Source organism: Chiloscyllium punctatum, chromosome 34 (genome assembly GCF_047496795.1).
Source record: "Chiloscyllium punctatum isolate Juve2018m chromosome 34, sChiPun1.3, whole genome shotgun sequence".
NCBI classification, from domain to species: Eukaryota; Metazoa; Chordata; class Chondrichthyes; order Orectolobiformes; family Hemiscylliidae; genus Chiloscyllium; species Chiloscyllium punctatum.
The window spans coordinates 63,524,943-63,597,031 of record NC_092772.1 but is presented as its reverse complement, the minus strand read 5'-3'; the positions used below and the strand labels follow the sequence as shown (position 1 = coordinate 63,597,031).

The following is a 72,089-nucleotide window of genomic DNA, read 5'->3' as shown; positions in this document are numbered from 1 at the left end:
GAAAGGCCATTCATCTGCTCCAAGTGTGGGAAGGGATTCACTCAGTCTTCTCAACTGCAGGCAGACCATAGAGTACACCCAGATAAAAGAACTTTTTAAATCACAAGACTTTGGAAAATGCCATAGAAATTCTTGGCAACTGATGTGCCATTGATATATTCGAACAGAGGAGAGACCATTCAGGAGTTCTCACTGCGGCATTAAGTTCAGACAATTATTTCAACTCACTACACACCAATGAGATCACACTGGGTAGAGGCTGAGAACCTGCTCTGACTGCAGCAAGGCGTTCATTCAGTCATCCAGCTTCAGATATATCGGCAAACTCAGACTGTTCCCCTGAGCTGAATGAGAAGGCATTCTGTACCATATCCTATGTGCAAAACCACCGGTGAGTTCACACAAGCGTGAGATCATTTCATTGCGCCGTGTTTAGGGAGGGATTTACTCACTCTTCTGCCCTACTGGGAGGCCAGTGAGTTCACACTGAGACTAGGCCTTTTAAATGTCCAGACTGTGGGAAGTGCTTTTAAGGGTCCAGGAAACTGATGTTCCATCAACATGTTCACAATGATGAGAAACCTTTCTGGGGCTCTCACTGCAGGACCAGGCTCAGTCAATCATCTGACATCAAACATCAGTGAGTTCACACCAGGGAGAGGCCATTCACCTGCTCTGTGTGTAAGAAGGGTTTGCTCGCTCATTCAACCTGCTGAGACCACCAACGTGTTCATAAGGAACTGCAGCAATGAGATTGTGCTGTTAACCACATCCAGGCCCAAGCCATGTTCACTGAGTCTGTTTATGCTCAGGTTAATTAACCTGTGTGAGACAGGTTTAATATTTTGGATAAAAGTCAAATAAATTAGTTTTGCATTAACTATATTGAGCCATTTTAGCATCTCAGACACAAGTTAGTTCATTTTTGAAGGGATCACCCCCACTGTGGTATTTCACCATTGGCCCTACTGAAGGTTGAAGGTTCATGGATTAAGAACTCCAGAAATGGACTGGAGGACAGTCAAGTTTCAGTATCTTAAGGAATAGCTGTTGAGAAACAAGAGAAAACCTGACTGAAGTCTGGGCTTTCCTTGTCAGTGTAAGTCTGGGGTGAATAATGCCTGACTGCCTGATCTGTCTGACATTCAACCAGTTTGGTACAAGATGAGGTCAGTTTCTACGAGAATAGGGACAAATATTCTTCACAACTGAAGGCAATAAATATAGCCATTAGAGAAGTGGAAAGGACTTTAAAAAGAAGGTAGTGAATTATTGTTATAGAACTGAACAAAACCAAAATGTTGCTAAACGAAAAACAAAATTGAACATTTCTGCCCTACACTGGTCAGGATTTGAAGACAAGTAAGCAAACTGAAACAGGGAGAACCAATTAATGAGTGATAAGGATTGACATGGAGATGGAGCAAAAGCTATCAGGATTTGGGTAATCCAAGATGGAGGATGGGAAAGGCTTTGGGTGTAAGAACTGCTCGCTTTAGGAGTATTTTACGTGTTGGAAGTGAGTTCCTTGAATTCCACAAGCAGTAATTAATGTTTTTAAGCTGTTGCATTGTTTTGGAAGTTTGGGAGAAAAGATCAAAACAATGGCTCTTTAAAAAGGAGGAAGTGAACAAAGGTAATGACCACATGGTCAGGGAGAGAAACAGAAAGGGAGAGAGACAGAGACAGAGAGAAAGACACTTACACTGCTAACTGACACAGCAGTGAATCTGCACAGTTACTGCCTTTGCTGTTTGAGTTCAAGTGTTTCCGGATATTGGAGTGTGTTGAAGAAAAATTGACTAACAGCGAAATTCACAGCTGACATTCGAGGAACCTATGTTGGAGAGCACACAGCACAGGAGCAGATAAGTGCATGGTTTTTAAGTGTAATATTGCTGTCATTTTTAATAGTGAGTGTTTTTTTTTTGAGATCTGTCCTTTGATTCAAATTTAAAAATATGAAACATAGATACTAAGTTAGACTGGATTACTGTTTTTTTAGTGCATAAGACTATGCTATTTTCTGTAGGTTGTTAAGGTACAAAGACGGCCTTGAGTAGAGTGATGTGCTCTTCCTGTCAGCTGTTGGAGATTAGGGACAGTTTCCTTAATTCTGATGATTATGTCAGCAGTAAGTGTGTTTGGTTCTGAATCCTATCAGATCGCATCGATCAGTTGGAGCGGCAGTTTGAGGCAAGGAGCAATTTACAGGAACTAGGGGCATCTGACGGATGGTAGTTTTAAGAAAGGGAGAAAAACCAGAAAAAGTAGGAGAGGGAGGCAGGTAGTGCAGGAGTCTCCTGTGGTTAACCCCATCTCAAACAAGTATGTTGTTTTGGAAAATGTAGGGGGTGATTGCCTTTCAGGAGAACGCAGCATGAACAGCCAAGTTTCTGGGACCGAGACAGGCTGTAATGTAACAAGGGGTATGTCAGGTACCAAGCGATCGATTGTGAGACGGGACTCTCTAGTCAGAGGCACAGACAGATGTTTCTGCGGTCGACAGTGAGAAATCAGAATGGTGTGTTGTCTCCCTGTTTCCAGGATCAAGGCAGAATATTCTCAAAGGGCAGTGGGACCAGCAGCAGGTCACTGTGCACACTGGAACGAATGACACAGGAAGGAAAATGGATGAGATGCTGAAGAGAGGAGAGAGAAAGTTAGGCAGGAATTTTAAAAGTAGGTCCTCGAGGGTAGTAATATCTGGATTACTCCCGATGCTGTGAGCTAGTGAGGCTAGGAATAGGAGGATCAAGCAGATGAACCTCTAGGAAAAAGTGAAGACCGCAGATGTTGGAGATCAGAGTCGAGAATGTGGTGCTGGAAAAGCACAACATGTCAGGCAGCATTTGAGCAGCAGGAGAATCAACATTTTAGGAAAAGGCCCTTCATCTGGAATGAGGCTGTGAGCCAAGGGGGTGGAGAGATAACTGGGAGGAGGGTGGGCCTGGGGAAAGGTAGATGAGAGTGCATTAGATGGATGGAGTTGGGGGTAAAGGTGAAAGGTCGGAGGGGAGGGTGGAGTGGATAGGTGGGAAGGAAGATTGACAGATAGGACAGGTCATGATGGTGGTGCTGATTTGGAAGGTTGGGGCTGGGATTGGGGGGATGGTGAGGGGGAGGAGAAAAGAGGAAACTGGTGAAATCCACATTGATAGTGTGTGGTTGCAATGTCCCAAGGTAGAATGTGAGGCATTCTTTCTCCACGAGATGAGTGGTTAGGGTTTAGTGATAGAGGAGGACCCGGAACTGCATGTCCTCAGCGGAGTGGGAGTTGGGGGGGGCGGGGTTGAGAGGTTTTCAGCCACAGTGGTGGAGTTGGTTGGTGCGGGTGTCCCGGAGATGTTCTCTGAAGCACTCAGCAAGTAGGCGACCTGTATCCCCAATGTAAAGGAGACTACATCGGGAGCATCGGATACAGTAAATGACGTGTGTGAAAGTGCAGCGAAAGCTCTGTTGGACGTGGAAGGCTGCTTTGGGGCATTTGGGAAGTGAGAGGAAGTTGGGGGCACAGGTTTTGCAATTCCTGTGGTTACAGAGGAAGGTGCCAGGAGGGGAGGGTGGGTTGGTGGGGTGTGGGGTGTGGACTTGACAAGGCAGTGGCGGAGGGAATGGTCTTTACAAAACGCAAATAAGTGTGTGGAGGGAAATATCTCTGTGGTGCTCGGGTCCATTTGTAGGTGGCGGAGGATGATGAAATGTATCCGGAGGTTGGTGGAGTGGAACGTGAAGATCAGGGGGATTCTGTCCTTGTTTAGCTGTGGGAGCCGGTGGGTTTGTAGAAGATGTCTGTGTTGAGTCGGACACTGTTGATGGAGATGGAGCGGTCTAGGAAGGAGAGGGAAGGTGGTGTCCGAGATTCATGTGTCGCTGAGGAGCTTGTGTGTGGGAGAAAGATTCACATTTTAGATCATTGGAAGCTCTTCTGGGGCTGAAGTGACCCATATAAGAGGGATGAATTGTACCTGAATTCGAAAGGGACTAATATACTGGCAGGGAGATTGCTGCAACTGCTTGGGAGGAATTAAATGAATAAGGTGGGCAAGGGGATGGGACCCAGGGTGATAGTGAGGAAAGAGATCAATCTGATACTGGTACAGTTGGGAAAAGGAGCAAGTCAAACAGTCAGGGCAGGCAGGAACAAAGCAAAGAACAACTTAGGACTGATAAATCAAGCTGCATATTCATCAATGCAAGAGACCTAGGAGGGAAGGCAGGTGAACTCAGGGCATTGTGGGAACATGGGTCTGGGATCTCAGAGCAATTGCAGAAACGTCGCTCTGGCAGCTTCATGTTCCAAGATGCAAATGCTACAGGAAAGATAGAAAGGGAGGCAGGAGAGGAGGAGGAGTGTCATTTTTGATAAGGGATAACATTATGACTGTAATTAGAGAGGATATTCCTGGGAATACATCCAGGAATTCATTTGGGTGGAAGTGAGAAATAAGAAAGGGACTATTACCTTTTTGGGATTGTACTATAGAGCTCCACATAATCAGCGGGGAATTGAGTAACAAATTTGTAAGGAGATCTCTGTTATCTATAAGAATAATAGTGTGTTATGGTAGGGGATTTTATCATTCTAAATGTAGACTGGAACTGGCATAGTGCTAAGGGTTTAGATTAGATTAGATAAAGTTAGATTAGATTAGATTAGATTCCTTACACTGTGGAATACAGGACATTTGGCCCAACGAGTCCACACCGATCCTCCGAATACCAACCCACCCAGACCCATTCCCTTACATTTACCCCTTCACCTTACACTACAGGCAACTTCGCGTTGCCAATTCACCTAACCTGCACATCTTTGGACTGTGGGAGGAAACCGGAGCACCCAAGGAGTGGAATTTGTTAAGTGTGTACAAGAAGATTTTCCTATTCAGTGTGTGGGTGTACCTACTAGAGATGGTGCAAAGCTTGACCTTCCCTTGGGAAATAAGGCAGAGCAGGTGTCAGTGGGGGAGCACTTTGGTGCCAGTGACCATAATTGGATTGGTTTTAAAATAGTACTGGCAAAGGGTAGACAGGATCTAACTGTTAAAGTTCTAAATTGGATAAAGGACAATTTTGGCAGTATGAGGGAAGAACTTTGAAAATGTGATTATATGCCGATTTTTGCAGGTAAAGGGATGGTTGGAAAATGAGTAGCCTTCAAAAATGAGATAATGAGACAGTATGTTCCTATTGGGGTGAAAGGCAAGGGTGGGAGGTGTGGGGAATGCTGGATGATTCGAGAACTTGAAGGTTTGCTCAAGAAAGAGAAAGAAGCATACGTCAGGTATAGACAGTCGAGATTGAGTGAATTCTTCAAGAATAAGGGCAGTAGGAGTATACTGAAGAGGGAAATCAGGAGGGCAAAAAGGGGGAATGAGATACATTTGGCAAACTGGGTTAAGGAGAATCCAAAATGATTCCACAAAAAAAGCAATAAGGACAAAAGGGTAACTAGGGAGAGGATAGGGCACTTCAAAGATCAGCAAAGCAGCCTATGTATCAAAATGCAAGAGATGGGAGGGGGATATTAAAGGAGTATCTGTGTCAGTGTTTACTGTGGAGAAGGGCATGGAAGAAATAGAATGTGGGGAAATAAACAGTACATCTTGAAAAATGTCCACATTACAGAGGAGAAGGTGCTGGATGTCTTAAAACACATAAATGTGGGTAAATCCCCAGGACCTGATCAGGTGTACGCTTGAACTCTGTGGGAAGCTAGAAGTGATTGCTGGACCCATTGCTGAGATATTTTTATCATCGATAGTCACGATGAGGTGCTGGAAGGCAGCAGGTTGGCTAACATTGTGCCACTATTGAGGAAAGGTGGTATGGAAAGCCAGGGAGCTATAGCTCAGTGAGCCTGATATCATTGGGGGCGGGGTGCATTGCAGTTGAAGGGAATCCTGAGGGACAGAATGTAGTTGGAAAGTAAAAGACTGATTCGGGATAGTCAACATGGCTTTGTGCATTGGAAATCATGTCTCTCAAACTTGATTGAGTTTTTGAATAAGAAGCAAAGAGATTTGATGAGGGCAGAGCAGTAGGCGTGATTTATATGCACCTCAGTAAGGCGTTCGACAAGGTTCCCCATGGGTGACTGGCTAGCAAGGTTAATTCTCATGGAATACAGGGAGAAATAGCCACTTGGATACAGAACTGGGTTGAAGGTAGAAGACAGAGGATGGTGGTAGATGTTTGATTTTCAGACTGGAGGCCTCTGACCTGTGATGTGCCATAAGGATCAATACTGGATCCACTGCTTTTCATCACTTACATTTAAGATTTGGATATGAACATAGAAGGTATATGTAGTAAGTTTGCAGATGACACCAACATTGTCAGTGTAATGGACAGCGAAGAAGCTTACCTCAAAGTATAACGGGATCTTGATCAGATGGGCCAATGGGCCAAAGGTTGGTAGATGGAGTTTAATTTCGATATATGCAAGGTGCTGCATTTCCAAGGTGCTGGAAAGGCAAATCAGGGCTGGGCTTACACACTTCATGGTAATGTCCTGGGGAGTGTTGTTGATCAAAGAAACCTTGGAGTTCACAGTTCCGTGGAAGTGGAGTCCCAGGAAGACAGTATAGTGAAGAAGGCATTGAGTATGCTTCCCTTTGTTGGTCAGAGCATTGAGTATAGGAGTTGGGAGGTCATGTTGCAGCTATACAGGGCAATGGTTAGGCCACTGTTAGAATATTGCGTTCAATTTCCCTCATAAAGGAAGGAAGCTGTGAAACTTGAAAGTGTTCAGAAAAGATATACAAGGGTGTTACCAGGGTTGGAGGGTTTGAGTGACAAGGAAAGGCTGAAGAAGCTGCAGCTGTTTTCCCTGGAGTGTTGGTGGCTGAGGGGTGACCTTATAGAGGTTTGTAAAATCATTGAGGCATGGATGGGATAAATAAGGTTTTCTTTATTTAAAGGCAAATGTGACATTGATGTTCCAGATGTGATACAACTGGTTAAACCACTCTGCATTAAGCCAAACAGAATTCACTTAAACACTCCGGTTGAAACACAAACAAAAGAAAGTGGCATTAAACAATTGGAAAACATAACCGACTACTTGATACAGTAACTTACTAATTTCCTGATCCAATGTTGTAACTTCTCATAAACACACCCCTTGGCAAAAAGGTAAATTCAAACTCATATTCTTACAGGCAGAGGGAACAACATCCAGAGAAATACCTGAGTGCTCAGTTAGGAATAATTTACTGAAGCTTGCAACCTTCTGATACTCAAAACATCTTGGGAATGCTGCAGCTCGACCAAAACTAGAAGAACCTGAACTGGCCACTCCTTTTCCATTGTTAAACATTTTTAAAGAAAAAGCTACAAACACTCTGGACTCTTCAGCACCTCTTCCCTTACAATCTCTCTTCAAAAAAACACAGGACAAAAATAACCTTTTTAAGATAACAGTATCCTCACATCACCACACCCCTCACTCCCCCTGCCCCCGACAGACACACACACACAGTCTTTTGCTGTCTCTCTCACACACACACACACAGAGGCATGGTCTCTCTCTCTCTCTCTGATCACTCTCTTCCACAAACACGCTCAGGCACAGTGTTTTTCTCTCTCTCTTACACAGATTCCACATTGTCGAAGCTAATGTCCTAAAAAGAGATGAAAAAAAAACGTGACAGGAATTAAGATATGTTTGCTCAAATATTGATCTTGGTTTGATTCTAATTAGCCTTGTCGACTTTCAATGAGTTGCTTCGTAAAATCTGGGACCGCCAGCAGAAGGTGATGAGCTAGAACATTTGTGGAATTGCTTTCTCAGTAAATGAACATCAGATACATTTTGTTGAGATTTTCACAGTAGATGCAATGACAGTGCTTCTCCAGCAGTTGGAAGTGAGGGCTGATAGTAGATCCTTCACCCAACACCTTCACTCATAAAAAGTTAAGGCACACAAAAGATTGACTGAGGCTAGTTAGTTTAACATTATTTATTGAAAACAAAATGGTGGAGTCTTTAAAAAGGGATGTTATAGCAGAAAACTGAGAATGGCTTTACAAAATGGAAATCTTGCCTGAGAAAAGTATCGGAATTCTTGGAGAAAATGGAGGAAACCGTGATTGTAATATGTTTTGATTTTCTGAAGGTGTTTGATACCACCCATGGATAAGATTACTGAATAAGAAAGGAGCCTTGGCTTTGGTGGGATTGTATTAACATGGAGAGAGGATTTTTGAAATTCCAATCAGAAAAGTTTGATTAAGTGTTTTATTGTACAGGATGTCAACCTGTGGAGTACTACATAAGTCTGTTCTGGAGACAAAAAAAATTACAAAGTATTTTGATGACTTAGATGAGGAAAGTGAATATATTGGAGGCAAGTTTGCGACTGACTCAAAAATTGGAGCGGAGACAAGAGGTGAATATGACCCAAAAAGAAGTTTGCAGAGGGATACAGATAGGAAAAGAGAGTGAACACGGAGCTTTGCATAATAATGTAATGTGGATGAAATAAATGAGAACAGACATAAACCGTGAAGTTATGCATTTTAACAGGCAAGATAGAGATTGAATTCAGAAATCTACAGGGAGTCTGCATCTCCGAACCACAAATGTTAGCTTTTAATTTCAACTGTAATAAAGATGGCAAATGTCATGTTGGGGTTTGTTGAAAAACTAATGGAATATTGAGATTAGGAACAGTCCGATCGAGCAGCTAATGTGTAGCTGAGGAGCTGCTGCAGTGTTAGGATTCCCATTTTCAATCATTGGGATCTCTTCAGGGATAGAAATGACCTGTATAAGACGGATCTGAATTGGAAGGGGACCGATATTCTTGTGGGGAAATTTGCTAGCAGTATGCTGAAGGTTTTAAACCAGTAAGGGGGATGGTGGGAACCAACAAGATAGTGAGAAAAGAGAAATGTTTGAGGTGAGATATGGTGAGCAATTCTAGGGGTCAAGGCAGATAACAGTTTGGCAAGAGCGAGGGAAGGCTGCTAAACTGCATTTACTTTGATGCAAGAGGCCTGACATGTGAGACAGATGAACATAGGGCATCGATGGGAATGTGGGACAAGGATATCATTACCATTACAGAAATGTGGCTCAGGGATGAACAGGACTGGCAGCTTAATGTTCCAGGATATAGATGCTATAGAATGTATAGACAGAGGAGCAAGAGAGGAGATGGAGTGGTGTTTTTGGTTAGAAAGAACATTACAGCTGGATGTAGAGAGGATACGTCTTGGAGACTGCCCAGTGAAGTTATATGGATGAAACATAAAAATAAGAAAGAGGTGATGACCTTGCTGGGATTGTAAAATGGGCCTCCTAATAGTTATTGGGAAATTTACAAGCGATTATGCTATCTGTAAGAAAAAACGGATAATGGTCGTGAATTTTAACTTTCCAAACAGAGTTTGGGGTAGTGTTAAGATCTTGGAAGGTGGAGAAATTGGTTAAGTGTGCACAAGAAAATGGTGTTATTCAATATGTGGATGCACCTACTAGACAGTTCGCAATACTTGACCTTCTGTTGGGAACCAAGGCCGGGCAAGTGACTGAGGTGTCCATAGGGGCACGCTTCAGGGAAAGTGATCATAATTCTATTGGTTTAATAATAATGATGAGAAAGGATAGAATTGATTTAAAAATGAAAGTTTCAAATTAGAGTGTGGCCAGTTTCGATGGTATTAGACTTTGAGAAGTTGGTTGGGGGAGGTTATTCACAGGTAAAGGGACGGCTGACAAGTGGGAGGCCTTTAAGAATGAGACAATGAGAGTTCAATGATGGTATGTTTCTGTTTGTGTGAAGGGCAAGGCATGGGGAAAGCTCAATGATGAGGGAAATTGTGACTCCTGTCCAGAAAAAGAAGGGGGCATTCATCCGATATAGACAGCTTGGATTGAGTGAATCCTGAGAAGGGTATAAGGGCAGACAGAGTATACTTAAACAGGAAATCATGAGGTAAAAAAATTGGACATAAAATTGCTTTGGCAAATAAAATAAAGGAGAATCCGAAAAGATTCTAAAATTATTTTAAGGTTAAAAGAATATCTAAGGAGAGAATACAGCCCTTAAAGATCAACATGGCTTTCCATGCATGGAACCACAGGAGATGGCAGAAACTCTAAACAAATATTTTGCATCAATATTTACAGTAGACAGGAGCATGGAAGCTAAGAAACTTGGGAAATAAATAATGTGATCTTAAAATGAGTTCATTTTAGAGAAAAGTGGGTGTTGGAGGTCTAAAGTAGAAAAATGGAAATAAATCCTGGAGACCTGATTAGGTATTTCCCAGAACGTTGTGGGAAGCTAGGGAAGAGATTCCTGGACACTTTGCTGAGATATTTGTATCGTTGATAATCATAGATGAGATGCCAGAAGACTGGAGAGTTACTAATGGGGCAGCATTATTGAAGAAAGTTGTATGGAAAAGCCAGGGAACCATAAACTGGTGAGCCTTTCACCCCAGAGATGCTGCCAGACCTTCTGAGCATTTCCAGCAGTTTCTGCTTTTGTTTCTGATACACAGCATCCACAGTTCTTTCAGTTTTTCTTTAGTAGTTAGAGAGCATTACTTTTTCAATTGGAGGCCTGTGAGAACATAACAACATCCGAACATAAGAAATACAATCAGGAGGAGGCCATCTGACTCCATGAGTCAGCTCTGCCTTTTAATAATATCGTGGATCATCTTTCAATGGACTGAGACTCCACTTACCCACCCCTCACGATAACCCTTCATTCCTTTACTCTTCACAAATTTATCTTCACCTTTAAAACATTCAACAGGATAGCCTCAGCTGCTTCACTCAGCAGGGGATTCCAGAGATTCACAACCCTTTGGGTGAAGACTTTAGCTTAACCAGCTATCCTTAGTAGCCACACACGCAGATGACAAGCAACATGAGTTTGACTGGGACAACACTAATATTATAGGACAAGCCAAACAGAGAACAGCCAGGGAATTCCTAGAGACATGGTACTCATCCACTGATTCAATCAATAAGCACATCGACCTGGACCCAATATACCAGCCACTGCAACGGACAGTTGGAACTGACAAGCGGAAGCAGCAGATACAAATCACTATAAATGCCGGAGGAAACATCACAGAAGCGCTTCACAGGAGGCTTCCAAGCCCTGAGGATGTCACCAAAATAGGGGATGAAACGTTTGCAACACAAATTTCCAGCTCGGCGAACAGAACCACAACAACGAGCACCTGAGCTACAAATCTTCTTCCAAACTTTGAGCCTCCCTGCTTCTGTCTTATCTATCCTATTTATGATTTTACATTCCCCTGCCCCATTCTTCTGAATTCCAATGAGTATAATCCCAGTCTGCTCAATCTCTCCTTGTAAGCCCACCCCCTCATTTCCAGAATCAACGTAATCAACCTCGTCAGCAAACCCCACCCCAGTGCCATCTCATGTAAGGTGATGAAGAGTGTACAGAGTACTCCAGGTGTGGCCACACCAGCGTCCTATACAGCTGCAGCAGAAACTCCTAATTTTAAACTCTATCGACTGGCAATGAAGGACATTATTCCATTTGCCTTCCGAATTAGCTGCTGTACTCGCAAACCATACTTTTGTGTTTCATGCACAAGAACACCCAGGTCCCCCTGCACAGCAGCATTCTGTAATTTTTCACCATTTTAAAGTAGTCCACTTTTTTATTATTCCTACCAAAATGGATGACCTCACATTTACTAACATTGTACTCCATCTACCAGACCCTTGCCCACTCACTTAGCCTGTCTATATCCTTCTGCACACTTTACTCTACCGCTCATTTGTGGGCGGCATGGTGGCACAGCGGTTAGCACTGCTGCCTCACAGCGCCGGAGAACCGGGTTCAATTCCTGCCTCAGGCGACTGACTGTGTGGAGTTTGCACATTTTCCCCGTGTCTGCGTGGGTTTCCTCCCACAGTCCAAAAATGTGCAGGTCAGGTGAATTGGCTATGCTAAATTGCCCAGAGTGTTAGGTAAGGGGTAGATCTAGATGTAGATGTAGGGGTATGGTTGGGTTACGCTTCGGCGGGGCGGTGTGGACTTGTTGGGCCGAAGGGCCTGTTTCCACACTGTAAGTAATCTAATCTAATCATTTAAGTGGCATCTGTGAACTACAACACTCCACACTTGGTCTCTAACTCGAAGCAATCTACCTGAATTGTAAACAATTGCAGTCCCAACAATTCTAAATAACTGCTGTCTCAACACTGATCCCTGAGACACATCACTAGCCACTGATTGTCAACCAGAAAAACACCCATTGATCCCCAATTTTTGCGTTCTGTTAGTTAACATTCTTCTGTCCTTGCTAATGCATTGCCCATAACACTGTGCATCTTTATCTTATGCAGCAGCCTTTTGTGCAGCACCTTGCTGAATGCCTTTTGGAAATCCAGATACACCACGTTCACCAGTTCCCCATTGTTTACCACGCTCGTTATAACCTCAAAGAATTCCAATAAATCAGTTAAAGATGACTTGCCTTTCATGAACCCATGCTTCATTAAATAAATGTAGGTGTTGCATTTTTGTAAGGCAAACCAGGGCAGGACTTATACAATTAATGGCTGGGCCTTGGGGAGTTTTGCTGAGCAAAGAGACCAAAGGGTGCAGATGAATCATTCCTTGAAAGTGGAGTTGCAGGGAGACAGAGTGGGGAAGATGGTGTTTGGCATGCTTTCCTTCATGGTCATAACATTAAGTGGAGGAGTTGAGATGTCATGTCTCAGCTGTACAGAACGTTTGTGAGGCCACATTTAGTATTATTACAGACAAATCCTGCTGACCATTTCTATGACGGATTTTGTGAAACTTGAGAGGGTGTAGACAAGATTTCCAAGAATGATGCTGGAACTGGAGTGTTTAAGGTATAAGGTGAGGCTGAATAGGCTGGGGCTTTTCTTTTCCCTGCAGTGAGAGGAAAGGAGGCTGAGGAGTGGCCTGAACAAGACCTATAAAATCATGTGGGACATTGATATGGTGAATAGCCAAGGCCTTTTTCCTCGAGTGGGAGAATCCAAAACTAGAGGACAGTGGATTAAGGTGAGAGGAGAAACGTTTGAAAAGAACCTGAGGGGTAACCTTTTTCACGTGTATGTATGGTTAAAGCTGCCAGTGGTAGTGGTGGAGGCGGGTTCAATTACTGCATTTAAAGGCACTTGGATGGGTGTATGAACTGGTAACATTTAGAGGAAGATTGGCCGAATGTTTGGCAAATGGTACTCAGTCAGATTGGGATGACTGGTTAGTGCAGTTTGACCGAAGGGTCTGTTTCTGTGTTGGATATCTGTATGACTATAATCTTTGTTAAAACTGAAAAAAAAACTCTATTCTTACCACAGCTGGAATACTGTGAATTGTTCTTTGGACTCATATCAAAGAAAAGGTACACTGGATTGTGAGACAATCCACACGAGGTTTAGTCGACTGATCCTGAGGTTGGACGGACTGTCTTGAGAGTAGAGATTGAGTCGTTGGGGCCTATACTCAATGGAACATAGAAGATTCAGTGTTGACATTCTGAAAGATCTATTATTTTCAGGAAACTTGATGGTGTAAATGCAGAAATGTTGTTTCTCCTTGTGGGAGAGTTTCGGACCAGGGAGTAGAATCTCTGAATTAAAGGTCACAAATTTCAGGCAGCAGAGAATTTTGTCTCCCAGAATGTAGTGAATCTGTGGAATTCATTTCCACAGAAGACTGTCGAGGTTGGGTCATTCAGTATTTTGAAGGCTGAAATGGACAGGTTTTGATCTGGTAATTGAATCAATGCTTACAGTTAAAACGCTGGAAAGTGGAGGTGAGGATTATCAGTTCAGCCATGATGTCATTGTTTGGAAGACCAAACTCCATTGGCTGAACAAGCTGCTTCTGGTTCCCTTTCATTGACCTTTGCTCTAAGTTACTCTTTTCAGAATTATATAGGCCTCACTTAAATTTCATGTTTGAAGCCCAGATGCTTCAATCTCTCCTCATCATGAAAAAAGACAGGGATCATCTTTCGCCCTGTTTGATGGTATTGCATTCTGCCTCGAATGCAGTCACTGCATTTATAGTCATAGAGTCCTCCAGTTCTGTTGAATATTTGTCAAACACAACCATGACTGTCACAGAAAAGGTTAAAGACAAATCAAAGCTACATTTAAACTACCATATCAAGCACACTCTCGGCATGTGTTGCATGGAATAGACACGTGTTGCATATTAAAGCACTCTCAGCACTCATCCATTAAACACTGCAAGGGTTGTTCATAGATGATTTGCGTATGTGCCTGTAGATGATAATCTACTTGTATAACAAAGTTTCGATGCATAGTGTTGTTCCCTTTTTATTCTGGTATCAAGCATTTCAAAACCAGAAAGACAGTGGGTAGGAGTCCAAGCCCCTTTACACGGCTACATCAAATGTTTCCTGTGATTGTACAGCTCATGTAATGGGCTGGGTAAATCTCCCTCTATATTGTGCTGTCCAGTGCAATCATGTCAAATATATTTTGGTTTAGACATAGAGTAGAGCTGCATCCAGTGTTCCCTAAAAAAACCCTCCCAGAGTAGGTACAACACAGAGTCGATACAGAATAAATCGACCTCTACAATATTAAACATTCCACGAGATGTGCAGTAAAGGTTAATTATAGTCTAAATAAGCATTGCCCTGAACCATTAAACATTCCTCAGCCAAGAATAATACTGCTGAGATACAATGAAAACGCTATCACAGTCTTGCAGCCTCATTCCTATCAAGTATTTCCAGATCACTCAATACTCAGACAGATTTTGTGAGAAAATCTTGACTCAAATCCCTCTAATGAAATGGATGAATTTGGCTGAGAGGATATGTTGGTGAGGTGTTGGCTTCAGGTTATTAAGGAAAACATTGTCCGATTGTGGAGAGGCAAACCACGGCATCAGATAGAAAGAAAAAAGGGGGCAAGGCAGGAGGGGAAGAGAGAAAAAGAGAGACAGAAATATTAGCTGTGCCAATGTATCTCTGAATTATAGACTTTTGACTAAATATGAGAACTGATACCTCTGTCATTCAACAATCATACAACTTATGTATTAAAAAGTCCTAACATCAATTAGTATTGGAATCCATTGAGTTATTTGCATTTTTTCCACAATTCGTGTGCTGTGCTTGTGGGGAAATATGAATTAGGGTTTTGTGGTTCTGTAATCTATTCTGAGAATTCTATTTCTGTGTTTATTTACATAAATGCTTAATTGGCTTCAAGGAAGTGATGATGACAGCAAAGCCAGATGAACAAAGTGATTTATTGGTAAGATTCAAATCGAAACAAGTATGTTTTTAGAATATTGACCATTTGTAGAAGTGAACACAAATTTATGAAGACGAATTGCAACAAATTTTATTTATTTCTAGAAGATGAACACAATTTAAAACTTTTATTTAGGTTAAAAATTCAGTGCTGAAAATTCTGCAATTAAACTTCAATGTTGAACTGGATCTACTCTGAATGATCAATGATTTATATTGTAGTCCGTTTAGACAGTGCAACATCACTCAAAGTGCATTTTAAAATATTCACATGAAATACTTGAAATGCCATCAGGAACTGCCGCAACAATTACATTTAATTGATATAGTTGTGACGAGGTTTCGTTACACGTATTACTTAATGTTAAGGGTCAGCGATGAGTCCCTATCCCCAATTGCCCATTGAATAACTTGCTAAAGCCACTTCAGAATACAGTCAATTACTTCCGAATGGATCTGGAATCTCATGTCGGCCAGACCATGGAAAGGTGACAGATGCCTTGGCATTCGTGCAGCAGCTGTTTTTGTATTTTTCCATTGACTCGGGCTACATGGTCACCATTTGGCTTTCTTTCTGATTCCAGGATTTCTTTAAATTCAAATTTCACCCTGGGCAAACGATGGTATTCCAAACCCTGGCCATTCAACATCAAACTGGAGTTCGAGAATCCTGGTCTCATGATATCACCACTGTGATCCTAATGTGGGAAATGCACAGAAAGCACAGAAATGCAATAAATCTGACACTTTACTTCATGAACAAATATTGGAGTGCAATACTGGCAAGAACTCTCTTGCTGTTCACAGCAACACCACAGGAGACTTTGCATCCAATCATCAATCTTAAATGTGTACCGGACTCTGTCTGAACAGCCTGACTCACCATAATTTGCATTTTTGAATTCTGCACTGACTTATGAAAAGGTTAGTCACATATCCCAAGAAGGTGGTCATCAGCTACCTTTTTGAAGGTCTGCCATCTTGCTCGGCTAATTATGGTTGATCTTTCTTAAGCTTTATTACAACTAAATGGCTTCTCAGTCGAGACTGTAATGCTGGAAAAGTACAGCAGGTCAGGCAGCATCCGGAACAGGAGAATCGGCGTTTCGGGCATGAGGCCTTCATTAAGATACCTGATGAAGTTGTTATGCCTGGAACGTTGATTCTCCTGCTCCTTGGATGCTGCCTGATCTGCCGTGCTTTTCCAGCACTACACTTTCAACTCTGATCTCCAGCACCTGCAGTCCTCACTTTCTTAGTCAGGTTCGGCACAGGAAAGGAACCATCGCCTTTTTGTTGAACAGGTAGGCAGGCCAGATAGGAAAGTCACACATCGTCCTCTGAAGGACAATACTGAACCATGTAACATGTTTCAAAACTTTGGTAGGTCTGTGATTATCATTCATTACCCCAGCATTTTCATTTCATACTCTATCATTAATTGAAGCTACCATGGTAGAGATTGATTCTGGAACTTTGCTCCAAACCTTTTGATTGCTTATTACATACCCAAAATGCCTCCTCAACCGCTTTCTAAAACTGTCATGTTAGCTTGAATGATTTTTTTTTATTGACTCATGGAACACGGTGGTTGCTTTCAGTTGTCTGTAGGTGTCCTTCAGACGATGGCAGAAAGCTGCCTTTCTGAAATAACATGTTCCAAAATGGCCTGAGGAAGGGAGTTCCAGATTTTGACCCAGTTACAGTCAAGGATCGATGATATATTTCCATGTCAGGAGTGGTTTAGAGAGGAGCTTACAGTGGTGCTGTTCCCAAGTATCTGCTATTCTTGTCCATCGAGATGCAAGTGGTAGTGGGAAGGTACTGTCTAAGGAAGTGGCTAAGTTTCTGCAGTGCAGTATTTTAGATAGTGCATATGGAAGGTATGCCTGAAGAAGGGCTTATGCCCGAAACGTTGATTCTCCTGCTCCTTGGATGCTGCCTAACCTGCTGCGCGTTGCCAGCAACACATTTTTCAGCATAAGGCTGATACTAAGCATCAGATATGGAGGCAATGGACGCGTGTGGATGTGCTGCTGATCACGTGGGATGCTTTGTCCTGGACAATGCCTAACTTCTTGAGTGCAGTTGAAGGTGCTCCTATCCAGTCAAGGGGTGAGCTGTGCTATTACTCTCCTGACTTCTGTCTCTTAAATAGTCAATTGGCTTTGCAAGTCAGAAGGTGAGTTACTCGCTGCAGTATTCCTCACCTCGGTCCTGTTGTTACAACCATTGTATTTATATGGAGTGTCCAGCTCAATTTCTAATGAACAATAAAACCCAGGATGTCGATGGTGAGGGATTCAGTGATGGTAACACTATTGAATATCAAGGGGTTTTGGTTAGATTCACTCCTATTGTCAATGGTCATTGTCTCGCAGTTTTGTGGTGTGAATGCTATTTGTCACTTGTCAGCTCAAGTCTGGATATTGTCCAGATTTTGTTGCGTTTGAATATGGACTGAGGAATCACAGAAAAAGTGCTAGATCAATGCAGATTTCTCCTCTGACCTTCTGATGGAGGGAAGGTCATTGCTGAAGCAGCTGAACATGATTGGGCCATGAACACTTTCTTTAGGAACTCCAACAGAGATTTGCTTTGGCTGAGACGACTGACATCTAACAAGCAGAGTCATCTTCCAATGTGAGAGGTCTGACTGCAGGCAGCAGGGAGGTTGTCAACTGTTGCCCATTGAATCCAGCTTTGCTAGGACTCCATAATATCACACTCTGTCGAATGTGACTTTAATGTGAAGGGCTGTCACTCTCCCCTCATTTCTGGAATTCAGTTCTTTGTCCATGTTTAAATCAAGTCTGTAATTCAGTCATGAGCTGAGTAGGCCTTGCCTGACCCACATTTACGCAGGTTATTGCTGAGCTAGTGCTGCTTGATAGCACTGTGGAAAGCACTTTCCTACACCTAACTCATGATTGAGCATGGACTGATGGGGCAGTAATTCACCAGGGTGGTTTGACCTGTCTTCTGTGCCCAGGACATGCCTGGCCTATTTTCCACATTGTCCATGCCAGTATTGTAGCTGTACTGGGAGTGCTTGGCTAGCACAAGTCATCAGTATTATTGCCAGAATTTTGACAGGCTCCATAGCGTTTGCAGTAACCAGTGCCACTTGCCCAACAGTGTCTTGATTTAACGTGGAGCAAAGCGAATTCCCTGCTGACAGGTATCTGTAATATTGGTGATCTATGGAAGATGCTGAGATGGATCAGATAATTGGCACATCTGGCTGAAGGTTGCTGTGAATGCTTCAGCCTTAACTCTTGCACTGATGTGTTGTTCTTTCCAAAGCAGAGCAAGGGAATATCTGTGGAGCTTATTCCTTCAATGAGTTGTTTAATTATCAACCTTAATTCACGACCTGATGTGGCAGCACTGTGGGCTCAGACCCCAGCTTCCTAAATTAATGGTCGAGCCACAATATCGAGGAGAAAGTGAGGACTGCAAATGCTGGAGATCAGAGCTGAAAATGTGTTGCTGGAAAAGCGCAGCAGGTCAGGCAGCATCCGAGGAGCAGGAGAATTAACGTTTCGGGCATGAGCCCTTCTTCAGGATTCCTGAAGATCGCTTATCCTTTGTATTTTGTAGATTCCAACAATACATCATATATTCACTTAAATTGTTAGTCTCGAAAATGCTTTACTTCACAGACTTTAGGATATAATGTTCTGTTTTCAATTCTTCTCTCCGACAGGCAAGGTCATTGATGTCACACGGGCTTTCCTCCTCACTAATTGCAAAACCAAACGTTTTTCACCTCATCTTTGAACTTACTGATCAAAATGGCTCCATTCTTGACTAGACCTTTCATATACTCTGCAAACATCAAAGGATCCAGCACCAAGTCATATAATAAGCCACTGGACACAAGATATCTTCATAATGACTACATTCGACCATTACCTTCTGCCAACAAATAAACCTTCGATGCATTTGCCAAACTGCACCAGATCCCATGAACCCTTACCTTATTGAAGATGCAAGATCTGGTCAAAAACCTGATTGAAGTTAAGAAGCATTACATCCACTTTTTACACCCAATGTCACATCTCATTGCCTCTCCGGAAAACAGAATCAACCACTTCCGATATGATATCACTTCCACAGTGTCAAGAACAAACGGTCAAATTGCTGTAGGTCTCAACATTGTATTTAATTCCATTCCCATTTTCCACAATGAAACAGAAGAGACACAAGATTATTTCAGCTAGAATAAATTATCTGTCAGAGAGATAAGAAGAGTTACCATGCTGAATTTTATTGCTTAAACTTTACTTTTCCAACTTTTAATGAATGCTGCCTCTTAGATTTACTTATTAACTTCCCTCAAGCTTTCTACTTTTAAACACAGGTTTATGAGCGAAACTACATATTGTCATTTAGCTCCTTTCACCCGATGGTAACTCTTCTTATCTCTCTGACAGATAATTTACTCTCGCTGAAATAATCTTGTGTCTCTTCTGTTTCATTTTGGAACAGGGGAATGGAATTGAATACAATGTTGAGACCTACAGCAATCTGTCCATTTGTTCTTGACCCTGTCAGTGTGTGTTCACCCTCAGAGGGAGGAAGACTGTTTGTGCTGATAATACGGAAAGTAGCGCCTGATGGATCATTCTCAGCTGGCGTGTAACTTCCTGTTTCTATGTGCCAGCAGCAAGCCACACATCTCACTTCTGATCAGAAAATAAACCCAGGGGATGCAATCTGGCGGAAACATCTGCCAATGTGGCCTATATCAGGACACAGAGTGTGAAGCGATCACATCGAAGTGACATTTGCAAATCGACATTTCGATCTCTGTTTCATGGTCTGATTCCAGGACGACATTGGGCGAGTCTCTCGACCATCGAACAAGCTCATTCGATTCACTAACGTCTGGAACATATCGACATGCACCTTGTCATGTCTTTGATCTTGTACTCCTTGTTACTCTCTCTTCAGATTGAATGTTCCCAGATTTTGATTCTGCCTTCTGTATTCATCACCTCCCCAGCCGATTACATTCTGTTTGATCTGTTTCCTAAATTTTGATCAACTAAACAAATAATACAGTTTTGTACAGACAGGTATGTCGGTCTGTCAGATTAAAAGAATTAATATATGGAGAGATCACCTTGGCTGTATCTAACTCTGACCGCCATTGAATTCAAATAAACCACAGCACTGTATGGTTTCAAACTTTGCAAATCCTCTCTCTTTGAAAGAGCTTGTTCAAACGGTTAATTATTTTCTTGATTATTTCAGAAACTATGACTAAAAATCCATATTTTTAACAAAGTTTCAAATATTATTAAAAGTTGCAGCACTGGCATTTCCTACAGTGAGCTTTGTGGTGTTTAAATGTTCTGGTCAAAATTTGCTTCAAGCAGAAGACCTAATCATTGGTTTCTCCGAGTTCCCAGTCATTGCACTTGCAGTTCCATAATAACTGCAAGCAATTGATAAGCCCCAGAATGAACAGAATGTCCAGGCCCTGTACACATCCAAACGCCATGATGTAGGGCTCGAAGATCTCCGTTTCTTCCTGTCACGTCAACCCAAGCAGTACATGCTCAACCTCAACTACATTTCCTTTCAATCCTCCCACTTCCTCCAAACCAAAGGGGTAGCCATGGACCCCTGTATGGACCCCAGCTATGCCTGCCTCTTCGTCAGATATGCGGAACAGTCAATCTTCCACGGCTACACTGGTACCATTGCCCACCTTTACCACCGCTACATTGATGACTGTATCAATGCCACCTCATGCTACCACTAGGAGGTTGAACAGTTCATCAACTTTAATAAGACCTTCCACCCTGACCTAAACTTCAGAGGGACCATCTCGGACACCTCCCTCCCTTTCCTAGACCTCTCCACCTCTATCTCCAGAGACCAACTAAACATTTACTACAAGCCTTCTGACTCTCACAGCTACCTGGACTACACTCCTCCCACCCGGCCTCCTGTAAAAATGCCATCCCTTTATTGACAATTCCTCTGCCTCCACCGCGCCTGCTCCTAGGAGGACCAGTTCCACCATAAACCATCCCAGATAACCTCCTTTTTCAAAAATTGCAATTTCCCCTCCCACGTGGTCGACGATGCCCTTGAACCCCATTCCTCCAATCTCAACAGGGAGCCCTCCTGGTCCTCAACTTCCAATGTACCGACCTTGCATACATCATATCATCCTCCGCTGCTTCCACCGCCTGTAAACAGACCCCATCACTCGGGTATATTTCGCTCCCTACCCCTATCTGCATTCCGGTGGCACCATTCCCTCCGCGACTCCCTCGTTAGGTACATGCCCCTCCACCAGCCCACTCCCCACCCCTATCACCTTCCATTGCCACCACGGAAGTGCAAAATCTGCGCCAACATCTCTCCCTCACCTCCGACAAGGCCCCAAATGATCCAGAGAAATTTATCTATACTTCCACAAATGTCATCTGCTGTGTCTGTTCCTCCTGATGTGGTCTCCTCTACATCTGGGAGACAGTACACTAACTTGCTGATCATTTCAGAGAACATCTCTGGGACTCCCATGCCAACCAACCCCACGGCCCCGTGGCGGAACACTTTAACTCCCTCTCCCACTCCACCAAGAACAGATCCGTCATATTCTGTTCATTTCAAATGAATAAATACAAAATAACCGAGTCTGAATTTGGGATGATATTAACAGGATTCATTTCGAACTAAGCATGAACAGATTATTTTGACATAACAGGTGGAGAGATTCACTTCCTGAAAAAGCAGCTCAAGTGATATAAGCTGGCACAAAACTGAGTTTGGTCAATACTGAGGCACGAATACAGCATACAGTCTTGAGTGAAGTAAATAAAGAAACTATCTTAACACCGGAACAAGATAGAGTTTATTAAATATGAACGAAGACGCAAGTATTAGGATATAAAAGAAAAGTGATTTATAGTATATTGAAATGCAAACAGAGATGTGAATTTGTGTCTCTACATTCATCCTAGCTCTATTAATCATTTCAGAAATGCCTTTGTTAAATTTCATGAATCATTCGTTGGTCCATTCACGAACCTTGTTAGGTCCTTGTTAAATTCTGAACCATCACCTTCCAGGTTCACAGTGGTTGCGAATTTCATGTTACAGCAAATTGTGAAGTTGTGCACTGTATGTCAATGTCTTAGTTAAAAATATAAGCAATCACAGCTCCAAATATTTACAAAATATCACTATGGATCTTCATTGAATCAAAAAAAAATTGTCCCTTTGATCAATGATTTCTAAAATTTACTCACATATCTGTTATGAAGGACGTTTTCAAATAACTTGAAGTGCAAATGGTTCACATCAGTCGGAATACAGTAACATTTCATGTGTTACCCCACACAAAAAGAAATCAAGCAATATTCACGAGTTGCTCTAAGCAAGTCTATGATGGACTGTTTTATCAAACAAAATCATTCCCAATGTTGTGAGGGCTCGTCTATCTTCTGTGCAATGGTCTGAATTTTGTGTCTGACTGCAGATGCAACTGGCTGCTCTGGGGAAAAATACAGTTTATGTCTTTCACATTGTTAATGTATATTGCTGACTTTAGTTGAATTAAGTGATGTTGTCCCAGGCATCGTCTGGCACCATTAATTAGACCATTAATTTCCACATCACGAGCCAGACTATCAGGTGGAGTGTATTGATCTCATTGAAACGAATGCTTGGAATATTTCTGGTATGAAGAGCCTCTGAACGAGACAAAGTTGGAAAGATGAATTTCGAGTCGTAGAAAGTTTTCACGACAGAGAGAGATCACTTCGCCCATCGCACCTGTATCACGTGAAGACAGAGCCTTCCAGCCAACACCCAATTTATAGCATGTTGTCCATAACCCTGCAGGTGATAGCACTGTAAACATTGGGAACATTGTGTAGGGTCTAATCCATTATCAACATAGATATGATCTCCAATGCTGTAAATCCTGGCTTATGGGGAAAAAGTAGGGGCAGAACTGTATCAATATTCAAACAGTTGGTACAGCCCTGAGGAGCTAATAGGCTCATTTCTAAACGTTGTTTCTCAGGACATTTTGACAATTCTTGACTTAATATCATTGTAAACTGACATGAAAAAAATGCAGACATGTTCCCCAGAAATGCTGACAGCAACATACCTTTACTCAGCCAAGATCAGCAACATGAATTAAGAATTTTTTTTAAAAAAACCTTTCTTTTAACTGATTATCGACAACACGGATTTCACAAAGTGCAAAGTAAATAGGGGAATGGTGGAGGGTTGGGTGTGGGCGATGTTCAATGTTCCCTGATGTTTGGTTGCGTTTGTGAGCAACAGATGAACCTGCGATCCAGATTCAGGATGGTATGGCAGGTATTTCAGCAGATATTGTGTACACGGTATTCTCCCATAAATCAGCAATGACACAAACATTTATTTTTGATGGTGTTTGAAGCGAAAGAAAATTGAAAAATATGATGGGACAAGTTCCTTTCATTTCTTTGAACTGGTATCAAGGGACACTGTCTGTGGACCTGGGGTGGCAGGAGGATCTTAAACAGCAGAATGTGAGGGAACAGAACCACCGTTGGAAATCCAGATAGACTGGAACCTTTATCACTGGAGGGTGAGAGTTCGGGAGGGCGATCTCATATAGGTTTATCAAGCCATGAGTGGAAAGGTGAATGGCTCTAATTGACATGATTCGTACTGGAAATGTACAAAGTTTTCGTTTCAAAAATATCACATATCATTAAACTCCACCTGATAGTCTGACTCGTGATGTGGAAATTAATGGTCTAATTAATGGTGCCAGACGATGCCTGGGACAACATCACTTTATTCAACTAAAGTCAGCAATATACATTAACAATGTGAAAGGCACAAACTGTACTTTTACCCAGAACAGCCAGTTTCATCTGCAGTCAGACACAACTTAAAATTCAGACCATTTCACAGAAGATAGACGAGCGCTCACAACAGTGGAAATGATTTTGTTTGATAAAAGAATCCATCGTAGACTTCCTCAGAGCAAATCATGTTAACAAACTATTCTTTTTTTTGTGTGTGGGGTCGTGCACGAAATGTTACTTTAATCCGATTGATGTGTACCATTTGAATTTAAGAAGTTATTTGAAAACATCTATCACAGTAGATACACGAGTAAATTTTACAAATCATCGATCAAAGGGGACAATCTTTTTTGGACTCGAGGAAGATCCATAGTGATATTTTGTAAATGTTTGGAGCTGGGATTGTTTTCAATTTTTGACTAGGACATTGGCGAATTTTCCCTATGGTTGGGGATTTCAACAATAGGGAACATGTTTTTACAATGAGAGGAGAAAAATAAAAAAAACATATCAGAGACAACTTTTTACACAGAGAATGGTTTTTGTGTGGGATGATCTCACAACCTTTAGAAGACATTTGGATAAGTAAATGAATATCAAATGTTTGGAAGGATATGGGCCAAGTACACACAGGTGGGATTAGTTTAGTTTGGGTTTATGACTGGCATGGACTGGTTGGACCGAAGGGTCTGTAACCATGCTGTATCACTACATGACTCTCTGACTATTTATCAATTTTTCTCAATATTAAACAGTGCTGCAGTGATCCTAGAATGAACTGTTGATGTTAAGGTTGTGTCTGAGACTCTGCGAATATTTCCTTCAATGAGAGGAGTGACTAGTTCTCCAAGTTACATTACTGAAAAATAAACTTTCCTCCAGCATTGTTGCTGAGTCGATTTGTTTCTGAGGAGGCGGTGGTTATGGTTTGCAGTTTGCTTTCCACCAACTGGTCAACAGTGAGACAAAATATCTTTGATCCACTGCAGAAATTCCACCTGCTTCCAGTAAATGAAACTGGGAACTCAAGGACCTTTTCTGCAGTCAGTTTAATTGCTGCCAACTATTGTATCTGGCCTATTAAAGGGAAAATGAACAAACTAAAGTAAAATCCTATCAAACAAACGATATTTTCCCATTTACTCACAATGGATACATTTCACTTGGCATTTCTTCTTTAAAAAGGAAAGTCACTAAATACAGCATTCACTGTATGACTGTCAGAAAACAGGACATTGAATGCAGTGACGTTCTGGTTAGTTCAGCCTGTTTATTGAGTATCTTTAAAGCTCCTGAATATGAAGTTAATGGATCCAAAATCCCACATTGCAGTAACATTTGTTATCATCTCAAAGTAAATTAACAAACTTGAATTGGTTCAAACTCACATCACTTGTTACACCATTCTCGGATTCATGCATCTCATTCAAACTGAGTGGGCCCTTTGTACATGATTAACACTGGTGTCGTGTAACAGCAAATTTTTACTGATTTTTATGAGTTTCTGCCCCTGTCAGAGCTATCAGTGAGCAGAGACATGTACTGTTTATAACCTACATCCGTGGTAATGATTATTGTAATACTCTCTAATTTAACCAAACATTCCTGATGTACCCAGACTGTTAGATATGGATGTATGGACTGTCCTGTTCTAGTTCATTAGATGCTCTTTCAAAAGTTTACCTAGGTGTTATGTATCCCTGCCAACTCACTTTTTGTTTCTCAGGCACACAGCTTTCCTTTACTATGCATTTTAGGGTCGGAGCAATTTGAAAAAAAAGGTGCAGGGAGAAACATTCTGAAATGTAAGGAGCTGCTTCTAATCTCCGAGTCCAAACTGTTTAGTGACACACACTCACATTCTGAACATAATCACTTTAGACATGCTGCATATTAGGTTGCCTAAACTGAATTTAGAAACGCAGATTAGAAATGGTATGTTATTTTGTAAAGTGAGAGAGACTTTGAGTGACAGCAAAAATAAGGTCACTAATTTTGTTGGTTAATTATATTATTGAAGTTCTTTTTAGCTTTATCTGCTTGTGGTGGAATGTAGAATTAAAGGGAGTTAACTTCTAATTGAATATTCTAAATATAATCACTTTGGACAAGCTCTGTGTTCAGTTGTCTAAATTGAATTTTGAAATGTTTAGTATGAATTACATGTTATTTTGTAGTGGGACAGAGACTGGCAGTGTCCTGGGAAAACAAGCTCAATTGTTTTACTAGCTGGTAATATGTTTGAACTTTGATTTTAGTTTTATCTGCTTGTGAATGAATGTAGAAATAAAGGGAGCTAACATCCGAATGAATTTGTTTTTTTTAAACAAAATACTTGCAACTATCATGTGAAACACACCTGAAGCTACTCAATTTTACTTCCATCATTTAAATAAAAACACTCCCAAAGAAGCTATTCAGCAAAATAAATATCCCAAGATGTGTATATGTCCATGTTTCAACGTAACCTCGTAAATACATGATCCCATGTGTTCGGGCTGTACAAGCTGAAACCAGGATCCAGTCTCAGCCTCCAGCAGGAAACCAACAAGCGGAAGCTGTGATCCTGCCCTTTCCGATGGCCATATAAATCCTGGGCACTAGACCGTAATTCAACACTCCTGGGTCGGCTCTGTTTAGAAAGATCTTGACAGAACCGCTTCCCACAAGTTATCAGAATGATTGTGTCGACAATTTTTCTCAGTTTATTCCTTACTTTCTTATCATGTGAGTGTTTTTTGTTCAAGTCTGTCTTTGTCACTGTCTCAATGTTAGTCTACCGCAGGAATGTAAAAGACTCAGCCATCATTTAATCTGCATTAATGCTCATGGTTTATTTGTTTTCTTTTTTCAAGGTGTCCAGTCGGAGATTGTTTTGACCCAGCCAGAGGCAGAGACTGGCCGTCCCGGAGGCAGCCTGAAACTGACCTGTAAAACCAGCGGCTTCGATCTTAGCAGCTACTACATGTACTGGGTCCGACAGGTTCCCGGACAGGGTCTGGAGTGTCTGCTGTACTACTATAGTTCATCCGACAGTAACTATGCACCAGCGATTAAGAATCGATTTACTGCGTCTAAAGACAATTCAAACAACATTTTCGCGTTGGACATGGGGAACCTGAAGATCGAAGACACCGCCATCTATTACTGTGCAAAATACTACAATGCGTCACAGTGTTGTGCACAACGACATTCTCATACAATAACCACTGACAAGTGATTATCTCAAATTGGTGATTTCTACCATGGCAGGAGCGAGAAATAATGTGAGATGCTATTTAAACACAATCCAGTCGTGCTAGTTTGTACAGATGTATATTTTTTTTTTACCTTCTTCGTGTTGATTGTCAAGTTAAATGCAGACCAAACCTGGAAAAGTATTCCAAGCTTTCAAAATACAATGAAGCGTAAAAGCTGAAATAATGCACCAAATCATTCTTAGAGGAGTCTGAATCACTGCTTTCCAGGAAGTGAAGAAATTATCTGCATTTTACAGTTTACAGTCTGTCATAGTATTTGACACAACATGTCTCACAGTGATATAACTGGGGTGACACTGCAATTATGATCAATACAAAAACCTATTCAGCCTCGATTGTTTGAAACGAGTCAGTGATTACTTCTACAAACCTTCTTAACTTGCAGTGCAGTATTAATTCTGTGGGGTTTAATGCCAGTATCATTATTTAATTTGTAAAAGTGTTGGGTAATTATCGATACACCATTTGGGGATTTTGAGAATCAGCTCATGTGTTACTCTGTGCAGTATAAAACATTATTAAAATTTATCAAGAATGATCGGAATTCACTCGCGCAATTATGTGATGAAGATTTATTGTGACTTTATTTTGCCTGTGGTTCTGAAAATTTAAAATGATAGTAGATTTTTGATTTGTTTTATGCAGAGCTGGTTATTGTGTGACCCAGTCCAGCGAATGTAACACTGTGATGGTCTTGATTACTGGGGCCAAGGGACCATGGTGACAGTGACTTCAGGTAAGAACTATGAACTTTCTTAGTAACTTTTTAAAAACTTTCTATTCATGTGACTAATTTCTGAATTAAATGAAACTCAGATTCTGTGCTGAGTTTGGTTTGGTTTGGATTGATTTTTGTTCAGACTGATTATAGACTTCAGTTAAGGCTCAGCAAATAGCTAAAATGGTGATGATGGCGTCAGTTGCTCCGTGTATCTCTTTTGTTTTGATCAGATGGGCATTCTGTGTGGCTGGGTTACTTGAAACACTAATGTCTCTTAAACAGTCAGCTATAAATAATGTTTAATGTCAGTGACACCCTGACTGTGAGTTTTATTGTCAACAACAAACGCTAAGAATTCAAAGATGTTTGAGATATTACCAAACATGATTAAAATATGCTAAAATATCATTATTCATTTATTGAATATATGTTCTTACCATGATTATATTTTCTCATTTATTTTGTTGGTGACAAGCAGGTTAGAAACTGTCATAACATTTTCTTGCGGTGCTATATTGCAATTTGTTGATTAGATTCTGAGTTGTTTTACCTGTTTCTGTTGAATTGAGTTGATTGGATTTTGGCTTTGTTTTTACTTGGTTTTGTTGAAGTGTGTTGATTGGTTTTTGAAATTGTTTTATTTGATTCTGTTGAAGTGAATTGGTTGGATTCTGATTATGTTTCATTCAAATCTGTTGTTTTGAGTTGATTGGATTCTGATTTTATTTTCCTTGATTCTGTTGAATTGAGTTGATTGAATTCTTATTCAATTTGTGGAATTGATCAGCGTTTTCATACTTTCTGTAATTGATGTTTTCTTTCTGGTGAGGAGATTGTCTCTCTGGATTACTGTTCATTACCAATATTTGTGAAGTTCTATTGTTTTTCATGAATCATTTCTGCATTTGTTCAACTTATATGACACATTTTTCCCTGCTTGATTGAAAACATTACATCCATTTGTAATGGTATGAAAACCAACTTAAGGCAGAAACCCAGAAGTGTGAGAAATGAAAAAGATAAGTTTTTCATGCATTGAATTTGTAAAAAAAGAACTCAGTTCTAATTGTAAACTAGCTGAATTTTGTTTTGAGTAGCCTCATTCAAAATAAAATTTGGGACTAAAATCTGAAACTGCAGAATTGAACAGATTATGTAATTGAAACTAACTTAAAATTATAATGTGGTAATATTTGTCCATTCAGTAATTTTGTTTTGACCATGAAGTGATTAATCAATATATACCTTCAACCGCTCTACTGTGTGCTGCACAGGATTGTCATGATCAAGAAGGGTGTGCAGGTTGGAAATAAATTGAACTGTTGCCAGAAACGTTACAGCTTTAAGTGTTAAGTCCCCTCACAAACAAGGTTGCTGTTATGACTTGTTATTTCTATTCAATTTAATCATTAGTTTGCTTGATTCTGAGCAGCTTTGTTAGACTTCAATTTGTTTTTTTTGTGTGAGGTTACATCATGTTCTTCGTTCTGTTGAAAATGTTTGCAGAGCCAGTTCTGCTTCAAACACACCACGTTGTGATCTGGTGATCGTTCATCTGTTGAGGAATGACTGTGCTTGGGTAACATTAAATGTGTTATACTTGGGAAACCGTTTCTGGTTTCTACATTGTTTTGCAATGTTAACACGGTTGGTGACAGTGAACCGCTCCAGGTTCCTCAATTCAATGCAATCAGCATGCGAGTTTAAATTTCATAAAGCCTATTATTTAGTGAAAGGCAAATCGCAAAGGTTTTAGAAATGAAGGGAAAACAGATACCTTCGGGCGCCATTTTTACTTAAAAGTAATAATTAAGGATTAATCTAATCCATGCTTTCCAATCCAAATTCAGAACTCCACTATCTAGTTCAATCACAAGGTCTGTCTTTAAACAGTTTACAAGTCATAGAGAAATATAAATAGCATTTCAGAAGTCTAATGTTCTAATAGTTCTTGCTCTTGAGCAAAAATGCCATGACAGTGTTATAATTGATCAAGAATCACCTTTCAATTCCGCTGTACACTACATACATATTTTTCTGACTGGAAAAGATCATTGACAAAGACCATTTGGAAATTCTGCACAATTCTATGAAGAACAGATCAGTTTCACTGCTTTGATCAGTTTCATACGTAACTTGAGTTAATTCATTGTTATGTCCCTGATTAAACTGGATTTGCAGGATAAAAATAAAACATTAACTGAATTATTTAATCTGCACAGTGCTTTATGTGTTCCCAATCTGTGCATTTTAATTAAATAGTTACATTTTACAAAAAAAATCAACTGAAGAGTCATTCTTTCGGAAACAACTGCTATAGTGAATTATGTGACCAAGGACAAATTTTGAATTAATTAAAATAATCCACCCATGAACTCGCAGGGCAGCATGGTGGCTCAGTGGTTGGCACTGCTGCCTCACAGCGCCAGGATCCCAAATTCGATTCCACCCTCTGGTGACTGCCTGTGTAGAGTTTGCACATTCTCCCTGTGTCTGCGTGGGTTTCCTTCTGGCGCTCTGGTTTCCTACCACAGTCCAAAAGATGCGCAGGTCAGGTGATTTGTGCAATTTAGCACAGCCATAGTGTTCAGGGATGTCTAGGTTATAGTGCATTAGTCAGGGTTAAATATAAATTATGGGGAATGGGTCTGGTTGGGCTACTTACTGTTCAGAGGGTCAGTGTGGAATTGTTGGGCCAAATGGCCTGTTTCCATACTGTAGGAACTCTACTCTTAAAACCATGGGAGTCCTTGCTGCAAACGCAGAGAATTCATTTTACATCGATGTGTTCAGACATATGCAGAGTTCACAAATTTGCAGAAGACATGAACTAGAGGATAACGGAGCACATTGTTTATTCAGACACTGAAAATAGATTAATATTTATTTTAATTAATATACTTGACCGATTTATTGCAATGTAGCGATCCGAAGGAATGTGCTCACATTTGTTAAGTGTGACAATCGTTTAGATTCGATTTCCTGCAGTATGTATCGGGCCATTTGGCCCAACAAGTCCACACCGACTGTCTGAAGAGTAACCCACCCAGACCCATTCCCCTACCCTATATTTACCCCTGACTAATGCACCTAACACTATGGACAATATAGCATGACCAGTTCACTTGACATGCACATCTTTGGATTGTGGGAGGAAATCCACACAGACACAGGGGAGATTGTGTAAACTCCACATAGGCAGTCACTCAAGGCTGGAACCGAGCCTGGGTACCTGGATCTGTGAGGCAGCAGTGCCCACATTTACTTAGACATCTGTTAAAGCGGGAAAGTCCAGACAGAAGCATGTTTTCAATTCATACCTTTTTAAACATTTTCGTTCATGAAAAGCAGTAAACAAGAAAATGACCTTGCCCTGATTCCTTCAACAGAAATACTTTCCACACTGGAATGCAGTGTTGACTTTATGCAGTGCATACAAAATCTCCCCAGTTCAAGGAACGTTTTAAGAGTATGTAAAAATAATTTAGAGAATAATCCATTGCCTCCGGATCTGTGCTTTAATTGGCGATATTTCCCACCTCAAACATTTTATTAAATAAATGACTTATTAAGTTTATTAACTCAGTGGTTATTTATGTTCATTGTGAACACATTCTCGTTCACATTAATCCACTGGTTAGTTCCTCTGATGAATGTTCAAGTACAGTGAATATATTTGACGTGAGGAGTTGAGCAATGTATCCTCTAGGATTAAGTCTGTTGTACAGTTTGTTTCAGTGCTATCTCTGACTAACTTGTCAACGGTCCTGACCATTTGTAAATTGTCCAATTCGGATCCCTGAATCTCAGACAGTTCAATTTCATCTCGCGCTTCAAAACCATTTTTATCGGCCAGAAATACAATATTCGATTAGGTACCTCAGAATTGAGAGCCCTGACTAAGTTGTTCCAATCAAAACGAACGTTTCAGGAACAAAAGGCAGATAGCAAGAGTTTTGAAATTGGTTGTTGGCAACAAGAGATATTTGATTGAGTGAGGCAGATGGAAATATGCTGTATACTTTCTTTGTGCCTCAGTTATGCAGGACATGTTTCGTGGCACAATGTAGAATCAGAATGTTTTTGCATCTTATTATTTGAAAACCTATTATCAGCTTTTAATGTCACTGGCAACGGTGATATTACACTACAAAACATTTTAATCTTTTTCAGACTAAGTAGACCGTCTGGTGCAGCAACATTCACAGGGGAAAGAGGAAGGGAGTTCGAGGTTGGAATCCAGTGACAGTGAATTGATGGCAATACAATTCCTAGTTTTATTCCTCTGTAGTTCCCATAGAGTTTGAACAATTCGGAGCTGCTATCAAAGTATTCTTGGATAAATGTTGAAATGTTACTTTCATTGTACAAACATTCTGGAACAATTCCTGGTTGTTGGAAGGTGTTAATAACTAACATGGTTTATGTACTGTCAAAACAGGTGGGCTGTGTTCTCTGTGATAGTGTCGAGCTCATTGTGTTCAGGTCTGTTGTGATGTTGTGGTAGTGTCCCTGATTCAGTGCCAGGAGGCCTGTGTTCACTTACAACCTGTTAGAGAGATATATAATACCATCTCTTATCAGGTTACTTCAGTGCAAGAAAGCAGATTGAGATGTTGGGGTGTTTGTTGGAATTCCACTCACAGAGGCCAGTGAAATCTATTCAATCGCTGTCCTGACTTGTGTCTCTTAGATATTAGACAGAATTTTGGCAGTTAGCAGCTTTTTCCAGATCAATATTTGTTCACAAGCGTTTGGGCATCGCTAGATGGTGTTAATGGAGAAAGTGCTCACCTTTATATTAAACCAGTGCTGTAGCTGAATTTGATTGTTCAGTCCGGTGGGGGTTCCGCTGAATCCAACACTTGCAGCAGAAGGAGATAGCTTTTCAATTGGTCTTCAATTGCTATCTCTGACCATCCAGTACCTCTGCTAAGAATCCTTTTTCCAACAGGAGTCAAGCCAACGTAATCACTGTTTATCTCAACAGGTGTGAGCTCTTGTGCCAAAAACATGAAAACAATTTGGTGAAGAGGGGGTCTCTGGATGCGAAAGGTTAACCTTGCCTTCTCTCCACAGGAGCTGCTAGACCTGCTGAGTTTCTTCAGAAATTTCTGTCTTTTATTTTGGTTTTCTAGCATTTAAAGTTTGTTGTTTCATTGAAAAAAGTTCTGTTCGATTAAACACATTCTTCAGGGAAAAGATGCATTTGAACAAATTGCGAATGTTCAGAGATATTAAATATCAGAGAATCATTGAATTTGAGCGCCCTGATCTCGAGCTGTAGTTTCACAAGAAACTATTATGAAGTAACAACCCACTCCAGAGTGCAGTGGCTGCTGTAATTGGGTGGAAGTTATTTTGATCACTCAAATAGAGAATGTCAATGATCTCATTCCAAATAATCAACAGAATTTTTTAAAGCATGTGTGAAACAATTAATTTGTTGAAATATTTTAATAAAAAGTGTTCACCGCCAGAGCTAGCTTAATGAATGACACAATGATAGGAAGGTAGGAGCAAGAGGAGGGCACTCAGCTGTATGATTAAGAAATAGCTCTGTTCCTTCAGTGAAAACACAGTCAAATCACACAAATGGAAACCATGTCATCTTGTGTAGACACACAAGTGCCTCAAATAATTTACAATTCTTCCAGTGGTTGTTTGAATCTCTAGACCGGTGTGGAAGTGTCAGACTTTTTATATTGCCTTGAGAAACCAGTTATCATCAGTCTATTTGAATTGCTGAAGTTGGTGTGGTATTAGCACATTCAGAGCGCTGGTAGGAAGTGAGTCCCATGGCTGTGATTGAGGAAGAGGAAACGGGCAGGGAAATAGTTGAGAGTCAAGTTGAAGTCTGATTTGGAGGAAAGCTTTCAGGAGAAGCATTTACATACATGTGCGCCCTTATCCTCAAGGGTCACAATTTTGGAACATGCTGCCGAAGGGACATGACAGCATGCAAAATGGAAGCTGAAGAAGGCACTTTGGCCCCTCTAGAAGGCTATTCCATTCATGGGATCATCATTAATCTTGCTGCTCACCAATCTTCCCAACACTCGATAACCTTGAACCTGATTGTTTACTATTCAGCAAAAGAATGGTGAACCTTTGGAATTCTCCACCACAGAAATTGATTGAGGACAAAACATTAAATGATTTCAATAAGGAGATTGATTCCTTCAATCCTTAAAAAAATGCTACAGATATGTGGGAGAAAGGGAAACAGGCTACAATATTGGTTGAATGCCATGAAAACATTGAATGGGACATGGTTTGTAGGTTTGTAAGTTTGCATGTAATGCCAACACTGGTTGTATAATTGGCAATGAAAGTTATCTAAACGTACAATGAGATCTTGATCAGCTGGGCCAATGGGCTGAGGAGTGGCAGATGGAGTTTAATTTAAATGAACATGACATTTTGCTTTTTGAGAAGATAAATCAGGTCACAATTTACAGAGTTAATGGTAGGGCATTGGATAGTGATGTTTAAACACAGGGCCTTGAGGGTCCAGACTCATAGAGTCTTACAGAGTTAATGGTAGGGCACTGGGTAGTGATGTTGAACCCTGAGGAACCTGAGGGTTCAGACTCATAGATTCTTGAAAGCATTGTCTCAAGTACCTAGTGTGTTGAAGGTGTTTTGCACATGTACCTTCATTGGTCAGAGCACTGACTGCAGGATTTAGGGCTTCATGTTGTAACTGTCCAAAACATTGGAATGAACTGCCAGAGGAAGTGGTAAATGCAGAGATAGGTCCAACATTTAGAAGACATTTGAACAGCAACAGGAACAGGATAGGTCTGGATGGATATGGGCCAAAGGCAGGCAAGTGGAATTAGTTTAATTTGGGAACTCTGGTCAGCATGGATGAGCTGGACCAAAGGAACTGTTTCTGTGCTGAACGACTTTATGACTCACTGACTTTATATTGGAGTAGGCTCAAAGTTGGAAGGTGGTGAGCAAGTGAGGGGTTAGATTGGGCATGTGGGAGAGTTTGGGCTGGTAGGCTGTGAGGTGTTGGCTGGCTGCTGGGTAAGCTTGCACGCACTCTGTCTGGCAAGGTGGTATCAAGGTAAATGGTAATGGTCACAGGATAATTTGTTCGAATTGTGCTTGGTAGGTGAGGGGTAGTTTGAGCTGGAATGCAGGAGGTCTGTCTTTCCCAGACAGGTTTATGGAGAGGTGGGCAGGATGCCAGGCTGGTTAGTGTAGCGGTGGGCAGAGTGCCAGGATGTTTCAGGGTGGAAGGTCACTGTAATGAAGTGACAGGTGGACGTGTTGTCAAAATGCAAAGCTCGGAGTCTGGCAAAATGGTAGGTTGTAAAGCACAGATGTGAAAGGAGCGAGGATGCAATGTGCACAGGTTGACTTGGGTAAGATGTTAGGTCAGTGATCAAGGGCTGAGGTCATGTCTTGGGTAGTGGGCTTTTGTCAGAGGTTGTGAAAATGATGGTGCCAGGTCCAGTCAGGGCCAGATTCAACATGGGCCAGGTGCAGGGCGGCAGGAGTGTAAATGAGTGAAAGGAATTGAGATCATATGTCCATCTGGAATATAGAATATAGAACATTACAGTGCAATACAGGCCCTTCAGCCCTCGATGTTGTGCTGACCTGTGGAACCAATCTGAAGCCTATCTGTCCTACACTATTCCATTTTCATCCATAAATTTATCCAATGACCTTTTAAATGCCCTTAAAGTTGGCGAGTGTACTATTGTTGCAGGCAGTGCGCTCCATGCCCCTCCTCCTCTCTGAGTAAAGAAACAACCTCTGACATCTATCATCTATGTCCTCTCCTGCTAGCCATCACTATTCAAGGAAAAAGACTTTCACTGTCCACCCTCTGTTTATCTTTTATGTCTCAATTAAGTCACCTCTCAACCTTCTTCTCTCAAACAAAAAGAGCCTCAAGACCCTCATCCTTTCCTCATTAAACCTTCCCTCCATACCAGACAAGGTACATCATGGTAATCCTCCTCTGATCTCTTCCAAAGCTTCCACATTCTCTCTATAATGTGGTGACCAGAACAGTACACAATACTCCCAAGTGCGGCCACACCAGAATTATGTACAGCTGCAGCCTAACCTCGTGGTTCTGAAACTCAGTCCCTCTATTGATGAAAGCCAACACAAAGTATGCCTTCTAAATAGCTCTTATCAAACTGGCTGGCAACTTTTAGGGATCTATGTACATGGACACCGAGATCTCTCTTCTCAGATATACTACCAATATGGATTGCCTTGGATGTGTTTTGTGTGATAGGGGTTGTGTGTACCGGACATGAATGGGTAGGGTTTGTCAATGTGAGTGGAAATTTAGGTCTAGACAGAGTAAGTGCAGTGGTTAGTCTGAAAGATGAGGTTTGGTGGTGAACTGCGTGTCAATTTGATAGTTATTAAAGTTAAAGATTACCAGTTCATTTCTCAAATCATATTTACGTAAATACTCAGCTGTAACACTCCAAAGTCTCTGAACCTTAATGGTCCTCCATTTTTCAGAGGCCTCCAGAATTCAGATAATTGTAAATTAGATGTTTCAACTTCCAGACAATTGGCATGAGTTCAGCCGTGACAGCCCTCCTCCCAGTCCCAGTGCTCAGCTCCTGCCTGTGCTGCTGCTGCAGTGACCTTCCTCCCAGAGAGAACATTCTGCCTTGCATTGATAAGTGAGGAAGGCTCACTGGACCTGATTTCCAAGTATGGGGACAGCAAACACGAGGGGACACAACTTTAAAGTGAGGGGAGATAGGTTTAAGACAGATGTCAGAGGTAGTTTCTTTACTCATTGAGTAGTAAGGGAATGGAATGCTTGCCTGCAACGGTAGTAGATTCGCCAAGATTAAGTCATCATTGAACAGGCTTGGATGCTGCCTGAACTGCTGTGCTCTTCCAGCACCACTAATCCAGAATCGGATTTCCAGCATCTGTAGTCATTGTTTTTATCTCGGCATACAGACGTAGGTGGGATGGGCTTCAGATTAGTATGACAGGGTGGCGCAACATCGAGGGCCGAAGGGCCTGTATTGCACTGTAATGTTCTAAGTTCTATGATTCACTCTGATTTCTCTCCGGGGGTACTGCCAGCGGTTGGGTATTTCCAGCAGCACAGTACCTAGTGGGACAGCACGCTGGTTCCGTGGTTAGCGCTGCTGCCTCACAGTGCTAGGGACTCGGGTTCCATTCCAACCTCGGGTGACTGTTTGTGTGGAGTTGGCACTTTCTCCCCATGTCTGTGTGCGTTTCATCCCACAGTCCAAAGATATGCAAGCTGGGTGAATTGCAAATGTTGTGTTCAGTGATTGGGAGGTTAGGTGCATTAGTCAGGGTTAACTGGAGCATAACAGGGTAGGGGAATAGGTCTGGATGGGTTACTTTTCAGAGGGTGGGTGTGGACTTGTTGGGCCAAATGGCCTGTTTGCACACAGTGTAGAATTTTGATGAATCTGCCTTTCCTTGGTTTGTATTTTGTGAAACTTCTTTGCTCTTCACAGCAATCCAGTGAAAGTGTCAGTTGGTGAGATCTTCAAAGTTACTGGGGTGGGATCAGGATGTTCTTCTTCCTAAATTATATGGCAATGGTCAAGGTCGAGGGCATGTTTCTAAAGAAGGAACAAATGATCATGATCAGCAACTGGTAGGAAACAAAAATAAACTCCAGTTATGCTGAAGACTCAGTGGGAGCATACTGGCAAACGTTTACAGCTGAGGATACATTTGAGTAACTGATAAGGTCAAATGAACAGAAACTAACTTGCTCAATTGGTCATTCTATTGTAGAGACACCATCTCCCCCCACGCTTTATGGCCTGGTCTCCTCCTGTCAGGAGCACGACACCGGTTCTGCGACCTTTGGTTGTTTGGCGATGGACTATTCCCCTGACGTCACCAAGGTAACCTGGAAGAAAGGTGGGGAGTTAATCACGACTGGATTTAAGACTTACCCATCAGTGAGAAACAAGAAGGGAACCTACACCCTGAGCAGCCAGTTAACCCTGCCCGGGTCAGCGGCAGATTGCAAAATCTACTGTGAGGTTCAACACAGCGGGTCACACAAGAGCAAAGAAATGCCATGTCCAGGTATGTGTTGTGGGAACTGAGATAAACAGAGCATCTGGGATTAATATGAAGAAGGCATTATTTATAACCGTTTTCACAGAATCACCTGATACAGCACAGGAAAAAGGCCCTTTGATCCATCCAGTTCACGCCTATCAATTACAGCCACTTAACTATTCCAGTCTCATGTGCCAGCACCTGATCCATTGCCTTGTCTGACTTGCCCTTGCAAGGATGCATCGCAATACTTCATACCTATTATGAGGGGCTCAGTCTCTACATGACTTATAGGTGCTGAGGTCCAGGCTAACACCACCCTCTGTTTGATTTTGTTTTCCCCTGAGATCCACTTGGGAGCTCCTCGCCTTACCTTCACCCTGTGCCCCTGAGGCATTGATCAATCCATCAAGGGAAAAGGTTTCATCCAGTTTACCCTGTCTATGCCTAAAATAATTCTAGACATCATGATAATCTTCTCCCTAATTCTCCTCTGCTCCAAGGAATACCCCTGTCTATCTAAACTAGTTTCATAACTAAAACCCTCCAACCCAGGCAAGATCCTGGCAAATCTCATCAATACTGCCTTCAGTGTAATCACATTCCTTCGATAACATGCATACAACGCTTCAGTATGGCCTAACCAGTGTTCTATTAAGTTCCAGTATCATCTCCCTACTCTTCATTGTCAATGTCTCGGCTCATAAAAGCAAATATCCTCTCACCTTCTTAGCCTCTTTATCCAGACACCACAGTACTATAGGGGATCGGTGGGTACATGCACCAAAGATCCTCAGGCCTTTCCAGGGTTCCACCATTCAAAACGTCATACCTCACAGATTCTTCTGCCGAATTACATCACCTCACATTTCTGCAGAATAATTTCCATTTGCAACTTCACTTCACATACAACCAACCCTTTTATATCCTCCTGCAATCTAAAGCCATTATGCTCATGACTTACCAACATGACAGTTTTCATTTCATCTGTGAATTCACTGGTTAATCCTCCTAAATTTGAGTCTTAATCATTAGTATGTAAGAGAAATAACAAGGAAATCAAACCAATCCCTACAGAGCACCAGGAGACATAGATTTCCAGTCACACAGACACCCGATGACTATTATCCCCTGCTCCCACCACTCAGCCAGTTCTCGATCCAATCTGTCAAATTAACTCCGATCCCATTGGCTCTGATTATTTCTATCATCTGGACATCGAGTTATCTCTCTGAAAACTACTATCAATTTCTTACACATGACTTCCTCTCAATAAAACCGTGCTGAAAATTGTTGATTTATCTTTCAAATGAAGACTAATTTCACTTCTCAATAGTTTCCCTCCCACTGAGATGAGCTTGACAGATCTGTGTTTTCATTATTTATACCTTCCTTCGTCCTGCATGACAGTGCAACGTTGGCTGATCTACACTCACTTGGCACAACTGTTGTGGCCAGACAGGAATTCTAAATTATTGTCAGCGACCCAACTATTTCATCCTTTGCATCGCTCAACAGCTCGGTATATACTTTTCATCTGCCCTGGAAATATAACCACTTTTCATTCAGCAAGACAACACAGAACATCACGTCATGTGTCCTAATTTCTGAAAACTACATCACAACACCCCTCCATGTTTTCTGTCCCCACATTGTCCCTCTCACTAGTGAACACTGACACAACACGTTCGTTTTGACCACAAGCTAATCCTCCGGCTCCACTCCAATAATACACTTAATGAGCATTACTGTTTCCTGAATAATTCTTTTATTATGAATGAGCACGTAACTTTTAAAAATATTTTCCTTTATTTTGACTGCTATTATTTTCTCATGGTCCCTTTTGCTCTTCTAATTCCTCTGTCTTTCAAACTCCCCCTTGCACGTTCTGTACTCCATACTAATTCCTATTGTTTTGAGATTTCAGTATAGACCGGAAGCCTCCCTTGTTTCTCTTTATCTCCCCCTCCATGCCCTTTGGTGTCCAGAGCCCACTGCATTCTTGGTCCCACTCAGTGGCTTCCTGGGAAATGTCCTCCCTGTGATTTTCTTATCTCTCTCTTAAATATGTCACACTGCTCTGACTCAGATTTACCAATAAGTGTCAGCTTCCAGTCCACTCTGGTCAAGTCATTACCTGATCTTACTAAAATTGTCCTTCCCTTTTTCAGAACTTTGGGCCAATTTCTATTCCTTTGCAGTACAATCTGAAATCCAACTGATTTACGATCACTGTCTGCAAAGTGCTCCACCATTGAGGTTTTACCCACTGGGTCGACTTCATTCCCTAAAGTTAAGTCCAGATTCACCCTTCTCTTGCAAATTCTGGATTACAATTCTCAGTATTAAACACATATTTTGTTAAAATATTCTCCTGGAGCATTTTCAGAATTCTGCTCCCTCTAAATTTTTGACAAAATGAATATCCAAGCCTATGCTGAGGAAGTTAAAAACCTCTTTTCTCATTCCCCGATTTAATTTACATTTCTCTGAAATTTGCCCATGTATGTTCACTTGCTCTTTTGGACCTATAGTAAGGTCTATCGTGCTCTCCCAGTAGTTATGTTTGCTGTATTTTGGTTTTGAAGTACTGTCCATTTGCCTTTGTTCGAGGAGGTATCCATGGTTTCATTTCTCTTGACAGCCTAAAATACTCTTGTCAGAATTGCGACAGAAGCAACATTCTGCACTGTACACCCCCAGCCCTCATCCTTTTCCATCTTTCCCTGTCTTGCCTGAAGGCACTAAATCCTGGAATGTTGAATAGCCCACTCCTGCCTGGCTCTCAGTATGTCTCTGTGATAGCAACCGCATCATTTCCTCATTTATGCCAGTAATTTGTCTGCCTTGTTCATCAGACTCTGTCATTAAAACGAATACCATCCAACATTGCTATCTCCCTTTTGATGTTACCGGCCTATAATTTCTATGCCTCCTTGACTCCCTTGCTGTGTCCTACAATTTTAGCTTTTCACATTGTCCTGCTGATCTTTCTGTGTGGATCCCAGCTTCTCCAGCACTCTGCATAATTATGATTCTTGTATCCATTAACCACAAAAAACCTTGATATATGAGAACTGATTGTATTTGTTCTGAAATTCGTCAGATAATTTATGCGATGTGTGTCCTAATGATCTAGGTATTCTCCCACCAACTCTTCTCCTAACTGTGAGCTCCAGTGAAGAAATCGCAAGCAGCAAGTTTGCAACCGTCGTCTGTTCAATCATCGATTTCCATCCGAAGTCAATCTCCGTGAGTTGGTTGAAAAACGGCCGACCCTTCGATTCTGGCTTCTTCACGTCTCCCGTGTGTGAGGCAGACGGGAACTTCTCGGTGACGAGTCGGCTGATGGTCCCTTATGGTGAATGGTTCAACAGCGCAGTCTATACCTGCCAGGTCACTCATGGAGAGAACATTCAAAGTAAAAACATCACCGCACTCCAGGGTAAGAGACACACACTGAGAGAGCTACAAATCATTCTAAACTCTGATGTGAATGAAACATGCTCATTTATCAGGCGTAGTAGACAGTACGGTAGAGCTTCTCGTTTCCCAACATGCCACGTATCGCATTTCAGTTTGAGTGTTACATTAGCATCGCTCATGTCTCAACATTTTGGCAAGTCAGAAAAGCATGTTTCCTCTCTGTTGAAGATAGATATATAGACAGTGAGCTTTGTTAAATAGTTTATTGCCTGACCACGCTGGGAGAGGCGTTCAGAGGGCCACTTCAGGGATAAGTTTGGGGGAAGAGGGGGGATATTGGAGAGATATCTGATTGAAACATAGAAAATACTGAGAGACTGAGGTCGAGTGAACGTGGAATAGATGTTTTGACTGGTCGGCCAGACTAGGACCCAAGGGCACAGTCTCAGGGCCAAAGGGGCACCGTTTAGAACTGAGATGTGGGAAGAAATGTCTTCAGCCAGAGGGTGATGAGGCTGTGGAACTTGTTGCTGCAGAGGGCTGTGGAGGCCAGGCCATTGTGTGTATTCAAGCCAGAGATAGATCGGCTCTTGTTTAGAGAAGACAGTAGAATGGCTGTAGCCCGAAACGTCGATTTTCCTGCTCGTCGGATGCTGCCTGACCTGCTGTGCTTTTCCAGCATCATTCTGATCGAAACTCTGGATTGGCCGTACAGCCTTATTCTGATCCTCTATCTTATGATGTTGTGGTCTCAAAAAGACGTGGTTAAAATATGCAGTGACCCTTACTTGAAAATAAATCAAAATGCGTTCAATGCTTCATTCCCTGCTCAGGAATGACCTGTTGGCCTTGGACATTGTACGACATTGATTTTTTATCTGGTACTGAGCTCTTTAACTTCATTTATGGGATCAGACCCCAGACCAAGTGGGTATCACATCAACTGGGATAAACGTGATCTCACTGAGCTTCTTTAAGATGGTCTCTGTAATTAGTGGATGAGGCAGGAGAATAAATTCTGGTAAGAACAGTCCAATAGGGATGAATGAACTAGGAACTCGAGACAGGCTGATTTAGCCTGGTTTGGGGTGGCGATGTTTACACAGTGAGTAGTGGATGTCTATAAAATTAGTGCACATTTCCATCGCGTTTGTAGATTAATTTAAGACGCTTTTGTTTGTTTTTTTCTCCCCTGCTCTATGAAGAAATTAAAAAACGCACCTTAGTAAATAAAGTGAAAGTACAGACCAGTTACGAACAAACTGAATGGAGGGAAAGACTTAAGGAGATGGGTGTCCTTCTCGATATCCAATGCTGTACTCAATGTCTTGTTTTCTGATCTACTCCAAACACAGCTCACGAGGAACAATGACATACATTAGAGAATGACATCACACCAATAACGCAAAGTATTTTTGATCAAGTTAAATATAATGAACAGAATTTACATGGCTGTTCACCGCTCCTGTAACACTTTAGAACTCTGCAAAGAGAATAATTATTATTTATTATAATTTGTCTCAAATGTAGGATGTGATTTGGCAGTCAGCATGACCAGCAGCATTTGCACCTAAGGATTTTGAACATGGAAATGAACTCATTATATTGAGATTACTCTTGTCACAAGTATTAATAGATGGTGTTAAGTGAGAGACAGACTCTGAAAGAAAGGTAATTCCATGGGTTACATGATGGTATCTTCGATTATTTTATTTTTCAGGTTTCACTTGTTACAAAGCCAGTGTTCTTTAGGAGTAATTACACAGGGTATGTTATAGGTAATCACAAATGCTTTCACAAATCAAAATACATCAACAACAGTAAGCATCGTTTCAGCAATAGTTGGAGTTGCCATTTTGAAGGTGGTGTCTTCACCCTGTGAAGAAGTAATCTGAAGATTGGCTGTTTGTATCATAAAGGGGCATTTTTCATTGACTTTGATTTTTGTTTCATAGAAGATACCGAGTGCCACCCTAACACCGTTAAAATCCTCCCACCGCCAGTAGAACAAGTCTTACTGGAGGCGACGGTGACGTTAACCTGCGTTGTGTCCAATTTTCCTTCTGGAGTCAACGTGACCTGGAAACAAGAAAAAAAGCCTCTGAAAACAGAGATTGCTGACCAGCCTGGACAGAATCCCGACAGTGTGATCAGCAAATTAGACATTTCTACTGAAGCCTGGATGAGTGGCGTTACTTTTGAATGTGTGGTGTACCATCAGAATATACCGACTCCGCGGAGAGACTCCATCCACAAGGAGAAAGGTGAGATTAAAACACAAAGGATCCCATGTGTAATCCAGATCCAGTTACATCAATGTCAGGCTTTGATTGGTAATGAACAAACACCATTGGGAGGATTAATGATGCATCTGAAGGCAGGATAGCTAGGTAGCTGATTAAGAAAAAGATGGACCAAAGGATATTGTATTCTGATTCACTCAGATAAAGTGGGAAGAAGCCTGGGTTGTGACGTCACCATCAGCAATGACAGTTGGACAGAATGTCCTTGTTGTGGGCTGGAAACATGGAGGCAACTTTCACATTAAAATCGACTTTTTTTACTGGACAGAATGTGTACCATTCTGCTCCTTTAGTAAACGGAAGTGAATAAATCCCAAATTAAACATGGCATATTTTAATATTTAGTGAAATTGTGATATTGGTTCAGGATTTTTTGGTTGATTTATATTTGTCTCAAATATTCTGCAGTGATTAATCCGCTGGAGCCAACTGTGTCGGTCCTCCTGCCACCAACAGAAGAAATCTCCGCTCAGAGGTTTCTCTCCCTTAACTGTTTAGTGAGAGGTTTCTCTCCCCGAGAGATCTTCGTCAAGTGGACAAACAATGACAAGCCGGTGAATCCCAGTAACTACAAGAACACCGAGGTGATGGCGGAGAGTGACAACATCTCCTTCTTCATGTACAGCCTGTTATCCATTACAGCGGAGGAGTGGGCCAGCGGTGCTTCTTACTCCTGTGTGGTGGGACATGAAGCAATTCCACTGAAGATCATCAACAGAACAGTCGATAAATCCAGCGGTAAACCAAGTTTTGTAAACATTTCGCTTGCACTGATGGACACTGTTAATTCATGTCAATAAAAATCTCAAAGTTGCATTTAATAATTCAACAGAAGTAATAGAAGTGTTTTTATTTTCCTCCAGTTGTGAGTCAAATACTGAATTAATTGTTTCCCACCCTGACTTCCATTCCATCTGTGTAGTTAAAGTGGATTATTAACAGGTCTAGGACGAGTGTCTTGTGCAGTTAATGTTCTCTGCTCAGATACACCCTGGGTCAGAGACAGAGTAAAGCTCACTCATTGCAGGATTCTGCCAAATACCTTATCCATCCTAAATCCCTCTGTGACAAAATCTGACAATGTCCATTTTATGTCAAGGGTCGAGCACGAGTTTTGAACTTGGTGTTCTTGATTCTCCCGATTGGACACTCTTACAAAATTCATGTCAGTTTTAAACTGCCACATTGCACCAATTGGAAATGTAAATTTAAGACACGTTAAAATTAAATTTGATTGGAACATACCAATCGTAAATAGTGCAGAACAGTTTGAATGTAACCTTTGTTTCTGGGGAACTGCCAGGGATCTTGCACCAGCGCATGAGTTGACAGAATGTATCTTCACTTTCACACCAAAGAGAATCAACAGATAAGTTGTCGTGGAGCAGAGGGGAGGGGAATGATGAATGGTCTGTCCTCGTGCTCCCTGTGAAGAGTTTTCATGGAAGATGTCCTCTGTAATGTAACCCAGTTGTTAACAGGAACAATCAGCTTCTTGCTTACTGTCCAAAGATTTAACATTTCCTTGCAAAATAATACCTTTGAAGCATGTTGGACATGCTTGGCTCTGTGAACAAATGATTAACATTGATTCCCATAATCCAAAACTGGTGTTTGCATCGTCCCGGTTTGTATTCCATAGGTTTGTTTCTGTTTTCTGGAGCACATGGGGTCAATTCTGGTATTCGAATACCTGATATCATTTTGTTTCACATACAGAACACAAGTAGACATTTTCTAATAAAGATATTCAGAAATGTTATCTCTTGGGCAGACAGAAATTCTATCACTGCAACAGAAGTGTTGCTCATAAAACACTTATCTCTCCATGATGATGGGAAATGTTTCCTACAACACCAAGGTCAGATCTAATTATGGGCAATCCATTAAAATTCGAACAATAAATTAGAATAATAAAAATTGCAGTCTGGTATAAGAACAGATACAGAGAGATGATCACAAATACACTCGTAATGACACATATACGAGCTCTCACCTAAAGACACATATTTATGTGCACACTCAAATGTGCATATAGATAAGATGTCACACATGCATACTCACACAGAGCCACACATGCAAGTGGCACTTGAACACTCTCTAAGCTCATACAAAAACTCACATACACCGAATGAAAAACATTTGCACAAATGAACAGGGGTACTCACACATAACCATGAGAAACATAGACACACGGTAACACACAAATACATTTACATTCATACAGCACAATGCGTACAGACATACACGCATGAACACAGATACAAATTCCGAAAAATGTCCTCCCACTTGTCAACTCACACAGGCACGTAAGTGCACAGAGATAAATATTAATATCATAACTTTCCCATTTACAGAATCACAAACATACAATGACAGAAGCAGCTTAATTAGTTATTTTTAAACCACATTGATCAGCATGGATACAATATCACACGTACACACAAATTCAGAGTCTCACATGCAGACACACAAGTGCATAGGTCAACAAATAGAGGGGTGTTTATTAAATAAGGATAATGGGCATAAACATCAGCAAGCATCCACAAACAATAACACAAACAAGCTTCTCAGGAGATGGTTTGGGAAAGATTGCCACATAAGCAAACATCATCATATAAATATAAACATCCATCAAAGCATAACATTGCATGCTAACATTTATTAAGCATAAACATGAAAATAACCTAATGTAGGTAGGATCTGAAACAGACACATAAGCACACATTTTAGATAGCACTAATGAAAAATGAACACTCACAAAGACATTACAAGATAAGCATAGGCAGCAACGAGGTGGAATATTAGCATGATGATGCTTACACAATGTGAAAAGACCAAAATTTAGGTACACAAACACATGAGCACACCAGCAGTAAAGGAACAGGAATATGTTTATTCACGCACAGACTCCAACGTGGGCAAGAGTGAAGTAAGAGACTCTCATAACCACATACACAAACATTAAAGGAAAATCAAACACACCAAGCAGTTGATCAAATAAACTAAGGGACACATGTACAAACACTTATTCCTAAATGTACAGATCCTACAAACAAAAATATGAAGCAATGTCCTGACTGTGATGTCACTTATATTCATGATTTGCCAAGCAATTGGTCACCAATACATAAAGATGAGAATCACATTTGAACTTTTATTCAGTGATGGCCACAATTTTCAACTAAAGTGCTGTCACAGCCTATATTTAAAATATCATGATATAATTAAAGTAATCATTCATAATAATCATTCCTCAAATAATAATATCCTTAAATAATAGATTGAAAGAAAAATAATTTAAAACGTTCTGACATGGACAATGAAGAAAGAACATGTGCAGTTAGTATTTGTAATTTCTTGCTGAGAGTAAATAATGCACTAATAGATACAGATAAGAGTCACACTTGAGAAATACCTGACTGCTTTATGAAGATGTAATGGTCACTAATTACATGACTTGGATGCAGATAGATCGATCTGGATCAATAAACAATCTCGGCTTTATACTCATAGATTCAATAGATCGCACTTGGATTGAAAACTATGAGGATGATTACAGCAACATCTGGACCACTGCCTCCACGTTCATCACCTTGTTTTTCCTGAGTACTTTCTACAGCGCTGCCGTCACTCTGGTGAAGGTGAGAATAATCACATCTTTCTCACGCCAAGCAGCCCAATATGTTTTGTGAAATCTCTAAGTGTGCCATTGAATAAACATTAAGTCTGAAAGTCCCTGATCATAAATATCTGCGTCATTGCTTTATCTCTCTTTTCCAGGTTAAGTGAATGAATTGTGGACCCCCTTGATTTTCCTGATCTGCTTATCAAGGTCTCTGAATTCCCAATCTACAATCTGTCCTGTTGCTGACTCTAACAGTGAGATTACTTCAGTTTATCAGCGTGTAACTGAGACAATTATTGATGGATTTTCCTTTTTACTTTGATATCTTTGAGATAGTTGTGGTTGGAAGAATTTGGAGCTTCCCAGTTGTTTGAAGCCCATTTGTTTTGCTTTTATTAGTTCCTTACTCAGAATGGTTGCCTACCCTTTCTGATGGGCCTTTGTACTCCTTTTCTTATGACTGTTACTGATGTTTCCCTTTCTGATGAGCCTTTGTACTCCATTTCTTGTGACTGTTACTGATGTAACCCTTTCTGATGAGCCTTTGTACTCCCTTTCTTGTGACTGTTACTGATGTAACCCTTTCTGGTGAGCCTTTGTACTCCCTTTCTTGTGACTGTTACTGATGTACAGAAAACTCCCAGCTCACAGCGCATGTGTTCTCATCTCAATGTGGCATCCAGCCATTATATTCACTTCTGTTAGCTTTTACATCAACTTTTTGGATAAAAATGCTTTCTGAAATTGTTAATAAATCTCGAATGAATATGCACTAACCTTGAGTTTACTTAATTCTTTCTTCAAGACCAGTCAGTAATAATACATTTTCCCACATCCTACTCCTTTCCCAGCCAAATGCTTTCACTTGTTCTGTTTGGTTGTGTTTCATCCAGTCATTTAGTTTAATGCTGCGCTACCATGCAGCCCACTAATGTAAATACATCTATCACACGATATGCCTGATGGAACACTCCAGAGGCAGAATGATTAGAGAACATTTTCTCTTATGCACAAAGGGTCACGACCTTGGGTCATCTAATGATACAAATGAGGAGCTTTTTATCGAAGCCTATAAAAGGCAGACAAAGGAGTTTGAAACTTTACTCTACACTGTCTAAACTAAAAGTACTCCCAATGTGGGGACAGCCTGGGTTAGTAATGCAGAAATCGCCACCTAAAGCGCCCAACGAAACATTCATCAGCCAAAAATGTCAACCTTCAGTCAGGTATTCAGACACAACACGTGCACAATACAAGGGCGGATTCTCAGGACTGGAGTTTTTCTCACACCTAAATCTCATGGAGCACAATTCCTGGCATCTATTTGACACACCACACCTGTCAAATCCCAGGGAATGAGACTGAGATCTATCTGATACAGGGATATTACTGAACAGCAACCCTCACAAATAATAAATCAGAGGTCGATGTTGATCAGTCAGAGCTCATGAGTACTTGAAATATTCAGCCATTGGGATCTATGTGACGCAAGACGGAATTGAGAACCAATCGGAGCAATTGTTCACAGAGTCTGGAAACTATCAGCAGAGGAGAACATTCTCAATTTCTCAGAGTTGGTGAGGTGTATCATCCTGGGAATAGTGTTGTGAATCAGTCACGTACTCAATCTCATAACTTCGCATCTTTTCAAAAACGTGGCACCGGAAACAAGATGCAACATTCCAGGTGAGACAAGAGACTGTTTTATTTGAGTTTAATATAATTGCTTTGTGTTTGTTCTCTACAGCGTTATTGATGAAGTGGGGTTTATTTGCTCTTCTGTCCATGTGCCATGGTACATTCGCTGATTTGTGCACATACACACGGAGGATCCTCTGCTCCTTCGCCCCTTTGGGTTTACACCCTTACTATTGTATGTTCCTCTGAGTTCATCACAAAACAAAGAAGCACGTCACACCTCCCTGACACTGAGATCTATCTGGCACACCGATGTTAATGAATAACAATCCTCAAAAATGATAAATCACAGGTTTATTTCGATCAGGGAAGGCAGAGATGAGAAGTTTTGGAAACCCTGAAGCTTTCCATGTCCTGTCCCACAACCCTCTGTCAAACTTGATGCTCTTAGCTGTTCTTCCAATATCCTAACATTTTACCTTAAATTGCTATTAATATTTTTCTGTAATTTTGCATTATATACCAAAGCACAGGGTGAACCAACAAGGACTCCAAACACTGAACTCTGAGAACGTACACAATAAGGCAAACTACATTCTGAAACGGCAAACCCCCGTTAACAAATAGTTGACAAGTACAAAACAGCGCCTGAGATTAACTTGAACTCATCAAAATAAATGGAAAGTCCTCTGGAGGTACAGCGGTGTAGGCAAGACCTGGGCAGACAGAATGGAGATCGGTTTGTAAAATTCTTGTTTATATCCAGAATTTTCCTTCCACACAATGTAACCTTTTATTTCCCATCACCCAAATCATCCATGGTATCTTTATTTTCAGCTACGAACCATCACCAGTAAATTGAATAATTTATGTTCAAAGCCCCTCCCACCATCAAAGGCACGGCAGAAATAGGAAGAGCTAGAAGGAGATTGGAGTCAATTTTTCTTGTGGTGAAATATAAGTGCTGTTCTAACACAAGGTATTTCTGAGGGATGGTCCAGTGATGCTATGTGGATGGAACTCATAAATAAGAAGGGCATGATTACTTTGATGCAATTGTTATCGTCCCCCCAGTAGTCAGAGTGAAATTGAGTAACAAATATGTTGAAAGATCTTATTTATATTGAAGAATAATAGGATTTTAAACTTCCAAACATACAGTGGGACAGCCATGGTCTTAAGAGCTTGGATGGTGAGGAATTTGGTAAGTGCTAAAGTCAATTTTCTTTATTAATATGCAGACGTAACTATCACAGAAGGAGCAAACCTGACCTACTGTTGTCATACAAGGCAGGGCAAGTGACTGAATGGTTAGTAGGGGAGCTTTTTGGGGCCGCGGTCATAATTCGATTAGTTGTAAAATATCTATGGAAAGGATTGGCATTATGTATAAGTTAAAGTTGTTAATTGGACTAGAGCAAATTTTGATAGTATGAGACAAAAACTTTCAAGGGTTGATTGGAGTAGACTGTTTGCAGCTCAAGGAACGGCCGGCAAGAGTGAAGCTTTCAGAAGTGAGATAACGAGAGTTCAGAGGTGTGATGTTCCTGTTAGTGTGAAGATAAGGCTGGTAAGAGGAGGGAACACTGGAGGAATAAAGGTATTGAGGGTCTGGTTCAGATTAAGAATGAATCATATATTAGATATAGATAAATGAGATCAAGTGAATCTCGAAGAGTCCAAGAGGTGCAGGGACATTCTAAAGAGGGAAATGAGGAGGGCAAGAAAGGAAAATGAGATAGCCTTGGGAGATAATGTTAAAGATAATCCAAAGAGATTCGACTAGTACATTAAGAGCAAAGGGGTAGATCATAGAGTCATAGAGATTTACAACTTGGAAACAGGTCTTTCATTCTCACTTGCCCATGCTGACCAGATATTCTAAACTAATCTAGTCCCATTTACTAGTACTTGGCCCATTTCCCTCTAAACCCTTCCTATTCGTATACACACTCAGATGCCTTTTACATGTTGAAATTGCACCAGCCTCCACCGCTTCCTCTGGCAGTTCATTCTATACACACCATCCTCTGCATGAACATGTTACTCCTTAGGTACTTTCAACTTTTTCCCCTCTCACTCTAAACCTATACTCACGAGTATAGGTTTAGCTGAGACTCCACCCAACTCCGGGAAAAGACCTTGTCTATTCACCATATCCATGCCTCTGATGATTTTATAAACCTTTATAAAGTCACGCCTCAGCCTCCAACGCTCCAGAGAAATCAGCCCCAGCCTATTCAGCCTCTCCCTATATAACTCTACATGGCTGTGAATATGTATAAGTCTAGAGGGATGGCTTCATAAATCATGTTACATTTTATATAAATGCTTTTATTAAAAATTATCATTTAGCTTAAAATGGAGGATGGGTGCCTTTTCAATTTCGTACCAGTAGCACAGAAAGACCTGAGGAAATAAGCTGCAACAAAAAAATGGACAAAAAGTTATTGCACTACGGATAACCTCACCATATCATTCGTGTAAAAAATAATTCCCTGTTTTGGCCTTGCAGTTAATAGAGTCTATTAATTAACCCTGTGTTTGGAATAATTTTCATCTATCTGTCATTCTACATTTAGTTGTTATAGTTACCGTGTAGATTACTGCACCTCTCTAAAAATTCAAAACAAAATAAAGTAAAACTGCAAATTAAATATTGTATCTAATTACGACAAAAAAATGAGCAATTCAATGACACCAAATTGGAAAGGAATGTTGAAATGTAGCCAATTCTGAAGACTACAAGAAGTTGCAAGTGATCATTAATTAATTTAGGGTATGTTCAAATAATTAGCAAATGAAGATCCACACAGATAAACGTAAGGTGATCCATCTTGGTAGGAATAATGTGCAGGTCACTTATTCAAAGATGCACGTCTAAGTGAGGGAGACAAACAAAGGGATTTCAGACAATTACATCAGTCACGAACAATTTCACCACAGGTTACAAAGGCCATAAAAATGCAAAAAAAGCTCTTAGCTTTATCTCGAAAGGGATAGATTTGAAAGTAGGGTCCCTACAAAAATTTGGTTGACTATAATTAAGAGTATTGCTTGCAGGTCGAGTTGACATATTATAGAATGTATGAGAAAGAGTGAAGAGAAGATTTATAAAAATGCTACACAAGTTTCTGGCTGTGTATATCACGAAAGAATTGTTGGGCTGTTCACTTCTCTCTTGAAAAGAAGGCTGACAGTTCTAAAATTATGAAAGGTTTTGAAGGAGAAGGTACAGAGAAAACATTTCACTTTGGGATAGAACATAACTAGAGGCTGTCAATATAAGGCGGTACCTCAAGAAATCCAAAAGGGAATTCGAAGAAATCTCTTCACTGAAAGAATGATGAGAATGGGGAATATGTGACCAGACGGAATAGTTGAAATCAATAGTTTAGATGTGTTTCAAGGAAACTAGGCGAGCACTTGGAAGGGTTGGGAATAGAGAATTACCATGGGCGATTTAGATGAGGAAAGATGTGAAACACCTTGAGTGGAACATAAGCACTGGCATGGACTGATTGTGCCAAATGGTCTGTTTTTCCTCTGTAATCCTATGTAGAAAATCACCATTGTATGAAATAAAAAGTGTATTCAGATCAGCTAGAAAAATTATAAAGTTTCTCACAAAAAGTCTGGAGTATTCAGCAGTGAATGTAAATGATTTTATCACATGGCCACACTTCACTATTTGCTTAATAGCACTAAAAAGCATTAATCACAATACTCTTACTAGGAGTAGGAGTAACCCATTGTTCATGCACCAAGTGGGGGATCTTAATGACTTATTAATGGCCAACCTGGTCCTGGGAATGTTGTGAACACTCTAGCCCTCACGGCTTCTTTCACTCACATACTCTGATTTCCAGTTCCCGTAATGATCGCTACCATGGACAGGAGACTGTTCAATTATGCAGATGGGATACCCTGTTGTGAGCCATGAGGTACTTCATTAGGAGGGACATCCTGCAGGCGTGTCTCTAGGATGCAGGAGGAGGTCTCCCACGCAATAGAGGATCCACCCACTGCTAATAAACTGCCAGCACTGGCGGGAACAGACTCTACATTGACCACCTGAGTGGTCATCCTTTCCCTCATTTGGGATCAATAAAATACTACGGAGGTGGAAATATGAGAGCCACTGAAACTCCTTCCTTCCCTTGTCATCTTCCACTGTATTATCCACCTAATGACCTTGCTGCCTGTCCCTTGAGGCCTGATAGACCCCAGTCCCATTCCAATATTCAAGAACATGAAGAGCTGGAAAACTGGTCAAAATTGATAAAGCTTAACACAAACAGTCTTGGCCTGACTGTCAAATTCTAAAGTGTAGCTTGAGATGAGTTCAATAAAAATGGCAGAAGTACAGAAACAACCGCTTCCATCCATCAGAAACAAATTTCTATGTATGGGAACGGGATGGTCCGCTATTTGGAATGGAGCAGTGTATTTGAAGAGTTAATGAGGAGCAGCAATGTGATGTGATGGATGTGCACACAGTTTGAAGCTGTTTGCTGATTTAGTTTTGCTAAAGGTTTGGCAGATACATTCCAATTAAATCTGCCAAAAGAGGACATTATTACTCACATTTATGAGATGCTTTAACGTAGAACATAGAAAAGTACAGCGCAGAACAGGCCCTCAGATCCACGACAGTGTGCCGAGTTTTAATCCTAATTTAAAATATAATAACAACCTACACATCCCTCAACTCCCTGCTAACCATTTGCATGTCCAGCAGTCACTTAAATGTCCCTAATGACTCTGCTTCCGCCACCACCGCTGGCAATGTATTCCATGCATTCACACCTCTCTGTGTAAAGAACCTACTCTAACGTCTCCTCTACACCTTTCTCCTAATATCTTAAAACTATGACCCCCTCGTACCTGTCAATCCTGCCATGCAGAAAATTCTCTAGCTTTGATTTTATCTATTCCTTTCATTATTTTGGACACCTCAATCAGGTCTCCTCGCTTCCTCCTTCTCTCCCGAGAGAAAAGTCTAAGCTTATTCAACCTTTCTTCATAAGGCAAGCCCTCCAGTCCAGGCAGCATCCTGGTAAGCCTTCTTTGCACCCTCTCCAAAGCCTCTATCTCCTTCTTATAGCAGGGTGACCAGAACTGGACACAATATTCCAATCGTGGTCTCACAAGGGACATGTAGAGCTGTAGCAAAACCTCGCGGCTCTCAAACTCGATTTCCCTGTAAATGAAAGCCTAAACATCATATGCTTTCTTTACAACCCTATCCATTTAGGTGGCAACTTTGAGGGATCTATTTACTTGCACACCCAGATCCCTCTGTTCATCCACACTACCAAGAATCCTGTCTTTATCCCTATATTCAGCATTTGAGTTCGACCTTCCAAACTGGAAAAGGATGCACCGAAATCCAAACAGGAGAAGGTTGTTGGCATGTATCAGTAGAGTTTGGACCAATGACCAGAAACATGAAACTGCCTTTTAAGTAAGCTTTCAAAGAGAGAATGAGTAAAGAGGGCATCTGAGGAAGTTTATCAGTAAAGTCCAGCTAATTAAGGGGACTTGACCATACTCGTGGACAAAAAGATATAAAGCAATCAGAGAACCAAAAGAACAGAGTGTGTATACTAGGGGTACAAGAGGCAGCATGGATCAAGGCCTTGAAGAATTTACAGACAGACATAAGGTTAAACTTAATACATTAGATGATAATGAGCCAGTTAAGTTCTCAGTCTTTTCTCTATAAGCGCCAGTTTAAATTTACCAGTCTTGTCCAGGCCAGCAGTAAATGGGATGTTCATTTGCATTGTGCACATCTCCTGATTTCACAAGATATCTTAGTTTTGTAAATGCAATCGAATGTATTTTCCACCGGTTCAGCAATTCATTAAATGAAGTTAACATAAATAAACAACTTTCCAAAGCTGTCTTTCAACAGCCAGACTGATACAATATTCAAAGAGGATCTGCATGTACAAAGTGGGCTTGTCAGGGGATTAAATTATTTCAAATTCGAAAACTAGATTCCATTTTAAACATGGGAATCGATGTTTCGGGCATAAGCCCTTCTGCCCAAAACGTCGATTCTCCTGTTCCTTGGATGCTGCCTGACCTGCTGCGCTTTTCCAGTAACACATTTCCAGCATCTGCAGTCCTCACTTTCTCCTCCATTTTAATCATATCAGCAGGATGTTGGATCCTCCATTAGCAAAAAGTTCCCATTTTCAAACAATTGTTTGCAAATACAGAAATTGGGTATTTCTGTAAAATACGACATACTTTTTTTTTGTCTTGCATGCATCAGCAAAGCTGCAAGGATTTTGATGTAAAGGGAAACAACAGTTTACACTGAACAGGAAAAGAGATCTGCTGCTTTGGAAAGTACACAATGATTGATCGAGATGTCCCCAATGGAAATGGGCTTGTCAAATGGTGACGGACAGTTAACAGCTAAACTTTGTTAAGTTTTCAATTGGCAGGTTGCCTGAGTGGTCAAGGTATTGCCTTGCCAAATGAATCAGAGAATGGCCATCACCAATTTAGTCGAATCACAACAAGCATTGGCAGTTAACTGCCAATCATCACCTGGTCCATTCTCCATGCCTTTACCAATCAGTACTCATTACCCAGACAGATTAAATGTCTTCTCCCTTCCCATTGGCATTCTTGAGAGTGTCCTGATAAGTACAATAATAAAGACTTAAATTTTTTTAAAAATCCTCATTTTCATCAACACTCAAATTTCCACGTTGTACCAGCTGGCAGAGGTGAAACTTAACCATAATGTATCAGGCCTACAATGAACTGGTAGAGTTCTGCACTGGCCTCAGAGGAAAACCAGCAACAATGTCCTTCTGGAGAGAGAAGAATGGCATTACTTTGCCTTTGATCCTTTTTCAGTAAGAATTTCAAAGTCATTGAGGAACAGAAATAAATAGAAACAAACCACACACAGTACACTATTATTTAAAGTAATAGAGAGAAATTCTGCATGAGCAGAAAAACCAATTGTTATTCTGAATAGTGAATGTGGCACCAAAAGCACCCTTGTGATAATGACAGTTGGAAAATCTAGCCCACATTGGTTTGCAGCAGTTGTCAAGTTGGTCATTCTATTATGAGCCCTACTCAGTTCTGACACCAGTATGTGACCACAGATTCAGATTGTTTTTAAAGGCAGATATCAATATGCAGTTGCACAGTGGCAGGAGCACGGCTATCCTATGGACAGCACTAAAGAGATCTCACACACATTGGCTCTTTAATAAAGAAATGGGGCAAACCTCAGAGATAGGGAAATGTAAATAAATGAACCACTAACAAGATTTCATCCAATTCGATGGTAACTGATACCTGACCAACAAATTCAGCTGCCACTTGAAAGGATGCAAGAAGCCCCAAAAGGGGATACTCCAAATTTCACTTGATTCTGTGTCACATTATTGCAGGAGAACTTTGTAGTTGCCTCCTAGCAGACATTATTTGTTTCCACAAACCACATAGGTTTGACAGAGAAGCATTGGTTCTGATCAGAGATCAGACCCGAATAGTGCAGAACCACATCATAACTCATCTCGAGAAGCTGTGTCAATGGGTGCTTGGGTTTACAGTGCCTCCATGTTCTGAGCTTCGGCCCCAATCTCTCCCTGTTCCCTAGTTTTTCTGATAAGTTGCAGTTCCAGTCAGTTTGTATTTCATCATTGTCCCAGATTATAAAGGTTTCAGTCTCAGTGAGTTCACCAGTATAGCGCCTTGGGTAAATCAGCAGTGGCCTCACTGAAAAGGCTTTCAAATCCTGTGGGGCATAGAACAGCACATAGTTATCCCTGTTAAATGACCTAATAACAGTTAACAACATTATATTTGATCTGCTATATTTTCCATTACTGATTGCAATGAATCTACCTCATGGGATACAGAAACTCACCAATGTGAGTAAAAACCTCTTAAACTTTGGGCAAAACCCAGGCTGTTGACTTAAGAGAATAAACTCCACACAATAATGCAAAAAAGAAAAGCAGATTGAAGTCAAATGATGCACAGGTTTGATGAAGAGCAAAACCCTCTCTACCCTCGCAGGAAGACAAATAGAAAAGTTGTGCATTTATATAACATCTTAATGCAACCTCAGAGTATCCTAAACATCTATTTCCAGATCTCTGAAACAAGTGCAGAACCCCTGGGGCCACTGTCAATTACATGTTATCAAACCCAGGGAGTCATAGATGGAAATATCAGCATGTGTCCATGTAACAGTTTAAAATGTGTGTTTAATACTTCCACTTGAGTAACTAACAAAATTGTTTCGAGGTATGAACAATGAACGAGGATAGGTCACTTCGCCCTTCGAGCCTGCTCCACCATTCAATAAGATCCTGACTGACCCGATTTGAACAGACTTATAAAAAATTCAGCTGACAATGTCCCACTTCAGCTTCTCTCATTCTATCATTTTAGTATATTCCACTGCACATCTATTCTAACCTGGAGAATACTGTTCCTGCTGTTAATCACTGATCCACACTGTACTCCTTTCCTCATTCTCAAATTGAAGGAGCCCATAATGCACTGCTCTTTTCCTCAGCCTATTCTTTAGACAAGATAAAATAGATTGGAACAGACTCCACTGTTTGCTGGTACTTGACACAATGAGAACTATTGAAATATTTCAATACACTCCTTTGGTGAAATATATAATATGTTTTAAATGTTTAAAACTGTTTCAATTCGTTTTATATTTGCATTGAATGGTATTTTAGTTTGATCCAGATGTTAGTACAAAGTGAAATATTACAGCACTGAGCTTTGTCTCATTCTCCTTTAGTGGAAGTTGGAAAGGAGTTTTTTCTCACAGCATAGAGTGAAGAGAATAAAAAATGAACAGCAAAGTTGAGTAACAATACATCCAGCTTCTGACAAATCAATTTTCAATCAGAAATATTCTATACAACAACCGAAGTACTTTTGATCATGTAGTCACATGTCAGAAAAGTGATATTTAATTTGTGTGCCATGAGAAATCCAGGAAGGAGATGATGACTGGATCATCTGCTCATCGGGATTGAGCAATAAATATTGGCCGGGACACCAAGTATAATCTCCTCACGTTCGTTCAAAATAATAAGGGTCCCTTTAGCGGGCAGAGTGGCTTTGGTTTAATGCCTTATATAGGTCTGATGTGTAGGATTATCTCAGGACAGCACTGCTGTGGCAGTATCAATTAGTCTAGTCTAACCCCGAGGGTAGATCTTGAACCCTGAACTTTCCGACTTAAAGATCAGCACACTACTCAGTGACACCTGAGCAAAACACAACACTCTGTCAAGTGGCTTATTACTTACATCCCCAGGGATTAATGAAGCAATTAAGTGCAATTGCATCGATTCTGTATGAGATGCCAAACAGGCCTCTTATCGTCGAATGGTAGTCTCCCTACCCTAGATCAGTAGCTTAAGTTCCCAGGTTAGACTGAGTAGGCTTATCTTCCTGTCCCTCCTACTCCAGAAGTGTATCATACATCGATGGGCATTTTAATTTTAAATAAAGGAAAACTTCTTCAACCAATGGGCTGTTGTCATTTGGAAAGTACAACATGTGTAATGAGGAATCAGCACTTTGGGTCACCTTTGCTGATTCCCTGTGAGTTCTACGGAAGTCAGTAATTTCTGTCACTGTCCACCGTTACAGCTACAAAAAGTCCTCTAATATCTCTCCTGAATAGGTCATTCTTCCCTTTTGAATATGGGCAGTGAGCACTCAGTCATATCTCTTCCTTAGCAACAAATGGCTACCTTGCTTGCAGCCTGCTATCAGCAAGAGGTTAACTTGCACTGTCAAAGTGTGGCAATACTGAGAACAACCCTCCCCATATTGACCCAGGCTAAGATCACAAGATGTAGCACAAGTCAGTGTTTATGTCCAGAATTAGATAACCAGGAAGGATGTTCTCTACGGCTGGGGAGTCCAGAACCAGGGCTCACGGTCTCAGGATACTGGCTCAGGCATTTTGGACTGAGATGAGGAAACCTTTCTTCACCCTGACAGTGGTGACTCTTTGGAATTCACTGTCATAGAAATTGATTGAGTCCAAAACGTAATAGTTTTTTTCGGGCTAAAGGGATCAAAGCTTACAGAAAGAATGATGGAACAGGGTACTGAGTTGAATAATCAGCCACCGTCATTTTGAACAGCAGTGTATGCTTAAGGGGCTGAATGGCTTACTGCTCCACTTATTTCTGTGACCATTCTGTGGCTTGAAGAGATGTGTTTTGTTCGAAAGCTATTTTGATAGGAAAACAAAAGAGAATGTGGTACTAGTTACAACACAGAGTGACGAAATAATTTCAGATGATTGTGAATTGGTCTCCTCAAATTAAATTGAACAATGAGGAAGTTCTGGGAAACTGGGATAAACTGCTGAGTTCCCTTCCAGATGAAAATCGAAATGACCCAAAATAAATAGTATAATCACATGGGGAGATATGTGCGAATAACCTGGGAATTACTAATCTCACTACACATAATATTGATTGAGGAAATGCTGTTCCAATCAAATAACATCCTACAGATTTAACCTTTGAAGGTTGGCACAGGTTCAGAAAGAGACTGAACAATTGCTGAAAGACAATATAATCAAAATCTGTAGTAGTGAAGAGAGCTCACCTACATCAGTGAGACCAAAGCCAGATCATATCCAATGATTATGTGTGGACCTATGCATAATCCATGCAGTTACTAAATCTGATACATGTCCTAAATCAAGTTTGGAGGACCATATTGAGAAGATGGGACTAGCAATTTATATTTCTCTGTACGACTTACTCAAAGGATCCCTTCAGCTCCTTCTATGCAAAAAGGTGAAGACAATTTCGGCTTTCGTGACACCAAAATGCACTGTACAGTTTACAGCCCTGTCATGTGGTATGAAGAATGTGCCAGCTACATTTTAAAGACTAAGCAATGAGGCAATTTCTTCGTTCCCCAATTGCGTGGTACACATTGATGACCTGGTTTTTAGTCACACATGGATGGAAGATTTGCGGAATTTCTCAAAATTACTCACTCGACTTTGAGAGGCAGGCTTGGTGATAAACCCGGCTGACAGCGAACTCAAGAAAACACAAATCACTTTCCTGGACCATGTTATTGAACATGGACAGGTGTCCTCATCGACCAAAAGAGCAGTACGACTACAAAACAATCTTGCTTATCCACATTAGACGGTGAGGATAACTAATTGTTCGGATAACTAATTGTTCAGATAATGCATTGCTCGGATAACTGATCAGATTGCAAACAAAGGACCTTGAGGTCTTGTTCGGATAATCTGAAATTTGGATAATTGACGTTCATATAACAGAGGTTGTTCTGCATTTGGTAGTACTACAAGTGGGTTTTATCAGAAAGTTGTAGGGAGTCTTAGCAGTGTGGCTGCTTCACTCACTGAATTGCGTAGAAATGCAGGAAGTTTCAATGGATGGAAAACTGTCAGAAGGCATTTGTCAGCCTGAAAGTTGTGTTAACTACTGCCCCAATATTAGAGACAACTAATAACCCAAAGCTATTCAATGTAGTTATCGATGCAAGTGATAGAAGTGTTGGTGCTATACTCTTACAGAAAGCATCAAGAAGATAAAAAGACTTATCAGTTGTTTCTTAGGAAGCTAAACATTCATCGACAGGAATATTTGACAGGTCAGGCAACATCCAAGGAGCAGGAGAGACGACCTTTCGGGCATAAGCCCCTCTCTTGTGATCATAGCATGGGTCATGTATGGGGAGGATTATTCTCAGTGTTGCCACACTTTGACAGTGCAAGTTAACCTCTTGTTGAGAGTAGGCTGGAAGTAAGGTAGCCGTTCGCTGCCAAAAAAAAAGATAGAGCTGAGTGCTCACTGCTCACATTAAAAGGGGAAGAATGACCCATTGAGGAGAGATATTAGAGGATTTTTTGTAGCTGTAACGGTGGACACTGATAGAAATTACTGACTATTGCTTATGCCCGAAACATTGATTCTCCAGCACCTTGGATGCTGCCTGACCTGCTGTGCTTTTGCAGCAACACATTTTTCATCTCTGATCTCCAGACTCTGCCATCCTCAATTTCTCCGAGGAACGTTTAAAGTTGAGAAAGAGACCTTGAGTTTGGTATTGGCGTTACAACATTTGCCAGTAATGTATCTGAGACAACCATACATATTGATCATAATCGTTGAAAGTTTTTTGGAAAAATTCAAGGACAAATAATGTAGACTGGTTTTCGGGGCATGTCTTCATGAGAAAGTCTCTACATTATTTTGCAGGATATTCTGACTCTCCAGCAATTTCTCTCATGTTGTTCGATTCCACATTAAAAATACAATTTAGCCACATGACAAATCAAACTTACTTTTTCGTCACTTTTTTTCTGTAGAATTGAGTCGATAATTTTTTTGAATGCTCTGTCTGTTAAATTGCAATTGATCAAAATTAAAAGCAAACTAAAATGGTGTCTGGGTCTATAATTTATAGCCAGACATTTAAAAAGCAGAAGTCTCACAAAGCTGCAATTCAAGCCTTGATCAACGAATTTAATGAAACAAGGTCATACTCCAATCAGCCATGATCGTGATGAATGATAGGGCAGGCTCGAAGGATTGCATGGCCTGCTCCTGCCCTATTTTCTATGTTTCTAAACTGGATTAAATATCCAAGAAAACTGAAGATTCAGAATTATGAGCCTTCATCAGTTGATTTAGGTAAACAGGTTACATATTAGATTTTTAGTCAGCATATAAATTTAGTCCATATGATCTCCAAGTATTGTTGCTTGAGCTGTGATTACACTTCATTAGAAACTTTCCTACCACTAAGATGAATCTGGTTTCTGGATTTATCCAGACAATTTTGAACAAAAGTATTTTAAATGTTGTGATTCTCCTGTCTCTGATTCCATGCCTCTATTTGAACAGGATTCGGTTGTTGTGGATATTCCCACTGCAGCTTCAATGTTCCTTTCCTCTGTATCCTCAGGTATCTCCAATTTCGCTGTTATCAGTTACAACACTCAATGATGATCAGCCTTTCTCATTGAAAAAGAAAGAGCTGGATATACTCAATGGGTCACAGGACTCGAAAACTAAAACTCTGCTTTCCCGCCACAGATGCTGCCAGACCTGCTGAGATTCTCCAGCAGTTTCATTTTTGTTTCAGATTTCCAGCATCTACAATTTTGTTTTATTTTAGCCTTTCTAAAATTCTGTCAAACTTCATCTCATCCAAGTCTCAACGACATTTTGTTTCACCATGAACTGGACATCACCTTCCTCTTCATAATACCTCAGCCAGGCCCCTGCCCCGATGACGTTTAAACAGGAGATGAATGATAATTGGCCCCACTCATTCCTTTGCTACCCTTTCACTGTTTGTGACTAATCATGACTTTTGGATTCCCTTTTGAAGTTAGCTGCCAATCTCCCTTACTCTTTATTTCCCCTCTGAACAGTCTATATTTAGCATGGTCCTCACTGGAGTTAACAATAATCCATATCCTTTGCAACATCATGCAGGGAATTAGAGTACTGTTTTTGCCACCATTTCCTGCTTGTGGAAATGTTAAGCTGTACTGTACAGCTGAAGCTGAACATTGCCCAGATTTGTGCTCAAATGTCCTTGCACAAATGTCCTCTTGCCCCATTGCACTCAGCCCTCCGCCAACTCAGAATTATTCTGGATTGTTCTTTGTTCATTTTATAAACAATCTAAAATCTTTTGATACAATGATCAATGCTTTCTTAAATGATCCCGGTATAATATTTAATGCATTTTATGCATATTGTGTGTATGCACACAAATTATGAAGTTGGCAGTGCAGATTGAAGATATCATTAGGATTCTGAACATTAGACATAGGACCGTCGCATGCAAAATAAGGAAATTATGACAAATAGTTATAAACAGTCCTGTTTTTCCCACATGTTTAGTATTTATGCAGCACGCTTCAGGAAGGGATTTGAGAATGTGCACAAAAGGTACACAAACATGGTACCAGAGATGAGCAACTGGAGAACTATGTGGATAGTTTGAAGAAGCTCGGGCTGCTCTTTATGGAGAACAGAAGATGAAGAAGACATTTTTCATGTGTTCAAAATCATGAGGGATTTGGATAGAGTAGAGTAAAAGGGGAGGAGAATACATTTGGATTGGTTACTCTGTGGAGGGTTGGTGTCGACTTGTTGGGCCAAGTGACCTGTTTCTATACTGTACGGATTCTATTTGAAAAAGGCTTGAGAAGAAAAGGACACTGATTTAAGATGATCAGCAAAATAAAACAAAGTTTACAAGGAATCCTTTTTTAAAAAAAAGCATAGTTCGGGAACTGGAATGTTCTGCCTAATAGTGTCGTGGTGGAGGCAGCTTCAACTGAGGTCTTCAAAGGGAATCTACGATTTTCAGACGGAGAGGTTTTGCAGTATCACCTCGTAAAAGGACTTGGGAGTGAACACAGGCAAGTTCCTCTTTGAGAGCTCATCAAATCATTGCCTCCGAGTTGTTACCACTGATCGTTGTATAACATTGCACAAACTCCCAGCTCACCAGTTATTTCCTAATGGTTTGTCATATTCTGAAATAATGACTTCGTCAGTCATGCATGAAGCTAAACTGACTTTGCAATTACTTCACTTGATCCAGGAGAACCTACATTCCCATTTTCCTCACTGTTTGCACTGACAATGTTTCCAGAACTGCAATTCATCGAAGAGCACAAATTAAGTAATTTGCTATCAGTAAACTTGTGCAGAATTTATTCCAAAGCAATTTAAACAAAAAAAACCGCAGACTTGCGATTCAATATTCCAAGCCTGATCGATTAGTTTTCTTAAGTTAGTTAATGACTGCAATTTTAATAAATCACATTATTTTGCCATAGCGATTATAACAGAACAGAGATATCCATACAAAGTCAGAATCTGGTGTAACAGACCTTTAGCTGATCGTTGTTCTGTTCAGAAATAGAGATTATAGACAGGAAAGGTCCTTTCAGTGTGAGGCTAATAAATTGCTGCAGTTCATTCCGTAGAGTGTAAGTACTAGGTAGCCCAACATCGTAGCTCAGTGATGGTGAAGGGAGTGGAGATTAGGTTCATTAGTTCTTTTGCCAGTCAATCAAACTGCTCTCTCTTTGATCATATTGAGCTTCTTGTCTATTATTGCAAATAAACCAATCACCAGGTGAGCAGTAAAGATTCCAATGCTCCCGATTTTAGCCTTGTAATGGTGAAGTTAATGAGGGGGTAATGACAGACCAGTATACCTTGAATCCCAGTCTTGTAATCTTGCTCATGTAACTAGTTATTGCTGCCTTCACCACCCATCCCCCTGGAGTGTGTTGACAATGCTGTTCTATGATCTAAAAAATGGTGCTGGGACTTTATTTGTTTTCAAGATGCATCATAAACCATCTTGGTCCTGTTGTTATGGGGTTCTTTTGACTTTCACAGGATCCCTACAGTACAATACAATGAGGGAATGCTGGGGTTGGGGTGTGGAAGAGACAGTACAGAGTGAAAAGAAGAGAAAACCATTTATTTAGTATGTCACCATTGTTTATAGCTATTTCTGGTCTATGCAAGACCTTCATACTGAAAGACAAGCAAAATTCAACCGACCATTGAAAAACTTTGGATATTTTAGGCTGATTCAAGATTGGTCTTTCGAAATAAGCCAAGCATTTCTGAACCAGTCAAGCAGCTGTTTTCTGTGATTGTTCTCATCTGTGTTGGTGTTCACCACACTGCCTTGGGATGCCTTCGTGAGGCAATCCTGACATAATCTTACAACAACTGCCAGCACTTCCTTTTCACATTATTGGATCCCTAATATAGCAGATTTAAATCTTACATTAGACCAAACTTACTTGCCAATTTGTTCCCTTTAGTTTCTGACAAACATAGGTTTCCACCTCATTCACAATGTGAGGTGTCAACATTTTCACAGCTGCAACTGGTTATAAATTACCAGTTAAATCATTTTAAATATGTGCATGATCACAAAATTAATGTTTGGCACTTCTTATTAACATCGAAAGTTTTGGTTGTGAGGGTAGGAGTTGGTGGGTGGGGAGTAAAACGGTCAAATAAAGACTTGTCTGCACTTGAACAGAGGGACAACATCCCAAATGCAAGGATTCAAGTTTAACTTCTTTATCTCTGAAAAAGTAACTCAAGCCCTTTATACACTATGGCTAATTTAACCCTTACAAGCACAATTTGTAGCTCAATGTTTGATTCAGAATCCGAATATAGTAATTTCTCATTATTCAAATTCACTGAATGTTCATGTCATATTAGTCAGTATTGGCTGTTTTGTTGAAAAGAGAATTTTATTCCTTTTCCTTTCCTGCTCCTTCATCCGTTTGGAGTTTACTGAAAGACCTGACCATAATAAACCCGGGAGTAATTACAGATCTCTGACCCAGAGCACTGTACTGCCATCAGTATTTAGTCTTCTATTAGTTGATGATGTCAGTGAAACGGTGTGGATGTGATGCTGCCTGTATTGAATTCACCATGAAAGCACTTTATAAGCTTGATTCAAACAAATGACTATTACTAGGGAAAGTGCCTGACTCCGTGGATACACATGGCCTCTGGCCAACTTAAATTATAAAAAGTGCGAAGCATTCAATGGCGACATTGTATGGGAGATAGGCCAAGGTGAGGAGACCAGGAGCTGGTCCCAATCCATAGCCATATTTCTTCAAATATGCAGCCATATTTCATCAAATGTCACCGAACTCTGGAGACCATTGCGATGATTTTGGAGTTAGTGTGGAATCGGGGGTGGGGGAGTGAGGATGAGCAGGAAAGAGAAACAAAAAGAAGCGATGAGGTGGAGTGAAGGAAAGGAACACAATTCTTCAGTGTTTTCACTATAGCTCCGATGTCCAGAAACAGAACCTCAATATTGATCAGCAAGCAATTTCCCGTCTCAGCATTTAGGGTGGTGGTACTACTGTTTAAGACAACGCTGTCACTAACCTTAAATTCCTTGGGAGGCAGTCTAGCAGCCTCTTTAATGTAGCTGCTGTTGTCTGAACTGGCATTCGTTGCATTGCACAAAACATTTTGAAGGAATTAATGGTTCTCCAACATTCCCTTTTCACATTCTTGTATTCCAAATGAAGCATAATTAAACCACATCAAAATCAGGTCAAATCAAACTTCCTTCCTCATGTCTGGCAAACTTTGATTCCCATCTTCCTGACAATCTGGTCTGTCAAAATGTCCCCAGCCACAAGTCACCGTGAAGCACAAATTAAGCAAAGGATTTACACTTATCAATGACTTGCAAACATTTGAAAATAAACCGTGAAGATCAAAAGGCTCTATTGAGCTGATACAGCATATTTTTAAAAAAGAGAGGAATCACTCTAATCACCAGGATTAATGCAAATATTGGGAGGGGCTGTGGTCTGGAATGGTGGGTTTTGCTATAGCACAGAGAGATCTTGTCAAGAGGAAGTTCTTCCAGAAATCTTACAGAAATTAATGCTCTCCAGAAATTCCTGTTTACATTAGAATAGATAGTGTAGACAGTCAGAGACTTTTTCCCCGATGCAAAAGAGTGTAACGTGGGGACATAAATTTAAGGTGAAGGGTGGAAGGTATAGGGGGGATGTCAGGGGTAGGTTCTTTACCCAGAGAGTGGTGGGGGCATGGAGTGCGCTGCCTGTGGGAGTGGCAGAGTCAAAATCATTGGTGACCTTTAAGCGGCCATTGGATAGGTACATGGATAGGTACTTAAGCTAGGGCAAATGTTCAGCACAACATCGTGGGCCAAAGGGCCTATTCTGTGCTGTATTGTTCTATGTTCTATTATATTCTGTTAAAAAAGGCCACTTTCAAAAGATATGACTGCAATATATGCTGACTTTTTTTCAACTTCCACAGAGGTTTGCAGGACACCTTAGTCTGTTCTTTTGGAAGAGATGGGGTGAGGGGAGGTGGCCAATGTAATAGTATGTGGAAGCAGAGAGTTAGGTAGTCAATGTGTTTTCAATATGTTTAGCCTCATTGTACAGTCCAGTGCTTTGAAGTGAACAACTGAAGGCATGAACATTGAAGGGCTGGAAATGATTATTGAAAGACTTTGTATTAATGCATTATTCATTCAATTATTCACTAGCTTTTAACTGGGAGGTGGTCGAATTTGGAAGATGGCAGTAGGGAGTCTGGCACCTTCTCATTGCTAAGCCATGCTGACATAGACCAGTTCTCTTTGACATCTTGACTCTGCATGATCTCTCAGTCCTGCCTCCCTCATATCCCTGACTGTGTCCACCTTTGCAGTCTCAGCAATGATCAGTATGAACAGTAGGGCTCAGAAATGTGTCCCTCTTACTGGAGTAGCAACTCTTGAAATTAAGCTGCACTGTCAACTGATGAGTAACCCCAGCAGGAATCTCTTCATTTTAGATTAGAATGGAGCTGGAAAAGCACAGCAGGTCAGGCAGCATCTGAGGAGCAGGAAAATCGCCGTTTTGGGTAAAGGCCCTTCATTAATGAAGAATCTCTTCATTGGTCACTGCTGGCAATATACCATCCTTAGCATACGCCAAAACTCTAGGTTTCAGTCCCAGCATTAGGTCTGCAGCATTCACTGCAAACTTCCACCTAAAATGTATTTTTACAAATTAACAATAGAGCAAAGATTATATGCCAGTCAATAATTTCTTTAATGTAATAAAACAAACTATGGAAGTTGACAATCTGAAAACTCAACATATTTTGCAGCATCTGTGGAGAGAAAGCAGAGTTCACCTTGAGTCAAGTGACCCTTCTTCAGAGAGGTCTGAAGTTCTGAACATGAGTCATTCAACTAAAAACATTAACTCTGCTTTCACTCCACAGATGCAGCCAGATCTGCTAGCTATTAGTAGACAGTCACACATTGTATTCAGCTTATTTTTCAATGAGCTTCTTAGCTTCTGGAGAACCAGAATCACCAGCTCCCTTGCACTTTCAGCAGTTGATGTTTTCAGAGCTGCAAATGGTCATAACGTGCCATTAAGTCAATTTTAGCAAACATTTACATTCAGAATAAAAACACTTGAATAGGAGTGTCAGGATTTCAAGCCATTGACAGTCAGGCTGGAACATGGAAATGAATGACGTTACAAACCTATTTCTTCACAGTTGCACAGTCCAGGAAAGTCTCAAATAAAGAGCTTAGGGGCAATTAGAGAAGGGCAACTAACTGTCCAAATTCTCCAGTGAAGAGCTTTGGATACTGGTTCTAATACAGAATTGACTTTTTCTCATCAATGGGTATTGGCTCAGCAATTGCAAACATTATTGGTGGCTCAGAAAGGTTTGCCACTCTGTTATCGTTCCGATTTCACCATCAGCTCTTTGGATTGGACCATTTCATTCTTGGGATAGTGACCCAGCAATATCTTCTTGGTCAGGCCACATCAGCAGCATGCTGCCCTTGGTGGTGCCATCCACTACAGCAGCGCTGGCTCCAGCTCTCAGTCCAAGCAGCAGGACTCCACCACAATTCACAACATTATTACTGCAAAAGTATTGTTTAAATAAAAAAAAACACCACAATCTAACTTCTCGGTAAAATACTTGGGAGGCAGAGCCCAGCAGTTTCCACAATGTGCTAACTGTGGCCCGGAACAGCGTATTTGAAATTGTTCTTGCATGTATGCTGAAGGAAATACCTACATAACTTCACAAGGATTGCTGGTTCTGCAGCAATAGCCTTTATTCCAAATACAATATTATTGAAGAGTTAAATTGCACTTTGGATCAAACTGACACTTCAATTTCTTCAGTTGTTCCTGACAACTATAGGTTTCATTTCCATTGCAGTTTGGATTGTTACACTTACTATGCCTGCAATTGATGATAAAAGATACATGAAGTGATTTAAATGAGCATTTGACTCCATCCCACAATTGTGTGCCAGCTGTTTGGAAGACTGAAGATTCGGGATTCAGGACTGCAGCTTGCATTCAGCCATTTGAGTGAAACTGGCCACACTCCAGATGGGTGACTGCAATAAATGTTCATGATTCAGTTACATCACACTGTAAATGTTTGCTATAAATTCTGTGTGTTAGGATTGAGCCCTCCACTATCACCTGATGAAGGAGCGACACTGCGAAAGCTAGTGTGCTTCCAAATAAACCTGTTGGACTATAACCTGGTGTTGTGTGATGTTTAGCAATAAATGATGAATTTGTTCTTCAAAACCTTTGTTGCTGGTGATAATGATTAGAGACAAAAATGGGATAGCAAGTTCTTGAATGTATTCATATTAAGAGTTTAGAAACCTCAATAATAAAATGGAAGCAAATTTACAATGAAGTGTCTTCGATGTTCTCTCCTGATACAATATTTTTGAAACAAAATTCTGAATCCCTAATTCTAATGCAGATAACAGAGAGACAGTTATGCAAATGCTCTTGCCTGCAGTGGTGTTCCCTGCGCTGCTGTGTGATGTTTCCTGAAAAGTCCACAGAAAGTGATTTACTTCCTATTTTGTGCCCTCTGAATGAAGCAACACATTAATCACATATTGTTTTCAAACTTACTTTTTTCATGATAGATTTTGGAGTGTACAGTTTTTCATCGACCTTGTACTTTGGACTGTCAGGTGATCTGCAAATAGTCAGAAAAGTGCTATTCAGTCATTTTAAGCGTACATCTACGTCCACAATAAAATCATCATAATAAACCTGAAGAATTGAGTAAATATTTCAAGCGATTGACAGCTAGTTTTATAAAACTGGTTCAAGATTTATTAGCTCAAAACCCTCATTAATTGTTGGCAAGACAAGCTAATGAGGCTGGAGTGTGGAAGCAAAAAAGCGAGATACGATGCAACCAATTCATTTCTTCAAAACTTTATATTTGTCGCAGCGTCTCAAAATATCTCAGCTGAAGATCTCCAGGCCCAAATGGAGACTTGGCAACCAATTTTCCAATATCTCCAATGAAGACCTTTGGTACTGTCTCCACAGGCAGGGCTGCATTTTCCATGTCAACTGGCATTTGCCAAGATTCTCATGAGTCAGGCCAAGCGGAGGGGAGTTCAGGAGCAAAGCCCAATTCCCTTCTGCCCCATTATATTATCCTGTCCGTGGGGGGCAAATGAAGTCACTAATTGAGAGCCACTCGTGTCTGTCTGAGTAGTGAATAGGAGAGCTCCTCAACTCCCGCAGTGGGCCGTAGCCTGAAAATCTCTTGAGTACAGGCTCAGCAATATCCACCACTACTGGCAGCAAAGGACAGGTCACTGCTCTGTCTTCATTCTGTTATTGCTGTTAGCTCCTGGGATCATGCCATTTCAATAATGGTTTGTGAACAGGAAGCATCTTCTGTACTACCTACTGTCAGTACCATGCCACCCTTGGCACTGCCAACCATCACGATTGACTCCAGCTCTCAGTTCAACCAGCAGGGCTTCACCAGAATTCATAAAATGATGACTGCAAAAGTCTCCTGTAAGAAAGAACACTATCTTCCACTTCTGGATGTAATACATCTTTTGGGGGTTAAAGCTGACTGTGGTAACTAGGGCCTGCTACATGGTTCCTGGATGCAGAAGGAAATATCTATATAACTTCACAGGAACTGCTTCTTCTCCAGCATTTGCCTTGGAAAATATAATATCAAATGAAGTATGAATTACACAAAAGATCAAACATATTTTCCAGTTATTGCAAACAATCTTGGAGAATTATATTTTACATATCCCTTGCAGTTTGGATTGTCAACCCTACCATGCCTGTAACTGTTCAGACAAGATAAATTAAATCCTGAAGTTAGCATTTGCCTCCAGCTACTATTGAGTGCCAGCTGCTTGAATAGCTGAAGACTCTGGATACATTCCTACAGCTTGAGTTCAGCTGCTTTTGTTCAACTTCTTACAATCCAGACGGATACTGCAATCAATACTGATTTTATTCTTCAACCACTTTCATAGGTTTGATGGACATTATAGCCGGTGATAAGGGTGAGAGTGTGATGGGATACGTATTTCTTGAATATATTCATTTTAAGAGACTAAAATGAGGAGGGATAAGTAACTCAAATTTGCAAGTAATTTTGAATTCAAGCTTCCTTGATGTCCTCTCCTAAAACTGTCTGTTTTGTAAAAATAAACTCTCCGACCCGAAGGATAATGTCGATAATGGAGAGGCAGTATGTGATTGCTATGGTCGGGAATGGTATTCTCTGCATTGCTGGGTGCTGTTTTCATGAGGAGTCTCTACGTTATCTTACTGTAACTGTCAGTCCACCAGCAATTTACTGTTATTGTTGCATTGTTGTGGCATGTTTTCAGACAGAAGCCCCTCCATAGAACTTCCGGGAAGTGACACTAATTTTCTTTCACATTGTTGTGTTCTAGATGAATCTTAATTCAGTCACGCATTGGACTAAAACTTTCTTTGTGATCACTGCATTCATTATTGGAATCTCTTCACAGTTTCCACATCGGCAATTAGTGTTACAGCACAAATTAAGCGATTTTAAACAAACACTTGAAAAATTCAACCATTGAAAAAGCTCTGAAGATGGAGGATTTCAGCATTATAAACTTTGTTGGATCTTTACATTGAAATTCCAATTTGTCAGTTTAATCAACCTGCCACATCCCATACAAACAGGGATGAGTTAGACATTCAACATGAGTATGTCTCATTAATTGTAATGTTAAATCCACATTCCTGCCTATCCTGAAAACCTTTCACCATCCCTCTCTCAACAATAAACTATTTATTTATGCCTTTAAAATATTCCATAGCTCTGTTTTAATAAAGTGTCAGAGTTTCCACATTTTGGGAGAAAACAAATCATCTCGATGTGTTTCAAATGGGCAACCACTGACATTTAGACAGCAATCCTTCATTCTCGTCTCTTCTGTAAGAGGAAACATCTTGTTTCAATTAATTTGTCTCTT

The 72,089-nt window shown here is 40.7% G+C and overlaps 1 long non-coding RNA gene and 1 gene segment (V, D, J or C); both read left to right on the top strand.

Annotated features, from left to right (window-relative positions):
- Positions 1-26,692: 26,692 nt before the first annotated feature.
- LOC140458913 (Ig heavy chain C region-like) lies at positions 26,693-44,719 on the top strand. The segment is given in 7 exon segments: positions 26,693-26,843; positions 26,972-27,280; positions 28,059-28,112; positions 37,881-38,180; positions 41,296-41,601; positions 43,538-43,846; positions 44,294-44,719. Coding segments are annotated over 7 exon segments (1,719 nt in total).
- Positions 44,720-47,444: 2,725 nt separating this feature from the next.
- Positions 47,445-48,289, top strand: LOC140459034 (uncharacterized). The gene is made up of 2 exons (XR_011953829.1): positions 47,445-47,529; positions 47,669-48,289. It is a non-coding gene; the product is annotated as an uncharacterized lncRNA (long non-coding RNA).
- The last annotated feature ends 23,800 nt before the right edge of the window (positions 48,290-72,089 follow it).